The 62,209-nt window shown below is 43.6% G+C and overlaps 3 protein-coding genes across 7 annotated transcripts; 2 read left to right on the forward strand and 1 right to left on the reverse strand.

The window, feature by feature from the left end:
* Positions 1-2,071: 2,071 nt before the first annotated feature.
* Positions 2,072-35,340, reverse strand: FKBP8 (FKBP prolyl isomerase 8). 4 transcript variants are annotated; one of them, XR_012803447.1, is made up of 10 exons: positions 35,226-35,340; positions 25,627-25,977; positions 16,691-16,863; positions 14,290-14,378; positions 12,085-12,302; positions 9,247-9,419; positions 8,212-8,289; positions 7,703-7,834; positions 2,738-6,227; positions 2,072-2,696 (listed from the first exon to the last, which is right to left on the reverse strand). XR_012803447.1 is itself a non-coding variant. In XM_075610843.1 (10 exons), exons 3-10 carry the CDS (start codon positions 25,943-25,945, stop codon positions 6,141-6,143), a joined length of 1,269 nt encoding a protein of 422 aa, XP_075466958.1. In that variant the 5' UTR covers positions 25,946-25,977; positions 29,040-29,152; positions 35,226-35,332; the 3' UTR covers positions 2,072-6,140. The 4 variants fall into 4 exon arrangements, 3 of the variants coding, with proteins under 3 accessions (XP_075466958.1, XP_075466959.1, XP_075466957.1); XM_075610843.1 differs by adding an exon at positions 29,040-29,152 and having other exon boundaries at positions 2,072-6,227; positions 35,226-35,332; XM_075610844.1 differs by adding an exon at positions 29,040-29,145 and having other exon boundaries at positions 2,072-6,227; positions 35,226-35,329.
* Positions 35,341-40,630: 5,290 nt separating this feature from the next.
* Positions 40,631-52,876, forward strand: KXD1 (KxDL motif containing 1). 2 transcript variants are annotated; one of them, XR_012803448.1, is made up of 6 exons: positions 40,631-40,742; positions 42,708-42,820; positions 45,632-45,784; positions 46,314-46,360; positions 48,609-48,944; positions 50,265-52,876. XR_012803448.1 is itself a non-coding variant. In XM_075610846.1 (5 exons), the coding sequence occupies exons 1-5, from the start codon at positions 40,701-40,703 to the stop codon at positions 48,839-48,841; spliced, it is 588 nt and encodes a 195-aa protein (XP_075466961.1). In that variant the 5' UTR covers positions 40,631-40,700; the 3' UTR covers positions 48,842-52,876. The 2 variants fall into 2 exon arrangements, 1 of the variants encoding a protein (XP_075466961.1); XM_075610846.1 differs by having other exon boundaries at positions 48,609-52,876.
* Positions 52,877-56,034: 3,158 nt separating this feature from the next.
* On the forward strand, positions 56,035-60,233 carry UBA52 (ubiquitin A-52 residue ribosomal protein fusion product 1). Its single transcript, XM_075610848.1, has 5 exons — positions 56,035-56,172; positions 58,166-58,288; positions 59,018-59,104; positions 59,606-59,708; positions 60,072-60,233. Exons 2-5 carry the CDS (start codon positions 58,186-58,188, stop codon positions 60,163-60,165), a joined length of 387 nt encoding a protein of 128 aa, XP_075466963.1. The 5' UTR covers positions 56,035-56,172; positions 58,166-58,185; the 3' UTR covers positions 60,166-60,233.
* Positions 60,234-62,209: the final 1,976 nt, after the last annotated feature.

The raw sequence follows: 62,209 nt of genomic DNA on the forward strand, positions 1-62,209 counted from the left end.
TACCATACTCGCCAGCCGTGCCTATTTCTGCACGGCTCGTCTCCCATTGGTTGATGCTCGGATCCTTCAGCAAATTACAGCAGCCTGCAGATCAATGGTTGGAAAAATGACCAGCAGGTAGTAGAGACAGCAATTTCAGCCTATAAATAATAGTACATACAAATAAATCCCAAAATACAAGTTACACAGATTCCCAACAAGCTCTGAGAAACCCCAACCATTACCACATTATATATATACATATATATACATATACATATTTATATATACACACATACATACATATACATATAAGTGCTAGTGGGCGTGGCTAAATGTATACAACAAAAAACAAAAATGCCCAAAGCTACTTCCATTGTGACAAAAATACACAGTGCAATATCTATATATCTCTTGTAAAAAGAGTAATTTAGTTTAACCCTTTGGCCAAAGCGTCTTAAGCCTGCTGCCACTTACAAGGCATGACCGTAGCAGGTCCTAACACTCACCGGAATACAAGTGTTTTATTGGTAAAATGATCGGAGAATATACTAAATTCCATGCGGTTTGGAGCCTGCGTAGAAGGCTTCACTGCTTGGAGGCTGCTGTATACCCCATTGACAGAGGAACTAAAATGGAACCTACAGAGGTAGCAAACCTTACCGCTATCGATGCCGCGGTCACGCAACCGTGACATTCGCGGCCCAAAAGGATTAAGACTGCAGGGGGTCCCATTGAGAAGCGTGGACGCCCCTCAACGCGATCGCGGCAGACACAGTCCACAGCGCCGCTGACTTCTGCTTTTGTCCGCAGTGCCGGGAACAGCAAGTCTCGCTACATCTGTATTTTCATGTACCCAAGGTCGGAGGGTTCGATATACAAATATACGTAGATGCACAACCAAGTATGGTGGTCCTACAACGGACTACGTACACGGAACCGGTCCGCAGTACGGAAAAGTTTGAGACACCCTGGAAGGGTTACCAATGGTTTCTGGCACGATTGACATTCATATCGCAACAGCTTCACATAGCAACGGCTTCACATAGTTGGCACGCGGTGCCCAGCGGCTGATGTAGCAAGATGGCACAACTTACTTCATGGCTTGAAATAAATAATGCCGATGACACGTGTTCATCTGCGTTACGTTTGACGCAGAACTTGGAGGAGCATTGGGTGGAGGCACCTAATATTGGCGTTGTGGGCCCCTCTGGCAGTAAAGGGTTAAATCACACGGGAATAAAGAAGAGTTCACCGAGTGGACAGCCTGGTTATAATCATCATCACTTCACACTCCGTCGCATAGAAGTCAGGAACTGCCCATAAGCCTCATCTCCAGTAATCGCCAACAATACATCAAGCACGCAATGCCACCCAAACTCAACTGCCAGCTAAACGCATCATATGAAATAGCAGCCAAGCACTGTGCAAAATGTATTCCTAAAAACAGAGCTATTTTTATGGGGGGGAACAGCAAGAACTCCATATAGCAGGGGTTCTCAACTCCAGTCCTCAAGACCACCCTCCCCACCCCCCCCCCCCCAACAGGTGTTCAGGGTCTGGCACCGATTTTGCCTTCAAATTCTCTACTGTTTAAAAGGTAAATCACAAACCCTATTAGTTTATAAACTGTTTAAATGTTACAAATGTGGTGCTGTATCACGTACAACTCTGTGATTCCTACTGTATCTCCTCTCCCAGGATCCCCTGCACGCTTTACTGGCTCCCTCCCAATTGAGGGCAATGACATAACCAGACTGGAATTAAAGCTTAATCTTATTCTATCTGCCATGTTGTTCTATCCCAGGCAGCAGACATTTAACTGGGAGCTACTCCCTCTTAGAAAGGCCAATGAAGTTAAATCAGAGGCCTGCAGGAATAAGGAAATACATTATGTTTTATTTGGCAATATAGCACATCCTACTGCCTTTTTGGGGGGTATAGAAATAAAATATTGGCAGTGTTAGTCCTGCCTTTTTGTTAAAAAAAAAAAAATATAGATTTTATTTTATAAGAATCCATTACAACATGTAGAAGCAAAACGCACAAACACAAATCGAAGATCCAAAAACAAAAATACAATACCAGAAGATTAAATAATTCAAATAATTTTATTCATCAGTAAAATGTAACACCAGGTTTTTAATATTGATTTTTAATCAATACATACTAATATATAACAGATATTTGCTTCACTTCTGACTCTAAACTCTTGTATTCACTTGAAAACTAGGTATAATTGACTGCAGATGTCTGCAATCCTCTGTATGCAGATCGTGCCGCAAAATTCCATATAATGCTGGGCCCTCAATGCAGGATTCAATGTTCCAGATTGTGTAGATCAGGCGTGGCCAATTCCCGTCCTCAAGAGCTACCAACAGGTCAGGTTTTCAGGACATCCCTACTTCAGCACAGGATGCTCAATCCATCGAAGACTGAGCCACCTTTGCTGAAGCAGGGATATCCTGAAAACCTGACCTGTTGGTAGTTTGAGGACTGGAGTTGGCCACCCCTGGTGTAGAAACACACGAGCACACTTTAATTAACCTCTTCACTGCCAGTGTTGCAAACCCCCCTGAGCAAAAGAGATTTAATAACCCCCCCCTCCCTCCCTAATTGTTACTGCATAGAGAACACCAGTTTTGAAGCTAAGGCCAGGTCCCCAGTGGCCGCTGCAGCACTCGCTATGGCGGGCGCTGCGGGGACAAGAGCCGCCCCTCAATGGGGCCGGGCCCGCTGCGAGGGGCGGCCGCCGCACTGCGCGTTTTTCAGACTCACATTAAAATTGTGATTAGACCTAGTGACGGAGCGCTAGGCCACACCCCCGGCGGTTCAGCCAATGAGGGTGATGTCATGGCCACGCCCCCATCTTTCCCCCTGCAGCTCACTGCAGACCGGGGAATTCGGCTGCATGCGCGTGCAGCGCAGGCAGCGGGGCCGCAGCCAAAGGCTAGGTCCCCAGTGGCCGCTGCAGAGTTCACGCCACACACCACAGCACAGCCCTCTAGGGGGCAGGCCCCAGTGGCCACGTGTGTGTGTGTGGGCGCGCAGAGCAGCATGACGCGTACACTGGCAGGGAAGACATGAATTTAGTCTTCTCGTGCCGTAGTCATGTGCTCGGTGGGCAGCCAATGGAAGGGCAGATATGCCCTGCCATGGCCACGCCCTCCCCACGCATCCAATAGCTCCTCTACAGACCGCGGCTGCAATCTGCACACGCAGCCAGGTCGTCAGGCGCGGGTGCAGCAGTAAATACTGGGGCCGTAGGATTGGTGATCCTATTGAAGTCTATGGGAATGAAAGCTGCACTTAAAAAAGTGCAATCCCTGTTAGCCGGGCAAAAACAAAAACCAAACAGCTGCCTTTTGTAAATAAATGACCAATCTAATTAGCTTCCTTCAACTAACCTAAGTGGGCAAGGATGTGTGTCCTTTCCTCCAGGAGATATTGGTTACACATTGCATTTCTTAGGGGCCTTTGAATGGGAGAGTGTTTATCAAGTGTTTTTCTTTACCCTTATCCACACCCTGTCCTCAGAGCCAATACAAATCATGAGGGGAGGGGGAGAAGAGGAGGCTTTGTCTGCGCAAACTCTTATCAAACATAAGTGAGATCACACAATAGGGAACAGAGGAAGCTAACATCCCCCCCCTCCCTAAGTCACAGTGTGTACTAACTAATGTTAAAACACAATTTTAAAAAACTTCTAGATTTTGTTAACAAGACATTAAACACCCATTTTGCGCATTAAACATATCACTGCCATCAGTACACTGCCACCTTACTATGGAAGGACAGTGGCATTTTCAGTTGGCTAAATTGGGTTCTTTTTTGTTTTTGTCAAATTCATAACATTTCCATGTTGAGCAAATACTTTGGAGGGTTTTTTTTTTTTTGCAACCCTCATCTAATGATAGGACTGTTTGTCAGTCCCAAATGCCCCATGTACGTTACTTTTCTTATGTTCTTTGTAATGTGTAATTTGTACACATTGATAAATGATAAACTTCATAATTACAAAACTCAAGCAGCTAATATGCTGAATTCAGTGTTCCCGGAAAAAAGGGCGATTCCAAGAAAGCCAATTACATGGGGACATTGTTATTATTTCGGCCCACTACATGGGACTGCGCCTTCAAAGTGAGGCCCCCTATTAAAATCTACATCAAGACAAATAACTTGCAATAAATCTACACTTCCCAAGGACCAGTACAGCTAGTAGCACTTGGTACTACATACAGGGCTATGGAGACTATATCCTAAAATCTCACGGCTGCAAAGAAAGCGCAAACAATGTTGCACCTAATTGAGTAAAGAAATGGAAACCCATTGACGGCCATGGCAGTTTTTTCTTTGTTAAATCTGGTGCAATATTTTTGCACTGGTTTTGCCCCAGTTCTGCCCCCTGTGAAACTTTTCCTAAAATAGCCCTGGGAGGGGCAGCAGAGAGACACTTGGTGCAACGGGTGTGTAAGCTGGTGAGGAGAGGTGCTTCCACATCCCCAGGTACAGGTAGTCCTTGCTATCCAACGTTTCACTTTACAACGAATGGCATATCCAACGCTTTACAATGCAACCCTATGGGCCATTTCGAGACACCGGAATGCGTTATCCGACGCCTGAATGCGTTATCCAACGCTCACTGCCACTGATTAACATGGGACTCACTTTCCAACGGTTTCACTATCCAACGCTACTTCCAGAACGTATTCCGTTGGATAACTGACTGTCTGCAGAACACGGACGTGATCTGTGTGGGAACAAAGCGCTGAGCTTTGCCTCTCGTCAGTGCTGCAACGCACTGGGCGTTCCCTTCAAGAATGAAGGGGTTAAACAATCGCAATAAAGACTCCGCCCCCCGAGCACCCGCTTTTAACCCCTTCACTGCCCAAAGGGGTTTTTAAATCTATTCCTCCACATCATGCTACAATAACCTATACAAATAAGACAACATGAAGTGAACCCACATAAATTATTCCTCAATACAACTCACCCATCTGAGACGGGCGAGAAAAGTCTTGCACCAGTCGCAGAAGCCGTACTGGGTTCTGGGGGTAACCCTTTGGGGCTATTCTATAGCCATTAACAGTGGCCAATCTGGCCGGTTTCTGCCAGAATTTCCCCATTGAAAAGGCCTGATCTGACGCATCCGGCGGATACAGAATATCTGTGTGCGCCGGACTGTGGTGTCACATCCAGGTCATGTCATGGCAAAGTAGAGAGACCACAGGTAAACAATCCATCCCATTCCAGCCCTCGCTTTATAACCGCAGTGTATATATAAAGAGGACCTCAATTAGTGGGGTCTCTGGACCCAAAAACTAGAACTTTAATGGAGACAGCATTACTTTCAGAAAGTAAAGGCTCCACTATGGTGAATGGTCAATCACGCAGCTTATGCTAAAAAAAATATAAATCAGTGAGACTGACCACAAATCCGTGAGACTGACCACAAATCCGAGAGACTGGCAATAAAATCGGTAAGTTACGCAGGGTGATGTTGAGATTAAAAAAAACAAGATCTGCTTTTTTTTCACCTTGCATGTGTGACAGTAATGATGAATGTATCCCAGAGTCTGCTCAGCGCTCTTATTTCTGCTGCAGGAACAGCAGGGACTGGTCCAGGTGATGAAGAATGGTGGAGAGAGAGACAGAGAGAACAGGTCGGTGCTGTTGTAGAAGCAGAAGCCTATGATTTAGCCCCGAAAACTACTCAGAACATCACAGATAACACTAAATATACAATATACTTCACTTTTTTTTTTTTTTTTACGTTATGTTCTGAATAGAATGCTCGAGCCATTGTAAGATTGTAGCGAACAGGTCAGAGTTATAAACAAAAATGCACAATGGCAGCCATTTTTAAGATCCCATTAATTCATTTGCCATCAAAATTTCTCCGGAAACAGAAAACAAGTGCAAAAATTCACAGCAATTTAAGTGAAAAAGCAAAGTACACTTGATTTGTATAAAAAAAAAAATATATATATTTTTTCTTCTCTTTTAGATTGCTCTGCAACTTTAACAGGATTTTTTTTGGGTGCGGAAGGGAGGGTGGGGGGGGGGGGAAGGGGGGAGAAAGAATTTGGAATGCTGCTGCCGGAACGTCTCAGTCAAGGTGTGGGTAATGGCTTTGGTCCTCATCATCGGATGTTAGAGATTTAATTACGGGCGGCAATAACGACCGACAAGGCCACCCCTCCTATTGCCACGGCCGTGGCCCCGAAAAGCCACTTCCAGGGGATGGTCTGTGGAAAGAGAAAATACAAAAAGTGGATTATTCATTTAGTGCAGAAGGTGCTGAACTCCAAGTCCTCAAGACCCCTCCCCCCCCCCCAACAGGTCAGATTTTAAAGATATCCCAGCTTAAGAGCAGGTGACTCAATCAGTGGCTCAAAGACTGAGCCACCTGTGCTGAAGCATAGAACCTCTGATTGAGCCACCTGTGCTGAAGCAGGGATATCCTGAAAACCTGACCTGTTTGGGGGGCTCTTGAGGACTGGAGTTGAGAAGCCCTGCATTTAGTGTTACCCCAGTCGCTGCCGGAGGGGTCTGCAATGCGTTGCTAGCCCCTCCAGCAGAGAAGGGGTGAAAACATGCTGAAGTAGTAACATCCAGCGCAACCTCCCCACGACACTTTCTGAACGGTAACAATCTGATTGTGAGATCTTTGGGTTAAACACAAAACCGTGTAAAAAAAATAATTCACAACTTCCCAAAAAGTGGCAGATTTTGAACTTTCGTCATCATTGCCAAAAATATCTGGTGAGCAAAGTTTATTCTTCAGCAAATAGGGTTGAAATACTTCACTGCAAATACCAAAACACCCAGAAGTACACAAGTGACCTATTGCAGCCGTGATAATACAGTGTAGGAGGGGTTACCAGGTGTCTTCTCCAAAAATATTGCACACAATGGTGAAAACTACGACACGTTTGAGACACACACACACACACACCTCTACACCTTTCTCTCCGCTCCATGCTGTTTCCTCCTCTCCTCGGCCCCATCCTTAGGCTCCTGAAACCACCTATTGATTGGCTGCTCCTGGGTAACGCAGCCAATTAGGATGGAGAAAGCTGCCCAGCCCCCTAGCACCAGCCCTGCTCAGGGAAATCCCGCAGACCCCCCAAGCCAGGTCAGGTGACTACGTCCAGAGAGGTAATACCGGACACATACATGTCCAGCATTACCTCAATAGTGGACAGTGTCCCCAAATACAGGACAGTCCGGTTCAGTACTGTACACCTGGCAACCCTAGGTGTAGGGCCTGTAGAAGTGGGGCTATGAGTCATGCGTCTACAGCTCTCTCACGTCTGAAACGTCTTTCACTTGGGGCTTCGTAGCTGTGGAACTCCCTTCCCGCAGCATTCACCAATCCACATCCCTCCACTTCTAGTCACGCCTGAAATCTCACCTCAATCAGCACTGAATTCCGACTACGCCTCACAGCCCTGAGGCACTTTCCCTCTCACATCTGTTCTATACTGCAGATTGTATTCTGCAAGTCTCCCATTATTTCATTTAGATTGTAAGCTCTGTAGAGCAGGTAACCCGATGTCCAATGTTAATTTCCCGTTTAATTCACTTGTGAAACTATGTATATAATCTCCTTGTATGGTCTTGCAAATTCTGTAAAGAGCTGCGGACATTGGTGGTGATACCTCTACATATATACATACATACATACATACATACATACATAATGTAGCAGCACAATTACCCAGGAAATCTTTGCTCTGGGCTTCAATCCCGAGCTGCTGATGTCCCCCAGCATTTTCTTGTACATCGCCGTCTCCACGTTCTTCTGGTCCGCGTTCTTCTTCACCAGCTTCGAGAGCTCCGCGTGGATCGTCTGCAACGGCACATGTAAAGGTCCGGCTCTAATGCATCGTCTGTGGAGTGCCAGGCAATGCACTGGCAGCGCGTGGGTTCAGAAACCCGACAAGGGCAGCGCTCGGAGTCTGATGGCACCAAGGGGGTATGATGGATGACCAATTTGCAGAACTGAAAAGCCGCTGCTTATAACCCCTTCCCACCCAGAGGGGACTGCAATACAAACAAAATGACAGCACCGCCCTGACCCACTACTCACCGGGTTTCTAATCCCTAAAAAGCAGGCCCGTACCTGGAGAGTTGCAAGCCCTCCGGCACTGACTGGGTTAAGAGCCAGAGGTTACCAGCTCACCAGAAAAAATACATTTAAAAAAACACAGACGCGCAGATCTGTACCTTGTTTGCTGGCTCCAGCTTCAAGGCCTTCCTTAAAATGGCTATAGCTTCGCTGTACTCCGCTTGCTGTGCCAATACCTGCAAAGAGAAGGGAGAACAGCTTGTGTTTAATGACCAAACTACAAATCACAGGAGAAGTATATGCGGGAGAATTTGGTGCTACATATAACTTATATGTCATTTTTGTCAGTGAAGATAGTGATTTCTACCCCATGGTTTATCTATAGAGCTATCTTGGGGGCCTACGATTATTTATTTATAAAATATTTTACCAGGAAGTAATACATTGAGAGTTACCTCTCGTTTTCAAGTATGTCCTGGGCACAGAGTAAAACAAATAATACATGGTTACGAGATGAGATTATGAGAGTGCCCAGGGCCTACGAAGACTTTAATCCGGCCCTGGGTGGATAAGGGTAAAGAATACACGTGATTGACAAACACCTCCCCCCCATTCAGAGGCCCAGAAGAAATTCCACTGTCCCATAACGTGGAATCGCACCTTTAAATGCAAAGAAGGTCGGTTATCTGCTTTAAAATGCCATCACATATAGATTACTTTCAAATTAGGCTGGCAAAGGTGCAGCCACGTCCAATATGATCCAACACCTCTTCTACCTACTGTACCACCTCTGGGTATACAGATGTACCCAACATTATCACCCAGAAAGAAGGTACAAAAATATATATATTTAGTTTTCAAGCTAGCAGTATGGATTACTGCATCCCAAACAACCATGTCTGTCCCTAATTCAATATGCGGTGAAGTCACTTCCCGGTGCTAGAGAAGAGGTTAGTAACATTCATCAGACTGGAGCCAATCGCTTCTCTGGCGCTGGGAAGTAGCTTCTGCAGCTACTGAATGTAGGTGTTGCATACTTCGTAGGTGCAAAAGCGACACCTAGTGGCTGTTTATAGAATTACTTCTGGTGAAAAAGTCTCCCGTTCAATTCATGGATGTGAAACTCCTGCGAGAGAGATGTGGGATAAGTGCATAACTCAAACTGCCCCCAATCCAGTATCTTCACCCCTTACCTTCCCCTTTCTGAACAATGCCTTGATGTTCTCCGGCTGATGCTCTAGGACCAGGTTACAAGACTTCAGGGCGGCCTCGAAGTGGTCCAGCTTTAGCTGCGAAGCGGCCAGGTTGTTGAGACATTTCATCTTCATGTCCAGTAACTCCGCTTCCTCCTCCGAGCTGAAGTCAACTGGAGAGTGTGGAGAGACCAGAGCTTAACCCTTCCCAGCCCATTCACTGCTGCAAGCGGCACTTAAAGCTGCAGACCAAGCAATATCCTACTATACCTGTGTTTTTTTTAAATAAATCAGTTCTGAACTATGAGAAAATACTTGTAGCATTTGTTTTAAACAACTCTGAATGATATTTTGAATGTATAATGTAAAAAGCATTTTGTTTCTATAGCAACCATTTCCAGAGGCACATCCCCTTCCTCTTCTGAAACAGGCTCTGGCACACCCCTTTTTGATACCCGCCCTCTCTAGCAGTGCACCAATTGTGTCTAGTGACTGCCTGGTCACATGATCTTCCCCTCAGGACTTTGCATCTTTGGGCCTCTTCTGCTGCACTGACAGACATTTAGTGAACCTCAGAGCCAAATCTTCACTGATCGATCACAGGAGAACGGATCGATTGGCAACATAGCTAATTACTTATCATTGTGTGGATTGTATTGATGCACATATTAAAGGGGGAAAAAAATATATGTTTTTAACGACAGTGTGCACTGCTGCTTTAAATTAAAAAATATCTTTTTTGTTTTAATATATGCAGCCTTTTATTACCTTTATTGAAAACTAATTACCTAAGCTGCTGATCAATTCGTCCTCCCATGATCGATCAGCAAAACCTTGCTTCCCAATTCACTAAATGGCTGCTTTTCCGTTTCAATCAATCCTTCAGTCCGTGTAACTCAGCAGCTACAATGTATTCTTATATTACTAAGGCAATATTATCTATGGTCAGATTTTTACACATTCGCCCATTTTACTTTGTGAAACTCTGTTGCTTTGAATGTAGTTCAATTCCTCAGGCGAGTTTCAGGAATGCAAGTTTCGTTTCACACAATTAAGTCCCGGCTTCAAGCAGCAATACTACATCCCCCCCCCCCCTTTTTTTTCTCTTTTCTTTATTTTTCTTATTTTTAATTGTAAAGCATGTGACAATATATCATTTTACATTCTTACCTAAGCTGGTAATGGTTTGAAGTTCCCGTTATAAATCTGTCAAAATCCTGATTGTGTGCCTAACTAAATGGCCGCCTTTCAGTTTAAATGTCCTTCAGTCAGTGTAACTTAACAGCTACAGTACAATGTATCCTGATATTACTAAGGTAACATTGACTATTGTTACAGTTTGCAGCTCAAACTGCTGGGAACATTGGCAACAAATGATCACAAACAGAAAAGTGTTACAAAGATCTTGCACTGCTGGGGAAGTGTGCTAAAATCTGCTATAGAAGTCAAAGGCTGATCAGTATATTAAAACGCATTAAAAATGGCATTAAGAGTTGAATAATATATTTTTTTAATGCAGTAAATATAATCTAATACTATAGAACTGATTTAAAAAAAAAAAAAGTAGAATATTGCTAGGATTGCTCCTATGCTGCTAAACACCCAAATGAAGACAAACTTGAATCCGAATGACGGGTAATAACTATGTGTTTAATATATCAAGGTCTAAATATCAATAAAACAATCCAGCTAAATCAGCCCAAGTAATGCGCTTCATGGCCTTCCTCTGTGTGCTGCCGTGTCCAGTATCTCTCTGGCCAGTCAATAAGACTGGATGTGATATTCTCATTACTCAGATTCTCACTGGCAATGAATGTTACCAACAGCCATACTATCTTTCAGTAAGGGCAGTTAAAATGTGGAATTCATTACCCATGGAGACGGTGATGGCAGATACAATAGATTTGTTAAAAAAAAAAAAAAAAGAAGGTTGGACATCTTTTTAGAAAGGAACGGTATACAGGGATATACCAAATAAGTAAACATGGGAAGGATGTTGATTCAGGGAGTAATCCGATTGCCAATTCTTGGAGTCAGGAAGGAATTTATTTTTCCCCTTAATGGGGTTTTTTTGTTTGCCTTCCTCTGGATCAATAAGTATAGATATAGGATAAAGTATCTGTTGTCTAAATTTAGCATAGGTTTAACTTGATGAACGTACGTCTTTTTTCAATCTCATCTACTATGTAACTATGAGACAGAGTGGGAAAGGGGCATCTCCCAGAGGTAAGGCTGAGGCGCTACTCCGGGACTGCTGCTGCTTTAAAGGGTCAGTTCACCCGAAGACCAAAGTGACCTCATGACACGGACAGGTCGGTTCCACCTCAAGTGACTTAATAGCAATGTCATCTTAACCAGCCGTATCGAAGTGATTGACCCCTTAAAAATATCAGCCAAGTGTAATATTTTTGAATAAATACAAGGAAGGATATTGAGGAAATGAGGATTTGTCCTCCCACAACCCCCTACTCGTCTAACCCTCACTACTCATTGGCCTCTCCCTCCCAGGTGAGGGCAGTACATGGGAATGAAAGCTTTATCTCATTCTATCTGCCATGTTGGTCTATCCCAGGCATCAGGGAATTTTCAGAGACTTTGACAGTAGGGCTGAATTTGCAATAGGGTAAAGAAACAAGAGCAATACTAGAATGGTGGGCCAAATTTACCAATCAGCTTTTGCAATAAGGCACCTTCTAGTGATGGACAACACCATGCAGACTATTCAAGTCAACAAGCTGTAACATGGCCCCCAGCGCCAGAAGGTGTGAGATAGAACATAGCTTAGTAGATATGGGCCTGTACCTTTAATATACGTAAGAGCACAGAGGTGCGATCTACCTTTTGAGCTTGAATTAACGTTCTTCAGTGCTATGTCATAGGAGTTAATTGCGAAGACGTAATCCGCTTGTTGATAATAGAAGTTCCCCCGTTCTCGTTTCCGATTGGCCAAATCAAGCTTCTCCCGTCCAGTCAGAAGTTCCAGGTCTGGAGCATCCTTTGCGTCCAGCACAGTGACCTCCAGGATCAGGTTTGAGTTGGGTGGGATGTCCGGGCTCCTGGGGAGTTAGTTATACAAGTGACCAGTAAGTGACCGCATTCTGCGTTCCATAAATGTGTGTGCGTATAGGTATGTGTGTGCGTATGGGTATGTGTGTGCGTAAGGGTATGTGTGTGCGTAAGGGTATGTGTGTGCGTAAGGGTATGTGTGTGCGTAAGGGTATGTGTGTGCGTAAGGGTATGTGTGTGCGTAAGGGTATGTGTGTGCGTAAGGGTATGTGTGTGCGTAAGGGTATGTGTGTGCGTAAGGGTATGTGTGTGCGTAAGGGTGTGTGTGTGCGTAAGGGTATGTGTGTGCGTAAGGGTATGTGTGTGCGTAAGGGTATGTGTGTGCGTAAGGGTATGTGTGTGCGTATAGGTATGTGTGTGCGTATAGGTATGTGTGTGCGTATAGGTATGTGTGTGCGTATAGGTATGTGTGTGCGTATAGGTATGTGTGTGCGTATAGGTATGTGTGTGCGTATAGGTATGTGTGTATGTATGTATATATATGTATGTACACATGTATATTTCCATTATTCCATCACAACATTCTCTATATAGATCACCAGACAAAAATAGTTACTGTATATTGGTTTATATATAGATAGATATTTGTTCACATTCACTTAATCCCCCTCACGTCTCCTTAATGCCAAGGCCGCCTTTGTATTTCAAAAGAGAAAAGCCTTCTACAGTATGTCTGTACTGATATTTCCCCAGGCTACCTGTTTCTACATTATTTTATTTCACACTTCTTGTCTACATCCATTTTAACCAGATATCCCTAATAACATTGTGCTAAACTATTTGTTCCACACCTGATGAAGGAACCAGAGAGGTTCCAAAGCTTGTAACATCAACTACTTGTTGGTCCAATAAAAGGCATCGTACTGTGCCACCTACTCTCTCTCCCTCCTTTGTTACTTCCTTAAAGCAGCAGTACGCGACACTCCGTTTGTTTTCTCACGTATGTATACTTGTTTACCTTATTTGAAACAAGGGGTCTCCCAGTGCAGAACCGCAGCCTTCCACGCTACGGGGGAACCGCCCGTTTCCGGCAATACTTTGTTTTCTAATTCGCTTACAATAATTTTTGTCCGGGAGAAACAATATGGCCACTGGAACTACCCTCAGTCTGGCAGCCAACAGAAGGCTGGGGCTTTGTGAGATGACATGGCAGCTTCTGATTGGGTGCTCACCCTATCTGGTTATTTTCTAGTGGGATCCACTTCTGCTTTTGTTACATGCGACTAAACTGAAGTACTGGTAGCGATATGTTCAATTACGGTTACCATAAATCTGTATAAAAAAAGAAGGGGACACCAAAAGGCGCTCATCGCTCGCGCAGGCGGCGTTGCCGGACTTTTTTCGTTATTTAAAAATTTCTCCCAGACGGCGACCTTCAATCAAAAAGCCGGACATGTCCCGGGAAAATACAAACATATGGTAATCCTAGTTTAATAGTTTTTTTTTTGTAATTATTATTATTTTTGGTTTTTAATAAGGTGATTCTTTGCTTTGGAGGAAAAAACTGTATTCCCAAATTATCTGCCAACGTTGTTTTTTTTGTAAATATTTATAGATCTTGTAACCATAACTTTGGGTGCGTGCACTGCTCATATCTATGCATTACCCCTCCTCGCACAGGAGGGTAATGAAACAATACTCCCTGGATCTGTAAGAGTAGCTCAATGATAATGTTGTTGCTTTTGATGTTGTTGACTTTAAACCCAGAGCGACTCTTAACGTCAGCTTCTTGTGACTTTGCGCAAAACGCTTTACCTCCCTTTGCCTCAGACAAAATTAGATTGTAAGCTCTTTGGGCCAGGGACAGGTGCCTACAACACTCTAGGTATAGCGCTGCATACTGTCAGTGCGTTATAAGAATCCTATATTATTATCATTAAACATACTAATGTCATGGTTTCAATATGGCTGTAGGTGGGGCTACCAATAGGGGTGACCTCCACCTGTTCATAGGGCGCAGGGCTGATCGATACCCACCTGCCTTCCTTCCCGTAGCAGTATTTTGCGTCCGACGTAATGAGTGAGGTTTCTCCCATCTCCATCAGCTGAATGCAGAGGTCAAGAGCCTGCAGAAAGGCAACTCCGTCAGAGCATGGAACAGAGGAGCCAGAATGGTGACCCTCAACATAATGGTGACGCCCTAGCCCAGGGATACTCAACTCCAGTCCTCAAGTCCCCCGCCCCCCCCCAAACAGGTCACGTTTTAAGGTTATCCCAGCTTCAGCACAGGTGGCTCAATCAGTGGTTGACTCGAAGGCTGAGCCACCTGTGCTGAAGCTGGGATAGTCTTAAAACATGACCTGTTGGAATGGGGGGGGGGGGGGGTGAGGATTAGAGTTGAACACCAATACTCAGGAAAATGAAAATACCAACGCATTTGTATTTACATTGTTGAATAATCCATATAAAGTCCTAAATGCAACAATGAAAAAATCTACATTTATTAAACATGGTGGCAAAGCTTTTGAGAGAGTGAATTATGAAACGTTTTAAGCGATATTTATACGTTAAATTAAAAAAAAAAAAAAAGGGGGGGGGGGGTGTTTTCTAAAATACATCCTCTTTCCCTAAAAATAAAGTGCTAAAAAAAAAAAATAAACAGGGGGGGTACTTGGGGTGTGAAACTGAAAGAGAAGGCGTGGAACGCTGGTTGTAAAACTAAAAATGGAGATGTAATCTGTGCCCTCGAGAACCAGCCCACTACAACCATTGCTCCCAACAGAAGTTCTTCAGCTGGTCCATGTAATAATAACTTTTTCATATAGCGCTTTTCTCCCAATGGTGGCTCAAAGCGCTTCACAATTGCAGTAAAGCGCACGGTACGCAGCTCTGGAATTCTACACACAGTGCCTGCCCCGTGGAGCTTACAATGTTTAGGCGCCTGAGGCACAGGGAGATAAAGTGACTTGCTCACGGTCACAAGGAGCCGACACCGGGAATTGAACCAGGTTCCGTGTGCTCTGTCACTGAGCCTCGCCGTCAGCCCTGTACTCGCCCGTTATGCCGCAAGCAGAAGAGGGGACCTGTGAATTCATTCTAAGAAATAGTGTTACCGTCCCCTTCCACCCCTGGAAGTTCTCCAACTGCCCAGCCAGCCATCTCATTACAGTCTGGCTCTGTTCTCTGCCCTACTCCTGCGTGCTGTATGAGAACGGAGTGTGCTCCTACAGGATTTGTGCTTCCACTATTTACAGCACAACAGTCAACATGTCTCCTATTACTTAACTTACAGGGTCAAATGATACTGCATTTTTTTAATAGTATGTGCAAGGCCATTCTCATATTGTAATATTCAGGAATGGTCCTTTTCGCGCACACACACTTTTAAACCGTTTGAATAAAATTGCAGCCCTGACTCAGCCTGTTAGTTTTACCTATTCATTCAAATGTATTTCTATTGCTAGCATTAGTAAAATCTCTCTTTTGAGGACACCCTTTTCAATTGTGAACAGGTACGGTAACACATTTTAACATGAGCAATTGTAGCAATGTGCTCACTAAATACTGTAGGTTTGAATTACTTAATATACATAGCCCGTTAAATAACTCAACTGCATTACTCTCGTCTCACCACTAGAGGATGCTCTAGTACATTAAATAGTTTTTTGACACAAGACCTCAATAGCACAGTATGCATGTCTCAATTAATATATTGGTGTTGCAATGAATTAAAGCCACTTTGTCATGTAACACGCCTGCCATTTCTGATGGTAAGTTTATCATTAAAGGCGCAGTCCCCAGTGGGAATCTTTATTGGCTCTCCAATAAGGACAGGTTGGGATAAAGACAAACATTCTCCCATTTACAGGCCCCTAAGAGATGCCATTTGTAATTAATTTCTAGAGAAACAAAAGAAGTCAGACGTTTGCCTTCAGCACGGTTAGATTAGTTTAAGGAATCCAATTTGATTATTCATTTATTTACTAAAAAGGTTGTTTTTTTTGTGGCACCTTTCAAAAGAAGCTACAGATATAATGAGTCAAGATTATGGAGTACAGAGCTATTGATACCATTGCAAATGGTCTTAGAGGAATATATAATAGAAAATATACATACACATACAATATATAGATCTATAGAGATAGATAGATATACACACACACACACACACATTATCTGGTAGTGTTAGGACCTGTGAACTGGGTCTACCTGGTCATGGCTCACAGGCTTACAATGCTTTGGCCAAAGGGTTAAACTAAATGACCCTTTTTCAAGAGAATATATAAAGTATTTTTCTGTGTATTTTTGTCATATTGGATGTAGCATTGGGCTTCTCTGTTGCTAGATATATACATCTATATATTTATCTATATCTATATTTCGTTTTTTTCCATATAATGACTCGAAGACGCTACCCCATCACTGCCGGCTATCTCACCTGGATGACATCACCATCTCCCAGCGTGAAGGTGAGCGAATCCTGACCTTCCACCACCTCCTCCCCACTCTCCAGCGTGATCTGTAACCGCACGGTGACATCCTGCCCTTTCCTTGGTCTGCTCTCAGAACCGTTCCCGGCACTCAAAACCTTCTTCTTCAGGATCCCATTACCTGCAGGGACAAGTTCATAGTGTCACAACACGACAGCTCCCCATTCATTGATGGCTTCCATACTGAGCCCACACACACACACACAAACACACGAAGGCGGACAGCGTGTTAAAGCTTTGAGTGGCGGAAAGGTCTTTCCGGCATCATGTGCGGTCACACATATATATACACACACACACACACAGTGGTCGACAAATTACCAAAAAATCTACTCGCCACCTAGTACCACACGTGTGCCGCTTGGGCCAACAGGAGTTCGCCACAATGTTAAATCCACTCGCCCAGGGCGTGCAAATGTATAGGTTTGTCGAACAGTGTGTGTGTGTGTGTGTGTGTGTGTGTGTGTGTGTGTGTGTGTATATATATATATAATCTTTATTTATATAGCGCTATCCATGTACATAGCACTTCACAGCAGTGACACACGACATAATAAATATAACACATTAAGGGAATAAGCCCTTCAGACATAAAGAGTAACAATAGGAAAAGGAGCCCCTGCCCCAAAGAGATTACAATCTAATTGGTAAGTAGGAAGAACTTACAGAGACAGTAAGAGGGTGTTCTGGCAAGTGCATCTGCAAGGGGCCAAGGCCGATGTATAGATAATAAAGAGAACCTGATCAAACAAATGTACGTGTACACATACACACACACACACACACACACACACACACCTATGTGGGAATACACTGCTAACCAAGTCTGTTCTCTTTGAAACTCCCAGCGTTGGTTTCACTTGTGGCGGGGTCCCCTTACCTCCGGTGTGAGGGGGAACTGCTCCGCTCCTCTGACATAGAACAAGGTAAGAATCAAAAATCTAGCCGCTCCATAATACAAAAGGTAGGCACTCACCAGCAAAAAGGGGTTAAAAAGGTATACTTTAATGAACTACATAAAAAACAAAAAAACAGACAGTACTAACTACTCTCCCACATGTTTCACGCCTACTGTGGCGCTTTCTCAGTTACTCCTTGAGAAAGCGCCACAGTAGGCGTGAAACATGTGGGAGAGTAGTTAGTACTGTCTGTTTTTTTGTTTTTTATGTAGTTCATTAAAGTATACCTTTTTAACCCCTTTTTGCTGGTGAGTGCCTACCTTTTGTATTATGGAGCTGCTAGATTTTTGATTCTTACCTTGTTCTATTGTTGTGTATGAGAATCTGCTTCACCACCGGATGCCTGGCGGAGACGCTTTTGGCAGCGTCAGGGCAGCTGCAGCAAGAAAGGATGACCAAGGCGGCGTATTATCGTGAGTAAAGGGTACTCCACGCCAGGCATAGTCAGGGTAAGGGGGACGTTAGTGACTGCACCTCACAATTGGTTGTCCCCTCCTTGTCACCATTATCTATCTGAACATAGAAAACTGCAGCCCCTTTATCCTTTATTTTCCGGTGTCAACTCCTATTATCACTTTACTACTGCCTAAAGGCTTTATTTCCAACCTCCTGGAGCTTTGACACGGTTTTTTCTTTGTTCCGCTCCTCTGACAGTCTGAATGAAAGTTGCGGTGGCCATCTTGGATTGGCTCTGCATACAACAAGCAGGAACCAGAACTCCCAGAAACCTCGGAGTGGGGATAGGTCACTGTGACGATAGAGAGGATTTGGCCCAGGATTAAAGGGGTTACACCCCATTTGGCCACCCTCTACTCTCACCTGGGAAGCAAGGGGTTAACTGGACTGGGGTCCAGTAATGTGGTTTTGCCTTGCTTCAGCCATCCAACTGTTTATTCCCCTGTAAAAATGTATTGTTTCTGAGATAGTGTCTGCACCACACACACACTGGGGCTGAAAGGGTTAATAGTTGAACAGTGATTCTAGCCCTTTGTTTAAGTTACCCTCAAAGATGCCTGCCTACTAAATGCAAATGGTCAGGAGAGCAACCAAATGTTTAGGAAGCAGCCCCCTGATCAAAGGCTCAGCCACTCTACCTGGTTGCAGGAAGCTGGAGTAGTTTGTGAGCGTTATAACCCACACTTACAAACCATAGTATCCTGCCAGACCCCCCATGTGGTAGACTGGCCAAACACCTCTGATTTAGGAGTGGGGCTACAGAATGAGTGACCTTATTAAATATAAGAATATTATGAGATGTCCTCGGCTGAACGTGCTAAAAGCTACATATGTTTATTCGTGGGACTGATCCGCAACTAACGGTTACAGACACCTGATGTTTAGCCGGTCCTAACAGACAGATATTAATATCTCTCTTAATTTTAGTATTACACGGTAATATTTAGTCTCATTGGGAGCGTCATCCGTGACGGAATGTATTAATATGTCTCGCGTGCCAGCAAATACTACTGAACTGAAGTTATGAAGTTATTTACAGTGTATATGGAATTTTGGTTCGGCTCTGAAAATGCAGACCCCCATCTACTATGCTAATAGGGCAGGGAGAGCATCCTGCCAGAATTAGCATAGGCCAGTGATCAAAAAGGTAACTGCCCTAATTGTTTATACTGGGGGCAGGAACCAAGGAACTGCGTGTTTGTAAGTGTGATACTTCACACTTACAATGGAAGCTAAAATCTGCTTCAAAGAGATTTTTTCTAGCCAACTCGGCATCTAGGGTTAAGAGATGAGTTTGACATGGTATTTAAGTCAGAGTCACCCCTTACTCAAATGTTCCTTCATGTGCCTTCATGAGCTGCATGCATTGCTGTGATGTCAACTGAATTATGGAAGAAATGGCCCATCCTGTATCCTGATGGCTTTCTTGTCCTAACCTTTAAGTAAGTGTCAATATTTTGTCTGTTATTTGTATATCTCGTGTGTTCACCTTTATCAAGGAATAAATTATATGTTATCATATCTAAGTCTCGTCCGGTTCAACACAGTTATATATTTGGTGTGTATTATTCATAGCCTGTCACAAAGCTCCCGTCACAGTCACATGGGCCATCCCAGTCAATGGAGGTGCGAGCGGCCATTTTAGAGACTCTGGATATCCTCTGCAGGGCAGGAACACGCAGTTAATCCTGAGGGAGCCAGCGAAGAGGACGGACGTGTCCAGGGAGTCAGTAAGTCCCTGGACTAGGCCAGAACTTTGCCACAGAACTAAGGCCCCAGTTAGGCCCCGATCCCTGTTTGAGTATAATATTGCAGGACAGGCCCTAGATAGGGACCCTCCCTCAGAGCTGCAACCTGCACTACTGTGCCAGCGGACGGACGTCCGCGCGGCGACCTGCGGCCTGGACAGAGCTGCACGTGGCAGCAGAGGTGGAATACTCCGGCTGGGATTGTTCCAGATTCTTGTCTGGATGGCACTTTAGGGCAAGCTTTCGGTAAGCTTTTTTGAGTTCCTCCTGAGTGACATTGGGTTTCACTCCCAAAATATCATCCGCGCCCTGGATAAGGTGTGAGGGGAGTGGTGTTGGAGACACTGCTGTGTGGGACCTGATCCAGCGTCCTCCTCTCCTTATTCCGTGGTCTGGCCTGTGACCAGGAAGGTACCAACGTGCACCTACACATAACAGGGGGGTAGCGCTACCTCACACAGATGGGATTGCTTGTCCGGACACCGGGGTTATAGGTGCCTCAGGCACAAAGAGTACTTTGGAGGAACCACTAAGGGGGTTGTATTGTTGCACTATATTATTGGTGTAGTATTGCACTATATTATTGGTGTATTGTGTTGAGTGTGATATATGTTATATACTGTTACAGCAAAGACGAGTTCTATAAATATCTGGTGTGATATTGTTAATACTGATTGTAGTGGTTCCTATGAGGAGTCATCCCGCCCACGCTGGGATCCCTCATAGCTGGAGGCGCTGCACTAAGAGAGAGCTCACCCCAGGATCCCAGAGGCGGAGGCTCAGGCCTCCTGTGAGCGTACAGGTAACAGCAGCAGGCGTAAATCGCTCGCGGTTTCCCTTAGGCAGAGGGGAAAGGGGGTTACACACTTTTCTTGCTTTGTAATGGGTAATTATTCATACAATATTCTGCACATCATTAATCAATGCCAGACTTCCGAACAAAATTAGCAGGTAACGTTACAAAAAGACTATCTGCGCCTGTGAGACCGAGACACAGTAACAGCTTAATGGCACCATCCGTGCGAACATGTCTGAGGTTTGAATCATTAGTCACCCTGCAGTGTAGGGCCTAATACATTGCACTTGTGTAAATAGGATTGTTCGTAAGCTCTCTAGGTGGACTTAGATCACAGGCAACAGCACAGTGAAATCGGGAGGCTTACGTTCTCGAAAGATTTCTTAACCCCGTCATACCTGAAAAGTCTGTAGTAATATATAGAATATATTATCATTTAATGGGGTGTAGTAGCAGTCCACCAAATAAATCAGTAACTGCCTGGGTGCAACAAACTGATACAAAATGAGTATATACAGGAGAGACACAGGCACACTAAGGCTGCGCTTATAGTGCCGGCGACGCGACGTCGCAGCAAAACAAATGTATTGCCGCCGTCGCGTGCGCTTATAGTAAGCGCGACGGAGCGAAATTTGGAAGCTGGTCAAATTTGATTTTTCAGAGGCTGTCGCCACGTGACAGCCTCTGAACCAATCAATGGCCAGGTTGCTTGCGACGTCGCTGCAAAAGCGTAATACAACTTTCGCGGGTGGCGACGGCGACGTCATCCGTCACGCGCATTCTAAGCGCGGCCTAAGGATGCGCATACTGTATAAGCAAATCGTGGCTGCAACGCGCCGGTTCTCATCTCACCACCTCAAGGTTTGTTTAAATGTCCCGATTCACGTGACCGGGACATTTAAACGCACAGGAGATACCGGCAGCCCATACCGGGGCCTGTAACTCAGGAAGCAGGGGGTCCCTGGACCTGAAATTAATGCAGTTCTGCTCCAGAGACCCACTGCTTCAATTCAAAAAAAGGGACCCTTTTCATCAAATCTTATATATTTCTCGCTCAATTCCCATAAAAATGTGCTGAACTGTATGTCTGTTATGTAGAGTAACACTATAGAAGAAGCACAATGTAGACAAATCAACATAACTAAATTGATGTCACTGTATTATGTCAACAAGTACCAGATACACTGCGGTAGGTTCATGTTCATTAAACGAGAAATAGGAGTTTTCCCTGCGTAGCTTGTAAATGTGTTAAACAGTTGTCATCTAAATCTGAAACACCAGGATTACTAAATGGTTGATTTAAAGTATGGTTCAAAATGTCCGTCTCCTGCTGAAACGCCCGAAGACAAGAACGCCGCTGTCTGCATGACCGATGCGTTCAGCCACCTGCTCCCACTCCTGAACGATACAGCATTCGTTTTTCCGTCCTCCTAGTGACCATCCTTATCAGGAAACATTTTATTTCTGCGTTTTGAACCATTATTTTTGTTCTGTCTGAAGCACTGTATAACGTGCTTATCTTCCTCGCTAAACAGCACTAAGTAAATATGCACCGGGTGAGGCCATCGTGCGGTCACCAATTCCACAGAATACTTAGTAGATTATCAAATAATTCTTAAACGTAATAATCTACTGCGGCAGACCTATAGTTGATCACATTTTCATGAAAATGGGATGACTTTTTTTGCAAGATATGACGATAAAAAAAAAAAAAAAACAGGTCCCCTTTTATTTTAACACTGTACATACCGACACACTATAATATATACATATTAGTGTGTGCGTAATATATATATATATATTGCATGGTTTTGAAGCAAAAGGTGGCACTGTGTGCTGCTCATTTGCATGTCATTTCCCAGAATCCCTTGCTGCAGTGTAAGTGCTGGGTGATAATGGTGAAAGGCGGCATTGCAGACCTGTCTAAGACATGCAAATTAAAGGGATGTACAATTGTGTGTGTGTGCGCGTGTGTGTACATGTATATGTAATATATATATATATATATATATATATATATATATCACACAGACACACACACAATATTGTACATCCCTTTAATAAATGAAGGGGGAGGGAAACAAGTGCACTCACGAGGGAAGGAAATGTTAAAGCAGTCTGTGATATAATCCCCAGCCAGCAATCCCGCAGGCACAGAAACACGATCCTGGCAGTCCTCTCGCAGACAATTCCACATACAACACACACACACTTTTTTTTTAAAATAATGATATTTTGCTTTCTGCTCTTTAATGAACGAGGTTGTCATTCGGACTGAACCTTTAAACCACAAGGACACGGTAACGTGCACTATTGCATACATCCTGGCACAAGCAGGTAAAGCTGCTAATGAGGTCCCTGCTGGGGGACCCCCAAAGCCCTCCTGTTATTCCACGTGTGTTTAATAAGGAGATTGAAAGCCGCCCGGGCTGATCATTAAACCGCGCTCATTTCACCTGTGGTGAGCATGTATCATTTTCCCATATCCTGCTGTCTTACTTCAGCAAATAGCTTCTTTCCTCACTAGCTTCGCGAAAAACCACAGCATCTCGTAAATCACCGTCTCCCATCACGCTCACGCGCGTAATGGCTTCCTTTGGGTCCTCTATATTTCACCTGGGTGACAGCCAATATTTTCCCAGGGTTGGAGCTGCGCGGTGAAACGCATGGCAGACTGGCTATTAATGGCTTTCTGACTGGAAATAATAATTTGCTTATATTCCCCAAGTGCTCCCCCTGCTGCCCTCACCTGCAGCCCGAGCAGGAACGGCGCTTTGTATATTGTAACTCACTGCACTTCAAAACTCCAGGAGAATAATTAGCTGACCAAAATGGAGCTCAATTAGGGGAGAATTACTTAGAGACGTGTAAACGCACAAACGATTTACCGTCGTCAAAAATAAAAAATGGCAACCCTTAAGAATATGTTATTCATAATGTATAACTGACATGTCATTAAACATGTGACCAATATATTTTCCATTTAACAAAGTGTGTGTTTGTGTTACAGTGCCAATAAGTGATTATACAATAAAAAGTTGCTTGGCTATAATAGTATGTGGTGTATTTATATAAAGAAATAATTAAGTCAATATTGGACTAGAAAAAAAAAAAAAAAATCACAGAAGTCCATATATATGCAAATTGTGCACATAAAATAGAAAAACCAACGTGATTTGAAGGTGATCCAAATGGACCGGGACTGTAGCATTTTCTTGATAGGAAGGATCACATCCAAAACACAAAGATAAGAAGCGCATGCGCCTTGGGGTAAAAAAGTAAAAACTATTTTAATATGATATCATGGGAGAAGGCAATGCACTCACAAGGATAGAGTGATGGTGAGTATTGTGAGATTATATCTCGTAGTCACCAAGGTATCGATGGAGTCCCATGCGGTGCAGAGATATTGCCGGTTACTTGATAATAAAAGTCCTCCTCAGCGTGCAGAGATTCTCAGGGTCTCCGTGTGCCAGAGTCTGCTCGCCGCTCTCCGCCCACTAGGGGATGCCACGAATGTGCCCAACGCGTTCCGTCACGTTGATGCGACTTCATCAGGGGGAGATTAGCGTGTCTGCTATGGTGATCTTAAATAGTCCATAGTCCCCATGGTAATAAGAGGGGATGGAGTCGCTGAGAAGCTCTGCACTCTGAGGAGGACTTTTCTAATCAAGTAACCAGTAATCTCTCTGCACTGCGCTGGATACCGTCGATGCTTTGGTGGCTACCAGATATAATCTCACAATACTCAACATCACTCTATCCTTGGGCGTGCATTTCCTTCTCCCATGATATCATATTGAAATAGTTTTTCACATTATGGAGTATGGGCTTCTTATCTTTGTATGTATGTGTATAGATCACACAGACAGAACGTATATATGCGCGTGTGTGTGTGTGTGTGTGTGTATTTATACACACTATACATACAGTATATAAATGATGTGTGTATTTATACATACATACACGTTATACAGTACATATATAAATTCTGTGCATGTCATTTATACATACAGTATATACATACATACATAGACGTTATACAGTACATATATAAATTCTGTGTATGTCATTTATACATACACTATATACATACATAGACGTTATACAGTACATATATAAATTCTGTGCATGTCATTTATACATACAGTATATACATACATAGACGTTATACAGTACATATATAAATTCTGTGTATGTCATTTATACACATACTATATACATACATAGACGTTATACAGTACATATATAAATTCTGTGTATGTAACTTATACATGCAGTACATACATTCATAGCTCTCTGTTGGAATGAACCTTTAACCACAATTACAAAGCAAAAAATATACAGTAATTACATGTACAGTAGAGGCAACTCTTATTCGAACAAAAACCAGTGGCAATTCCCCCCAAAAAAACAGGAAACACCCAGGTACATTCTGAATACATGCCTTAAACTTTCCTTAAACTAGCCCCAGCATTTCTGCATTGATTAATGGCCTATCAGATTAACAGCGGGGGGTCCCTGGCAGTCCCATTCAAACTGAATTGGAATGCCAGGGATCCCTGCTGTGTTAATCCTATGGGTCGTTAGTCAATGCAGAAATGCCTTAAACGTGCCTCAAACTAGCCCAGAACATACCCAGAATGTAACCCGGCTAGTTTACGGCAAATGTTAGAATAAATGTTGCCTCTACTGTATTATGGCACAAGCAGATACAGCTATAATGAGGTCCCAGCTTGTGCACACCAAAAGCCAGGAGTCCTGCACCACCTCTTCATACAGCTGAACTAATTATATTCAAACCATTTCATAGCAAAATGGGTTGCGGTTACTAATTCCTTGAATAGAACCAATTGGAAAACATGGTAATACTGTATGGTGCATGCACCCATTATTGTACCAGACACGTTCCACCTATCACCTACCTAGGACATCTAGCCATTCCTCTGCTGCCTCTGTGGCTCCTTCCTGCGTGACCTCCGATTCCTGCACCTCAGACTCCCTTCCTTCTGTGTCTGTCTCTTTCTTCTCTACGTCCTCTAGCAGAGGGAGGTCACTCAAATCGCCATCTTCTTCCCCGGCGCTGTCTATTATTTCAAAGTCCTCCGTGCTGTCTAGCAGAGATGCCCTCTCCCTGGGCTGGGCTTCGCTCTCTGAAACCTGAGGGGAGTCGGGCCCAACCTCCTCGCTTCTGCATTCTGGCGAGTCTTCCGCATGCAGGCGGGTCTCCTCTGCAGAGGCCATTCTCTTGTTCAAGTCAAAGGAAAAGAAGGGACCTGCAAAAATGGGGAAGAATGAGTATATACAGCCCTGCAAATGCCAGACAGCGGGTATTAGTGGAGTTTCCACCCCCAAAAAGTTTTTTCCCATGTTTTTATTCAGTTTTAAAATACACATTTTGAAGAATGGAGAATCGCCAATGACTTGCAAATCAAGCTGAATACAGAGTCTTGCAGCTTCTGCTAAACTTTGTTTAATCCTGTTAACTACAGTCGTAGTGTGTGCCATAGTACCCCCCAGAAAACACAACATACCATGCTATAACTCAACTTCACATAGGATTCAATGACAGTGCTGGTGTAGTTGTATATCACAACAGAGGGGACAATGAACATCCGAATATCAATTCTGTGCTAACTTGGGCTAGGATACGTCACTGGGTAACTTAAAATGGATTCTTCTAGAACCAGGGGTAACCAACGCCAGCCCTCAAGGGCCACCAGCAAGTCAGATGTTCAGGATATCCCTGCTTCTGCACACAGGTGGCTCAGTCATTGACCGAACCACTGAATGAGCCGCCTGTGCTGAAGCAGGGATATCTTGAAAACCTGACCTGTTTGTGACCATTGAGGGCTGGAGTTGGCTACCCCTGCACTAGACAGTATGTAGGCAAGATGCTAGCTATGCCTTCCACTTACATGCATTTATTTGAAAGGAGATCAATCTCAATCCACAATGTCAGCGCTTATCGAGATACAGGGCTCTGCCATCTCCTGTCCCCCAGGTCTATCAGCAATAATAATGCTTTCACTGTTGCCCTTATGAAGTTACCTAAATGTCACACAGTTCGACACTACAGGGGCCCTTATGGATGTTCAAGAAGCAGGGGTCTGCGGAGCTGAACAGCGTGAATTTCAGCTCCGGGGACCCCCTACTTCCTGAGATACTTACCTTGGAAGTGGGTGCTGATATCTCTGCACAGTTTAAATGTCCTGCAGCACGTGGGCCAATAGGAAGCAAGGGATGATGTCATGGCTTCCTACCAGCCCGTAGGACATTTAAAGGCGCCATTTTTGATAGACCTAACTATCCTGTCTGGGCTGCTATTGGCACCCCCTCCGAGATAAGTATCTCGGGAAACACGGGGTCACCGGAGCTGAAATTAACACGGTTCAGTTCCAGAGAACACCTGCTCCAAACCTTTTTTTTTTTTTTTTAATATAAATGCCTCTTTAAGCTATCACACTGTTACAATCCCAGTAGCTCAAGGGCCTGCCATGTAAGGCCTCGCCGGGCTGCTGCTCGGCACTGAGCCCCTGCAGCCGCAATGAGAGCGGCTTTAGCAGGAGCTAGCGCACGCGTCCGCACGCTTGGGGAAGCGTGTGTCTGACGGAGTTTTGAAATTTGGCGCTCGCCGGAGCTCAGGGCCGGTCACGTGAGCGGTTCGCCCAATGAGGGCGGACCAGCTCCGTGACGTCACTGGCCCGCCCCCAGACCCGCCCCCTGACGGCGCGCTCTGTAAGGCCAGGGAAAGCACCGCTTTCCCTGAGCCTCAGCGCGCCTCCGCACTGTTTTGGGCACTATGTCCCAGGCCTAATACTCTATTTAAAAATGGTAACGGTTTAGCTCAGAATATTTTGACTTTACAGCAAGACTACAGACAATGTAACAATAAGCTGGTTTCTTCTATCCCAAAGCGACACATTCTCTGTCACTTAACGCCGGTGTCAAAAACATTTATATTCGCTAACATTTCCTTCACATACATCCTAAGCACACGATTCCCAGTGAAACCCTCCGATCTTTTTCTAGATTAGAGACATATTTTTGTTATGGGAGCAGCAACCGCGATTTTCCGGGAAAACCTTCTTTGAGCAATGTGTCGCTAGACTTTCTGACCTCAGTTTGCAAGCTTTAAAACTTTACTTAAAGCAATAATCCAGCTAGTTTATATTATTATTATTATTAATATTATTATTAAAAAATAATCATTTTTAAAAACGAACAAGATTCGAACCAGGGGCTTCCAGTTTTACGTTGCGGTGTTCTCCTCACATCCCGGGGAAATAAAATGGCTGCCAAACTTTAGGTCAATAGGAAGCGGCAATGCATGACGTTGGAACTTCCCTTTTGATGTGGGACATTTCTCCCTCTCTATTTTTTTTTTTTAAACTGGGAGTGCACCCGTACCAAAAATAAAGTATCTGGGGAACTAGGGCACCCCAAGAGCTGAAAATAGTGGGGTTCGGCTTCCCAGGAACTCCCAGTTCCAACCAGATCTATTTGAATTTTAGGCGGGATTGCTGCTCTAAGAGGGAACCGTTACAAAGAGAAGAACGGATATTGCACAGCAGACATTGTATTTTAGTGCTAAAACAAACAAAAAAATGTGTAATCTAACAGGGGGTGTGGGGGGGGGGGTGGGTTACCAACTCCTGGGCCAACAACAGGACAGGTTTTCAGGATCTCTCCCCTTCAGCACAGGTGGTGCCGTCTTCGACTTAGCCTTCTGTGCTGAAGTACGGATATCCTGAAAACCTGACCTGTTGGTAGCCCTTGAGGACTGGAGTTGGCCACACCTGTTCTAAAAGGAGGGCGGCAATAAGTATGTTAGATGTTTGCTAATGATGGCACAAACTTCTTTACAGAAAAATCACAGAATAAGAGTGTGGGTTGTGGATTTGTCTGTAGGTAGAAGGTCTCGCAAGTTACAGCTCAACCCCCGTTATAATGCGATCCGCTACAACGCGAATCCGCTTATAACGCGATGTAAGCATGGCTCCCAATCTTCGTATTTATGAATACTTTACAGCACGATTATTGGCATCTTAAGTACTTTATTGTACAATGCAGACAATTGTACATTAATTATAACGCGATGTGATTCTTTGGACCCCAAGCACAGCGTTATAAGAGGGGGTTGAGCTGTATTTCTAAAGAGTAAGCCAGGTTGTTAACTAACCAGTCCCGTTCTTGCCACATGACACCTGTTCTCCGTTCTCTGCACCGGCTGCCTGTAAAATGGCGAATTTATTTTAAGATTGGCTTGTTGACATTCAAAGCCCGTCATGACCAGGGTCCCAGTTATCTGAGAGAGCTTCTAGTTACCAACACTCACATTGGCTCACTTTGATCTGCAGTCATGGTGGGTCTGATAATCGCCGCAGATGAAGGACTCCTGTCATCTCCTTCTGTAGCCTGTCTGACAGTGGATTGGTGGAGCCCTAAATCCTTAGAAATGGTTTTGTATCAATTTCTAGACTGATGAGCATGAATAACTGCTTTTCTGAGATCCTCAGAGATTTCGTTTGATCGTGGAATGACACATGTATGGTGAAGACCAAACTCACAACTTTTCTGTATTTTATATAGGGTAGGGCCTCCCAAACCTGAAGATCTGCCTAATTATTTAAAATACCCGATTCTAATTATCCCTTTTAATTTAGCTGATAAAACCAGCGTTTCACAAACTTTTTCACATACCCTCCCTCTTAATTACTCATTGTTTGTCTAATACATGCATCATATTGTTGCAAAAGACATGGAATTGGGTAATATAAACCCTACTAGATATTTCAGAAAAGACTGGTGTTGATTAAAGGTTATCATGGAAAAACTATAGAATTTCCATAATTTAATCACTGCGGTTCACAAACTTTTTCGTGTGTGTGTGTGTTTTGTGTTGAGAAAACATGCACAGTATCACTACTTTTTTTTTTGTAAGTCACCTACGCCAAGCGATGCTATCTGGCAACAAATGAGTTCAAATCTATATTTCCTCTGGCTACCAGAGGGAAAAGGGCAGGTACTGTAGGTTTATTTTGCAGGGAAAACATTAACATTCAGTAATTGCACAGAAAAAAAAAATATATCCAGTACTAATAATGGTTCCTTTCTGTTTTGCAAAATTAAGTCACTCCAATGTTCTCATGGATATTATGTTACAAATAATACGCTCAAGATTTAAAATACGGTAGAGGTAAAAGGAAAATATTTCTATCCCCCCCTAATTGAAGCACTGCTGAATTTGTGAAGTGTTTTATGAATATGAAAAGGTTGTGGGTTTTAAAAGTGCATTATAATTTACCGGTTTAAAAAAAAAAAAAATACATATACATATACATCATTTTTTTTTTGTACAAATTGCCTTTATTTCTAATTTTTTTTTTCAAACTAGATCACATACTTCACTGTGAATTTCCTCAAGGAGGATTCCTATATGAAAGAAATATGGGTGTAAAATCCCATCCAACATCAACTTTGAGCTAAACAAAAGTAAAGTTAAATAAATATGATCGACATCCAAATAACCTTTATTTAGGGTAGAGTGACTGGCCCCTTTAGGAAAGCACGTCTTCTGGGGCTTCTCAACTTCTGCTTTATCAATAACCCTTGCATACTGGCCCTTTGGCATTACTGTTGCCTAGTGTTATGTAGACACTATTAATTAAAAGATAAATAATGGTACCACACAAAACACACATCCAGGTGTCCCTGGTCTCGGGCAGTATAGTTATGAGTTGCGTGTCTCTGGGGAGTATAGATGAGGTCTGTCTGTGTATGTATATGTATGGACTACTAAAGCTAAACAACCAATGACAGAAAGATCAATTGCAATCTAAGTCTCCACGTCTTAGGCCCTATCATTGCTAAACCAATTATCTCCATAACTCTATTTGTCTTCTGGTCAAATCCCCAAAGCCTGGGAGAGCGCAAGCAGCTATGACCACGCCATTATATTAAACAAGCTCTGGTATTGGACCACATGCTTTTAAACCTCTTTATCAGGAAGATCCCAATGTGTGTTTATCTCCGGTTCGAACTCTAAGGACTTGCATGTTACCTGTGGGGTACGCCAAGGCTCTGTTGTTCTGGGGCCACAGAAGCGGAGGATCAAGAGCGCAAATACTTCCAGAATTTGTGAAAAACAAGAAAAAGAACACAGTGCAATTTCGTTTAAACCAGATTAATAAAAGTGAAAGTTCGTAGTTATCTCACTCACAATTGAGACGGTTATAGTAGGCGGTGCGGTTGTTTAGAGCAGGGGGCGCAAACTTATCTCCCTGCGCCCACCTGATGGCGGTCACCACACCACAGCGCCACCCCCCTCACCTCGGCTCCAGCGTCATGATGTCACGTTGCCATAGCAACATGGCATCACATGACCTCGCGGCGTAATTTTACGTCGCGTTGCCATGGTGACACGTGTGGAATCAAGGTAAGTAAAGGTTTACAGAGGCCTCTGTAAACCGCGCGCCCCCCAAAGGCAGTCTCGCGCTCCCCCTGGGGGTCGCGCCCCCCAGTTTGCGCACCGCTGATTTCGAGTAACCAACTCACGGGTTTTCTTCAAATATTCTCAGTGGGCATCCCTCAAGAACAGGATGGAAGGGACGGGTAAATTCCCATATGTTGAAAACAGAGAGGACACAGATAGTATAGATTGCTTTATATTCATCAAAAATAAAGGTAATACACTTACAAAAGTGCTGTAAGTACAGCCATTTTAACCCTGAGGAAGCTCAAAATCGAGTGAAACGCATAGGGTGAGTGTGCAGACCATTTGGAGACCCCCAAGGTGTGTGGTGAACTACTCTGGGGATCCTAGGCCAATTTCTTTTGGCTTTCCTCTTCCTGGATCTGGACATCTTCCCCTGTGGACGGCTACCACTGTCTGACCCAGGGTGGTCCAAATGCCTGTACTTACAGCACTTTTGTAAGTGTATTACCTTTATTTTCGCATGAATATAAAGCAATCTATACTGTGTGCCTCTCTGTTTTCCACATACAGGCATACCCCGCATTAACATACGCAATGGGACCGGAGCATGTATGTAAAGCGAAAATGTACTTAAAGTGAAGCACTACCTTTTTCCCACTTATCGATGCATGTACTGTACTGCAATCGTCATACACGTGCATAACTGATGTAAATAACGCATTTGTTACAGGCTCTATAGTCTCCCCGCTTGCGCACAGCTTCGGTACAGGTTGGGGGACAGTATTGCTGTTCAGGACGTGCTGACAGGCGCATGCGTGAGCTGCCGTTTGCCTATTAAGCTAGGTGTACTTACTCGCGAGTGTACTTAAAGTGAGTGTCCTTAAACCAGGGTATGCCTGTATGTGATTTTACCCGTCCCTTCCATCCTGTTCCTGAGGGACGCCCACTGAAAATATTTGAAGAAACTACTTGTGAGTTGGTTACTCTAACCAACAGCACCGCCTACTATAATCACCTCAGTTGTGAGTGAGATAACAACAAATTTTCACCTTTTATTAATCTGGTTTAAACTAAAATTGCACTATATGTTCTTTTTTTTGTTTTTCACAATTTCTGGAATTATTTGCGCTCTTGATCCTCCGCTTCAGTGTACCCGTTTGGACTTGGATTGAGTCCATTTCCGGGGGCCGCACTATTTATATATATTTATTTTTAATTATTGTGTTCACTGGGTTATTTTAAACGGTATGTGCGCTTGAAACCCCATTTACCTCCATCTGTCCTGGGGCCCCAACTTTTTCTGTCTTTATAAATTACCGCCCACAATTTGTAAAACGTCCTTGCACATGTATGCTGATAATACTATCTTATATGAACGCAGCACCAGCCTCTCTGACCTTGAAAATGTACTGCAATTTGATTTTTCACTCAAAAACTAATTGTTTTAAAAAAAAAAACCCCTGACAAATCAGTAACTTGGGACTAAGGCTTTATGTCTAAAGTTTCCCATGACAGAGCTACTGATCAGAATCATCTCTAAAACTAATCTTGCCTCAGTTAGGAGCTTTAAATATTTGTATATATATGGTTTGACTCCAATTTGACATTTGACATTTGCTTTGCATATTGACAAACTGACATCCAAAGTCTATTCCAAACTGGGCATACTTTATAGAAATAAATCCAGCCTAAGGCCTCGTTCAGGGTGCCTGCTTCGCGGCGTGCGCGTGCTTACGTATGCGCGTGCGTCCGAAACAAAGTGTTTAAACTCAATAGCGGTTGTCAGGGTAGCAGCTACCCTGTCGCCGAAGTACGGAGTTGACGCTGTTACAGTTTGAACAAACAACTCAAGTTGTTTTTTCAAGCTGCAGCAGCGTTACTGGTACTTCGGCAGCCAATCAAATCATTCTTGAAAATGATTTGAACAGAGCAACACCCATCCCTAAGCTGAGGTCTGTAGCCCCGCCTCCTCAACGCTAGCAAAGGTCTGCTGGGGATGATGTGCACACATCGCCCAGCAGACTGACGCGCGCGCACACGCGGACGCCCGCCCTCCACCTCCTGCCTCTGCCACCCTGAACGAGGCCTAAGCCCATTGATCAGAAAGCGCATTGCACAGCAGATGCTAATGCCAATTATTGACGGTGTGGATATAGTTTATGGTACAGCATCCCATATTTACCTCAGCAAACTTCACATGCCTTACAACTTAAAATGTCGTTATGCCTAGTTAGGTAACTCCAACACCCCCCATTGTCATATGTTCGGAGCACTAGGTTGGCTACCCCTCGAGTCCAGACGTAATGTACATCTTTCCTGTCTCACCTTCTGGACAAGTTAACCAATTATCGGAGCAGGCTTCTTACCGCTACCGTACACAGTACTGATCTCCTTAAATCCACCTCCAGAAACCTGCTTACAGTGCCACGGTTCAATAAACAATCCAGTTGCTCTTCCTTCTCGTACCGATCCCTCCACTTCTGGAACAATTTACCAGAGTCCCTCAAATCCCCCTCTAGTCTACTCTCTTTCAAGATTTCATCTGTTTCCTACTTTAAACATGTTTGTAACTTGTCATGTTGTCAACTTATTTTGTACCCAAAATACTTGAAAAAGGAGAGCCAACGCTCAATGTGTTCTATACTGGCAAATCATTTTTAAAGCTAATTTTTTTTTATATCTTTATTTGTGTAGCACCATCCATGTACATAGCACTTCCCAGCAGTAATACACAAGACAAAGTAATAGGAGACATAATGGAAATAAATACTACATAGAAGTAAACATTGGGAAAAGGAGTCCCTGCACCAAAAGAGCTTACTGTGTGTGTGTGTGTGTGTGTGTGTGTGTGTGTGTGTGTGTGTGTGTGTGTGTGTGTCTCTATCGGTCTAGGACATTTGGTTGTGGACGTTTCGCCGCTGGAGCTTCGACGTGACCCTCTCCACTGCCGAAAGCTGCCGCCGTCAACCACTTGGTCGCCGGCCACTAAGGTAAGTAAACCCTGTAAACTGAAACCCCCTACCTCTCTCCTGCCGGTGCGCATGGGCGAGTGAGGGAGGCCCGCAGCAGGGTGGGAGAGAGACCCCTCACAAGGTAAGTGTAAGTATATATTTGGGGGGCTAGTGCACGTACGTATTTGGGGTGCAAGTATGTATTTGGGGGCAGTGCAAGTATGTATTTGCGGGGGGGGGTTATTGCAAGTATATATTTGGGGGGTAGTGTACGAAACTGTAGTCCTGGGCCCCAGGAAATCTGCCGGCGGCCCTGGCTCCACTCGTCTGCTATATGAAATATATATATATATATATATATATATATATATATAATCGCCAGATAACAAATTGGTAGTACAACACAAGCCATTTTCCCCTGCTGCTAAACAAATGGTAACACTCCAGAGGGGCACACAGATCTTTTTATATCTTTTCTACTGCATTTTTGGTAAGCTTTGAAAACAGTACATCACCGTGTTGTATTAGGCTGCGTCCAGGGTTGCAGCAGCCGTGCGGAGGCGTGTTGGGGGGCGGGCCAGTGACATCACGGAGCTGGTTCGTCCTCATTGGGCGAACCGCTCACGTGACCGGCCCTGCGCTCCCGTGAGCGCTTGAAACTAAAAAATTTCTAAGACCTACGCTTCCGCACGCTTGCGGAAGCATGCACGAGCCCCTGCTAAAGCCGCTCTCATAGCGGCTGCAGGGGCTCACTGCCGAGCGTAAGCACGGGTCAGCGCCTAAGCGCTGACCATGCCCGAGGCCTTAAGCAGCATAAATTGCAATCATTTTACATGAGAATTAATTGGAAGACAAAAAAAACCCTGATTACTTGAAAACATTATCAACGTGAAAAAGAGGGGGAGAACCATAACTAGGAAGGGGGAGGGGGAGTCACAAAACCAGCCCTGATTATATAGTATGTACCCCTGGTCTCTCTGCAGTATAGATATAAGGTAGGTATCCCTAGTCTATAGGGTCTGTGATAGGCACATTGCTGCCTGAGGTTAAAGGTCAGTCTCTCTTCCCAGTGTTAGCAAACCCCATAGCCACCACCCTCCTCCCACCCCTGTGTAGGTCCCTACAGAGAGATTACCTGTGCTGGCTGCGATTACAGCTGTCCCCAGGGCTGGGATCCCCTTGCTGTCAACTGTCTCCCCAGCACTGCACCTAGCTGGCAACCTGAGCCCAGCAACACTTCCTGGAACACATGTAAGCTGCTCTCTGATTGGTTACAAAATACTGCCTTCTGATTGGCCCGCACTGTTACATCCTACTGTATATACAGTACATTTCCTTCATAGAGAATAAAGCAATATGTTCATTATATCCTTTTTTTAAATCAGTTCTGTAGTATTAGATAATACTTGCTACAATTTTTTTTATTTTATTGAACGCTTAATGCCATTATACTGAGTTTTAATATACTGAGCTGCCTTTGATTTCTATAGCAAGCTTTAGCACACTTGCACACTTCCACAGCAGGGCAAGATCTTGGCAACACTTTCCTATTTGGGATAATTTGTTGCCAATATTCCCAGCAGTTTGAGCTGCAAACTGTAACAATAGATAATGTTACATTAGTAATATAAGGCTGCAGCCACGCTGGCGCTGACCACGCTCATGGTGACGAGCGGTGACGTCACCAACTCTCTAAGCATGAGCGCCGGGTGTCCTGCCTATTTCGCAAGCGGGAGCGGGAGGTGGGGAGGGCGTTGCGGGCAAGTTGAGCGCGCTTGAAAGTCATTTTTTTTGTTTACTCAAGCTCCAAGCTTGGGTGAGCTTGCGCGCACCGCGTGAGCGGGGACTTCCACATATAGACATATGTAAGTAAAAGTGGCAAGCACCACGCGCTCAGCACACTCCGCGTCAGCGGGGGCGCAGCCTAAGATGTCAAATAAAGCATCTTTTTATGTTTTACAAAAATTCCTGGCGCCCATCCTTTTTCCATCAGCTTATCCACGCCCAGCCTGCACCTACCCAGCACCCTGACCAGGTATGAGAGACTTAGCACTGCCACTGTGTGTAGTCAATCTGATGTAAACTCCATTTTACCTGGGTAAGGAGGGTTACAGTAGCCTAATTATTTGTTGAATGGGGCAGAAGGTGAGGTGGAAAGGATTTGTATAAATGAGTAGCAGCACTGACTTCTGCCTCTTGAAAGTATGGATCACCCTTTAACAACCCGTTAGCATTAGTGTTTCTCTATACTGTATAACTAAATAGGATCATCCTGTTAAGTCAGGATCTCTCTCTTACACACATCAGTTTCCCCTGTAGACTTCAGAAGAATCTCCATAGGATATCCCTCTTACACACATTAAAGTTCAGTGGTATCTCCCTCATTCACTAAAACACGGAATCTTCCATTCGCGTCACTTACCCTCATAGAGTTCTGGTCCTATTTCCTCATTGTATCAACCTCTTAGAATTCTGATCCTATATCCTGCAAGTATCACCCTCATAGAGTTCTGATCCTATATCCTCATTGTATCACCTTCATACAGTTCTGATCCTATATCCTCATTGTATCACCCTCTTAGAATTCTGATCTTATATCCTGCAAGTATCACCTTCATACAGTTCTGATCCTATATCCTCATTGTACCACCCCCACAGAGTTCTGATCCTATATCCTCATTGTATCACCCCCATAGAGTTCTGATCATATATCCTCATTGCATCACCCCCATAGAGTTCTGATCCTATATCCTCATTGTATCACCCTCTTAGAATTCTGATCCTATATCCTCATTGTTTCACCTTCATACAGTTCTGATCCTATATCCTCATTGTTTCACCTTCATACAGTTCTGATCCTATATCCTCATTGTACCACCCCCATAGAGTTCTGATCCTATATCCTCATTGTACCACCCCCATAGAGTTCTGATCCTATATCCTGCTAGTATCACTCTCATAGAGTTCTGATCCTATATCCTCATCATTTTACCCTCATAGAGTACTGATCCTATATCCTCGTTGTGTCACCCTCGTGGAGTTATGATCCTATATCCGTGTAGTGTCACCCTCATATTGTCAGAAATTGAATTTTAATGGAAAAATGCTTCTATAAGTGATACTCAATTGAAATCTATGGGAGCAATGATGCTAAAAAATCACAGTCAAAAGCCCCATAAAAGTCCTAAATGGATCCTCCTCTATATTCACGCCCCTACGGCTATAGGAAGATGCCCGCGTGTGCTGTTACTGCTCAAATGTTATATTCCAAGGCGGAAGATCATGTTTCTTCCACTTTAATGCAAGTATTCCAGCAGCGCTGACCTGCAGTATCGTAATATGGTTGCTCAGCAACTGTGGCTTTGTGTTGCCATAGTAATTAATCTCCACTGCCCTGAGTAGGCCCCAGGGATGTTATAGGAGGCATTTCCTATGATCAATAATTAGAATAATTGATGTAGCACGCGTTGCATTTACATCTGGACGGTTGAGATGTAGAAAGGCAAAATAATGGAGCAATGATCTTATTGCTTGCTTTCCGTGTCCTTTTGCTTTGCAAATTGTTGCAGGATATATACTGGCAGCACAAGGGTTAAAGGAGCAGTCACCTTCACCAGACCTGTAACTGTATTAATATCCGCTCCTGGGAACCCCTGGTTACGGAGATAATTACCAATAAAGGTATAGCCGGGACCTTCCTGGTCATTACATCTCCCTGTGTCACGCAGGAGATTTAATCCACCATTTTGTTTCCCCTGGAGGGGATGATACCGGCTCTTCCTACAGCAGTTGCTATCTCAGGAACCGGGGTGTCCCCAGAGCTGAAAATAGCGCCGGGCACCATGTGCGTCGTATCCAGGACAAAACAATGGAGGGTGGGAAAAAAAATGCCAACAGGTGAAACCGTTCCTTTAATTCAATTTAATTTAAAGCAACAGTCTGCGCGGATCGCGTACGTCATTAGGACACTGAAGGGGTTAAAGAAAGAAAATTCCATTCAAACCGAGTGGCTTTTTGCTTGACCCTGTGCAAGCCGTAGAGCAGGGGTGGCCAACTCCAGTCCTCAAGGGCAACCAACAGGTCTGGTTTCCAGGATATCCCTGCTTCAGCACAGGTGGCTCAATCGAAGACTGAGCCACTGATTAAGCCACCTGTGCTGAAGTGGGGATATCTTGAAAACCTGACCTGTTGGTGGCTCTTGAGGACTGGAGTTGGCCACCCCTGCCCTAGAGCCCCTCGTAACAGTTATCCTTGTGAAGGGAGAGGTACAGGGCTGTCTGATCATGCTGCACCACCCTTAGGGGCTTATTCTATAGCAGTGTCTGATCAGGCCATTTTCAGCCGTTATCGGGGAATTTGGGCCGAAAAGGGCCCAATCGGCCGCTTGAGCTGGTATAGAACACGCCCCTTAGAGCAGGGGCGCGCAAACTTTTTCCCCTGCGCCCCCGTCTTCTCTCCCCCCTTTCTTACCTTGTCTCCGGTGTCAAATGACGACACGGGGGGGGGGGTCATGTGACGTTGCGTTGCCATGGCAACGTTGGAGTCAAGGTAAAAGAAATGACAGAGGCCTCGCACGTTCCCCCAGGATTTAATTTAAATGTTTTGGGGAAGAGCGTGGGGCCTCTGTAACTGCCGTGCCCCCCCCCCCCCGCCAGAAAATCTCACGCCCCCCACAGAAAATCTCGCGCCCCCCAGTTTGCGCACCTATGCCTTAGAGCAGCTGCTTTCTGTTTATAAATCTGGTGCAGTATTCTTACACCAGTTTTGCTGCCCTCAGACGTTGATAAATACCTCCTCCGAGTATTACCAAAACCAGCGCAAACCTGAGAAACTATTAACAAGATAACATGCTCGTTATATCATTCTAATTATTTAATGGTGGCCTCAGTAAGTGGCTCTGCTATCATTTTTTGCAGACAGCTTAACAATCACATTGTCGGAATCAAACCATGATACAGTTGTTAAATGTATTCTCAGTTTCTTCCTGCTGCGGGCCGTTCCTTACGTTAGTAATCTGGTGCTGTTTTACAGTAAGATGACTTTGTGTATATTTATCAAAATCTCCTGGCTGCAAAACTAGAGCAAAAAAAACAACAACAAAACATCATTGGTAAAAGAAAAAAGCATTTGGAATGGTTTCCTTGGTGAATCTGATGGTGTTATTTGCAGCCTCTATATATACCCTTCTAACAAAGGCAGCGGCTGTAATTAGCTGTAATTCGTTGCCAGTCCCTGTGGCAGGAAAGACATATAAACGCTCGCTGATTTCTCCCTGATTAAAAAAAATCAGCATTTTTCTATGAAAACACCTTTTTTTTTTGTCCCCGAATGGTCAAGTCTCCCTGGCTCTTGTCGGCTGACATCTCTGTACAGATCGCTGTTAGGCCTTGTCCAGGGTGGCACTGACCCTGCGGGCGCGCTCACGCTGGCCGCGATGAAACACATTGCGGCAATGTGTGTGGCCAGCCTGAGCATGCGCGGCGCGTAGCTGCTTGCCAAAGCAAGCAAATTTGAATCTGTCGCTCGCTCGCGCGCCACGTGAGCGGTTTGCCCAATGAGGGCGAACCACCTCCGTGATGTCATGGCCACGCTCCCCGACACGCCCCTCACCTTGCCGGCCACAAATCGCCCGGCCGAGTAGGAGCGCGCGACGTCATCGCGCATGAGCGCCAGCCATTTCTGCTTTTGAGAAAGGCCTGTGTGGCCGAAACGTCAAGTCTATTGGCAATAAATTAGTTTGTTGAGAAAATCCGTGGAGCCCTGATTTTCTTCATTTCGTTAACCCTGGATTGACACAGAGAATCCTGAACCAGGAGCACCGGTAGTTGTATCCCCTTTTGATTTTTTATTAGTGTGCAGGATTTATTTATGTTTCTACTTTATTAAAGATCAGGACATGCCCAGGGGACAAGATAACATTATATGAGGTTTCTGGGGGAGATGGCTGCTTTATTTGAAACACACTATTGACTGATCTTGTACTCCATTTAAAACCAGTATAAACTGTAAATTAAGCATGATTTCCTATTGAGCTCCACCTCTTGTAGCAGCCTAGTCACAGATAGCAGACAAAAGCAACACCTAGGTATGACATTTTTTTTTATCATTGTTAACCCTGATAAACGCTGATTTTTTTTTTAAAATAAAATAAAAACACCAGAAAAAAAAACAAAGAAACCTAGACGCTGATTTTACCAAAACAAATGAACACCCCAAACCGGAATCCCTAATGTCAACTCCGATCACTGACTTAGATTGTAAGCTCTTCGGGGCAGGGACTCCTTTTCCGCTTGTTTTGTCTAAAGCGCTTATTCCCACTGTGTTATAATATTATGTCACGTGTATTGTACAGCGCTATGTACCTGGATGGCGCTATATAAATAAAGATATAACTATATCGGCGCAGAAATGCTGCGTTCACCCCTCCAGCATCAGAGAGGTTAAAAAAAAAAAAAAAAAGAAGGAAGGAAGGAAGGTGGGCCGGACAACATTATGGTCCAATCAGAGCGAAGAGAGCGACGTCCAATGACACGGCGGATTACATGTCGGTCCAGGAAGTGGTCGTGTCTGGGTAGTGCCGGGGGCTGCATGTTCAGAAGAGCTATTGACGATGAGTGAGGATCTGCAGCATTCTCATGATGAACACCCCTCGGTAACACCCCCCCCCCCCTGTCTCATACCGCCCGCATCCCTACTCATTGTTAAAGTTAGCTTGGGGGAGGGGGGGTGTCAACAATCTCCAGGTCCTCCTTAAAACGAGCATGCATTTCTGTATAATGACACCGAGTATCTCTTCACGTATGAATGATTATCATTTTTAAGATATATACTGTGTCAAGTTTAACCCCATGCATGCAGCACCAAATGAAAGTCATGATAATCGTATGTTTAAACCCTGTACTTTATTTTTTAGGGACAGCCAGCTAATCCCAATAAAAAATAAAGGGGTAAATGTGTGTTTAGTCCTATACAGATGTCGCGCCTGTTAACGCAACGCGTTGTGTTCACTCTGGCGCATTATTGAACAGTAGTGCTATTGAAAACAATGGTAAAGGAGATGGCGCACCTGTTATTGATCGCCTTAGTTTGTGGGTTAACTCTTGTTAACAGGTGAATTAATATTTGCTACGGCTAGTCGTCATTCCTAAAACCTGGTGTCCCGAGGGTTGAGAAATGCTGGTATAAAAATGACTGAGCCACCTGTGCTGAAGCAGGGATATCTTTAAAACCTGTTCGTGACCCTTGAGGACTGGAGTCGGCCATCCCTGCTATATGGGATGTATCTTTTCTTAGGATATGTACCTTCCATGCTGTGTGAGCAGTGGTAAAGCAGTACTGCGAGCTTCAAAGACTAAGGGCCTCATGCAGAGAGCAGCGCTATTTAAAATTGGAGAGGGGAATAAAAAGTAGCTTTAATGGAGAGTTTTTTTCTCCATATGCAGAAAGGTCCGAAAACTGCATTTAGAATGCTGTCTGCATATGCAGAGTTTCAACCGGCGATATGAGCGCTGTTGAAACTTGTGGAAAAAAAATCGCGTTTTTTTTTTTTTTTCTCCCCCACCGGCCGCCGAGCTCCAGCTTCTTGCCAAATTTTTTTGGAGAAGCAAAATGTTGAAAATCGCGCCATTTTTTTGGCGCGAACAGCCGCTAGATGGCGATCGCGCCTCTCTGAATACGGCAGTTTTCAACACTGGAGAGATTTAGGTTCTCTCCAGCCGCGCGGCGAAATTTGCAAATAAAAAAAAAAAATTGGCGCTTTTTTTAAAACTCGCCAGTACCTGCCTTTCTACAGGCATTTGTCTCCAAAAAATGCCGCTATTCCCCTTACCGCTGCTCTCTGCATAGGCCCCAATATCTGTTATAAACATTGGTGCAAAGCTCTCTGGATTGTATTTTACAACAATTTGAGCAATATTTAATATGCTGAGTAAACAAAAAGGGTAGTTTTTCTGCAATAAATGCATTTTGTCTTCAAAGTAAAAAAAAAGGATATTTTAGGTAGCTAAACATGAGAGAAAAAGTAGGTACAGTATACGCTGGATGTGAAATTAAAAAGTAGTGATGCTCTTTCCACACTAGTACCATAAAAGTTTAAACACTGGGGGTAGAGATTAAAATCCGATAAGGGGTATCGGCGCTTGATGTAACAATAACTGCCATTCAAGTGAATGATGTGATGATGGTGTGCTTGGTTTAACCCTTTCCTTGCCAGATGGGCCAGCAGCTCATTGCTTTTGTATTTTTACTGGGAGTCTGCAAACATGGCAAGCCGAGACTTGGGAGGAGTTTTATTTTCCTCTGGCTGCTCCCTTCTTTGTGATATAACACTGTGTTGAACAGGAGTTTGCGCAGGCAAAGCCCCCTCTCTACTCCCTCCTACTGGCCCCCAACCGAACACTTTTTATGAACTAGCACCCTCCTCCCCCATTCAGAGGCCCAGATAAAAACACAATTCCAGAGAAACCGAAATGGACACATTTCTGCTTTTTAAGTCTGTTTACGTTTATTTAAGGCAGACCATTGCATTGTGAAGTTATTTTCAAAATGTACTGGTTGCAAACTAACCGGGATTGCACCTTTTTTTCCAATTAAACCTTATTTGGTTCATCTATTGCAGCCAGCAGAGCAGATGGTCCTGGAACCAACAGCATCAGGAGTGTTTTGTAGCAGAGTTCTCAATATGGTGAACTCCGATGACGTCAATGCAATTATCCTGACTCAGAGGCACATGTAAGTACATTAACAATGTACTTAATGCAATTGATACTAGCTGCATTATTGCCTGTTTCACCGTAAAAAAACAGCTGGCTGAAAATGTGCTTCTTTGGTTAAAATGACCATTGCCAGTCACACTCATTAAGACATGCGGGGCTACTGCTGCCACGGCAACAGGGGAAAGCTCAGAAAAATATAACTATTTTGAGAAACTGAAAAAGTTAGAAATAGATCAGCAGACTGTTGGGTTATAACTTAAGTTTTGTTTAGAGGGCTGCTGCTTTACTTTAAGGCTACCAAGAAGTGAAGGGAGAAGGAGTGGCTCAGTGAGTAAAGACACTGACTCTGGCACTGAGTTTGAAGCAGTTGGAACCTTGTTCAATTTCCGGTGTCGGCTCCTTGTGACCTTGGGCAAATCACCTTGTCTCCCTGTGCCTCAGGCACCAAAAACATAGATTGTAAGCTCCACGGGGCAGGGATCTGTGCCTGCAAAATGTCTCTGTAAAGCGCTTCGTAAAACTAGCAGCGCTATACAAGAACATGCTGTTGTTGTTGCTGGTGGGGCAGGACAATTATCGTTTTGATGCCCTGTCCCGATGTCTGATATAAACATCAAAATGTTGCGGTTTTGACAAATGTATAAGGACCTTTATTCTTCTGAATGAAAAGGCCACAGCTGCAGCCGACGGCACTGCCACGCCCCATAATGCCCCATAGCACAGTGCTGCAAAGCATTATGGGGCGTGAATGTGCCTCTCCTGTATTGCTTCTCACCCTTTCACTGCCAGAGGGGCCTGCAATGCATTGCACAATTATAATGGAATTAAAAATTGAAATTTTTGAAGAATTAGTCCCACATAGCAACATATACTAAAACGACTACACTGAAAACACTCTGCAATCTAGCAGTTTATCTACTAGTTTTTTCTATTTGTTTTATAATGCAGGAAAGGTCAATTAGGTCTGGAAACCAAACTACATTTCTCTCGGTAACAGATATCCAACAATATACCATTGTGACGGTGAAGGGGTTAACCAGGCTTATAATAAAGGTCAAGCCCACTTGGTTAACCCTGACAAGTATTAGGGTCGTAGAGTGTCAGCTCTGGGACCCAGATATCGAGAATGTATTACTGCAACTGTATACTAATTCTGCGATATTAAAGATTTCTGTGACTTTTTGCCTTTCTGGGGATGCTGGGATCGGGAGATTTCTAGGCTGTAAGTTTCAGGGTGGATTTGGCGGAGAAAGTCTTTGCAGAATGTGTCTATGTAGCCGGGTTATGGGATACCCCAAGAGTTGCATCCGGAGATACAGCTAAGCGCATTACTCCGCCAACCTCGTACCCTGAAAGCGCTCTTACGACTCACTGCCAGAGTTCCTGCTGCAGCATCTTCCAGACAAGGTAAATGGGTATGAAGGGGTTAAAATATATCTGCAGGTATCCACAGAGTCCTTAGTATTGCAAGGGGCTCCCCCAGTATAGCAGAGGTACCCCCATACTGTACATGTCCAGGTATCCTGAGCCTAGAGTAGGGGTTCAGGAAGGTGCTCACGCTAAGGTTATGTAGCTGAGCAGATTTGCAGTGTTTTAAAAAGTTTAAAAGTATTTTTCTCGTGTGCCAGGAATGAGGCTAGTGATTTGTAGGGAATATTTACGCTCACTCCATTCCTGACACCAGAATAAGAACTCATAACTTTTTGCAGGCAGCAGACAGGACACCACATCTTTTATTAAACGGGAATAGTTTAATACGTATAGATGTTGCTGACCTGTATATGAGCTGGGGGCTTTCTAAGTCATGGATTCCGGAAGGCACAGATGGCTACCAGGCTTGGCGCCGCTGTGTCCATCCAAGAGCCATACTTGAAAGGGCTCAGAGATGCCTATGTGTTAGGCCAGATGGGGCCCTGCCATTATTCTGGAGCACCCATATCCTGGCCTGACACAAGGCAACATCGCACCCTTTGCCCAAGATGCAGACTCTGTGGAGCCTCGCACCGTGGGGGGCGAAGGGGCAGAGAGGGATCTTTCACATGCCCCTGGAAAAGACTCAGGGGTGGGAAACCCTGTCTGTCTCAGATTGGTTGCTAGGAAAGTTGCTAAGGTTTTTTGATTGGGCTGCAGGGTTTCTGGGAAGATATACGAGAGGTTTTAAAACTCTGACACACCTCAGATTTGTCAGTTTTCCAAGATTCTAAGCAAATTCCAAGCGCCACACCAACAGCGGCGAAGTAACAGATGTCCAGGACTTTTTGTGAGTAACTACCGGTCATTGGAAAGTGCTCTAAAAAGGTGTCCGGAGATGGATTTATTCGTTAGCCCCATCCCCAGTAAGTGTGTTAATCTTGAATTGTGTAACATTGTGTGTTCATCTTATATAAGAAATAAATTACCATTTATTTTACCATCTTGTTTTGCTCGATCAAATGATCCCGGTTATAAAAAGGTGTTGTAGAACCTGATCTCCCGTGACAACCACACTTGCCAATTTCGTAAGCGCTGGTTAGGAACTTGACATAAGTGCAGAAAAGATTGCAGTTTCCATAGCTGCAGTGTCCAGACCGGAGTTATGACGTTTCGGGAAAATGCGTTTCTGGTTTCTTTCTCTCTCTTTCTCTCTCTTTCTCCTCTTTCTCACGTTATATAGTAGATGAGGTTGAAAAAAAAGACATGTCTGTCACGTTCATCCTGGAGCTGTACTTTCAGACTTGCTGTGAATCCGCCTCCCCTGGGACGGTTTTGTCTATTCTTTTGAACAGAGATGACTTGATGTGGAATAGTGGGCCCTGGTTTATTTATCTTGTCCTGCGTTTCCTGGCAGGCTCGATCGGTTTGAGAAAACCAATGAAATGCTGCTCAATTTCAACGGCCTCTCCAGCATGCGCCTGCAACAGATGAACGATCGCTTTGTACATCACACCAGGACCCTGGTGGAAATGAAGAAGGACTTGGACATCATCTTTAGGAGGATCAGGTACTGTATGAGACTTGTGCTATTTGTACAGCGGGGACCAAAATTCTTCTGTAAAGGTGCAGTCCCACCTAGAGTCCAATTAAGTGTAACGCTTTCATTGCCGGAGGGCGCCGCTTGATCGAGACCACGTGAGGTAGCGATTACGTGGCTGCGTATGGAAGTGGGAGCCCACGTCCCGTCTGCTCGGATGGTGTTCTCCGCTCTGGCGCAGCGGTAAACGAGATCTCTCCTTAACAATGAGCTCAATTCACTTGACGTCCATTGAACGTCATAAGGGCTCCTGAAGTGTCGGCCCTTGGCACGTACAGGGAACGTTATAAAGGCATCTAAAGGGTAAAAGGCTTATGATAAGTGCACTATACTTCATATTTTGCAATTGTTTTATTTAATTATTTACTTTTCATTTTTAATTAAAATCTAGAAATACACTAATAGCAGTTTTGTAAGGCCCAGATTTTTTTGTACGCTCTGTTAGCGCGACGGGATGTTTTCACTGGCTTTATGGCCGCTTCTTGTGTTTACCCCATAGGATGTTGAAAGGGAAACTGGCCAAGCAGCACCCAGCATCTTTCAGCAGTAAGTTACTAGCTTCTAACTACTTCTCCTTCCATCTGATGTGACACAGTCATTTGCCCTCCTTGGTATTAAAAAAGCAACGCAAGCGGGAGGTTATTTTTTTTTTTTTAAAGCATAGGACTGAAGCAGGGGATCTCCGGAGCTGAACCCCATTATTTTCAGCTCCAGGGACTCCCTGCTTCTGGAGATACCTCTGTAGCGGTCCCGGTATCTACTGCAAGTTTAAAGCTCCCCCGTCAACGTGGGCCATTAGGAAGCCGCACCAGATGATGTCACGACTTCCACGCACCAGATGATGTCACGACTTCCTGTTGGCCTTCAGGGTGCGAGAGCTTTGAAAAACAGCCATTACATGGACCCTGCTGGCGGAGCGGCTACCGCTACCCCCTACGGAGGTCTGTATCTCTGCAAACGGGGGGACACCGGAGCTGAAATTAATTCGGTTCAGCGCCAGAAATCCTCTGCTTCAATCCCATGGTAAAAAATAAGAAAATTTGCAATAGAAATCGCCCCCTTGGGGATCGCCTCTTTACAGCAGCAATCTTGCCAACTTGTTTCTCTCCCACCCTCACCCTAACAAACACACTTTTTGTTATCTATTATTTTTTAAAGAATTCATATTTGGCGGAGGGAATCAATCTTCTTTTTTTTTTTTCTTTTCTTTTTTTTAAATCTAGGTATTTGGTCAAAAACACGGACCTTCATCCAGTCTTGAATAAAAATAATCAATGTTTTACCTGAAAAGTCCTGTGCAGTGCCCTTTTTATTCTAAAGTTATATTTCAAATCTCTTGACGGGTGTGTGTCACCCCATCTTTGGGAACTACTAGTGGGTGGGATCACTCTGAGTTCGCCCGTCCCCTTTCTACCCCGTGGCTACTGATGTTATGATAGGGAGTGCAAAGGATATCTATCTGTATATATCTCCACCCTTTGTTCTAGAAGTAGGTTCTTCAGAGTTCTGATCTTCACTGTGAGTCCTATAAATAGATGTGTGTGTCTAGTTATATGTGTGAAGATGTGTCTTGTCACTGTTTGTTGTTTTCAGTTAGTAATGTGCCCCTTTTTAGTATAGCACCTGACATAGGTACCTGCATTTGTGGGAGAGGCATGCCACTTGTCCTGGTCCTAAAGAGTTGCCCCTACCAAAGCCTGACCACCTTCGTTCTCTCAGGATTGCCAGTATTTACACAGAACTTGCCCATCCAGCGGGTTCTCACAGCATCATAAGCCTCCCTGCAAGCTGTCCCCACCCGTACCCTCAGCACTGGGTCACCAAGTCAAGTGCCTCCCCTGAATAGGAAGGGGCCCTACCTGGGGATGAAGTATCGGAGTATATTGTTTGCCACCAGTTTATCTGTCAAGTGTGAAGTATTGAGAAACAAGGAAAGAATCCCACAAGATACACTCACTGGGGGTAGAGCTCAAAATAAATAAATTTTATTAATGATAACAAGAAAATCAATCTAATTAAAACCTGATATCTTAGCGCATGTTAGGCACAGCGGAGTGTGGAATGCTTGATATAAGTCTATGCCTGGGTATAAACACTGTATGAGTGATCCAGGATAAGGACTAGTAGCTCGTTCATAGCCTGGTGGTGGTAATGATAGTATAGAAGGTGACAAGTTGGTAGTCTATATATGTAGCTCCAAATATAGTCACAGTAACATAAGGTTATATATGGGGTGAATGCCCCAAGCACAATGTTCATGTACTGCTAACCCTAATTACATTGCAGTGTTGCTGTGCAGATAGCGCCAAGTGTCTGCTCATAGAAGGGCGCTCTGTTCTGCTGCATGTGGGTATAGCCGGGTTAAACGATTGTCCCAGTTTAACCATGAGTGTTTCAACAGACAAACAGTAGTGGTCGTTTATCAACCTTCTGAAGTCAGAGGTAGTGAGTCATTCACTCCCCATAACTCATGGTACCTAACAGGTAGTGCCAAGGGTTAAACACCTGTACCATTTAACCATGAATATCAAAGTGTGAAGTATGTCAATACCTGTGGAGTGTTATTGACATCTGTCGCATAAAGCACCTTTTTGATTTATAAAAGTTCCCGGCACCCATCTTTTTCCTACCCCTTACCATACACCCAGCCTGCACCTACCCAGCACCCTGAAACATTGGGCTATCTAGTGTTTCATGGAATCAGAAAAATACTTTTATACATCATTTTATCATGTGCTGGTAACTTGATTTGAGATATATCTTTGTATACTTTTATTTTCTGCGTCTCTCCCAGGCGTTCACGAATCTCCCGTACTGGAAGACGACGATGACTTCGACTCGACTCTGAAAAGCGCAGCCACCACCATCGCCACGTCCGAGCAGAGCACGGGGTCCTGCGACACCAGCCCGGACATCATCTCTCCCACCATGAGCCAGGATTTCGAAGACCTATCGCAGGCTCCCTCCGACACCCTGTCAGCCAACGGACAGATCCTAACAGACGAGGAGACCGCCCACGACGACTAGCGACGCAGCACGGACATACGCCCACGGAACTTGGGGAGGAGGGGGACGGGCGCTTGCTGAGGAGCACAATAAGGAGTGAGGGCTCTTGACCACTTCTCAGCCGGTGAGGCTAGCAATATATTGCTCTGCAATGCTTGTGAACCTCTGGCAGCAATGGGGTTATTTTAAGGCAATGGCAACAGCAACTGAAAAATGAGCATGTTACATGATTGTTATACTAAGTAGGGCTAAGCAGCGTTGTTTCGAGGCCTGGAGCTGGGATATCCCACTTCCAAGGCTGAGCTCCCAACTCCTCTGCTGTCAGTGTCCCTCCAGCCATCTCTGCCACTGTTTGGGACATTTTCCCAGCCCTTCCTCTACTCTCTGCACCCTTTCTGTTCCCACTCTCCATATGCTCTGCTCTTGTTCCTAGCTCCTCTCCCTCTGTTCTGCACTTAACTCCCAGCCCTCACCTCCCTCTCCACCTCCCTCTCCTGTCACCCGTCTCTCCCCGTTCCGCACTTACTCTCCCCCCCCCCATTTGCTGTCACTAAATATCTCTATATTCTGCTTTTTCCAAAATCTTTTGCTTCTTTTTTTTCTTTCCTTTTTTAACTTGACCGTTCCCCTCTTTTCTCTTCCTCTTCTTTCTTATGTCCTATCTTTTCTAATCTTGATCCCAGCCCTCCCTCTAACTAGTGCCTATTGTTACATTATTTTCCTCTCCTGCCTAATGTGCTTGGACTAATCTAGGGTTAGACGGTGGGTCCATTTGTGCAATAATATCCCTGTGCGGTGAGAAACAGGACCTTCCCTCCCATTGCCCACTCCTCCCTTCCTCCTCTCCTGCCAGGCTCGCTGACAGACAGGGGGATATGCAAAAGTAATCTCCTAATGGGGCAAACCAAGGACAACGCATTGCAGAGCAGTGAAAGGGTTAAACAGGAAAGCTACAGTATTTTTCAAAGAACACAAGAGCGTGTTCTAAGGCTGATTACATTAGTTTAAGGAAGTTAATTACATTTGTAAATTGCTTGGAAAAAAAATATTTATATATATATATATATATATATATATATATATATATATATATATATATATATATATATATATATATTGTCCCTTTAACATACTTGTCCACAACATAAATTTTTTTTTATGTAAATTTTTTTTTTATGTAAATTTTTTTTTTTACATTTTCAGCACCACTTTTTTATTTTATTTATATATATATATATATATATATATATATATATATTAAAGAAAATGTCATCACCCTTTCAATTTTTAAGCATTAATATTGTATAACTCTTCCTAAAATGGGATCCCAGATAACATTTCCGACTGTATTTATCAGGTTTAGAGTTTCTTTAAATCGGCCACAGTATCAGTCTTTAAAGCAGCAAACGCCTTCCACAACATCCTTTTTTTTTGTTTGTTACAGGATTGAAGCAGGAGGTCCACAGCGCTGAACCCCATTCATTTCAGCTCAGTCAGGATAAAAGTTTTAGATCTTACTGCACTCCTTTTTAGATAATTGTAGTGGGTGTCCTTTTTCTTTGTAAGGTGCATGCAGTTGAAGAGTGGCTGGGATCCCACTTCTGCCACCTAGTTATACTTGAAGCTGGATATCTTCTTGCCGCACTATGATAATAAAGTCTTAAACCAGACATTATAGCATAATAAAGTTGTTTATTTGCAGGTTGGAAACGCACAATGTTTCATGGATCTTCCTCAGGTGCAATATAATGTAAATATATATCACCTGAGGAAGGGGGACCCAGCTCAGGGACACCCTGCATACAGAGATACTTACCTCTGTAACGGTGCCGGTATCTCTGCAGTGAGAGAAACTGTGTGACTAAAATAATAGCGTCACGTGAGCCAATAGGAAGCCGTGACATCATCCCTTGCGGGTTCCTATTGGCCCAAGTGACCAGGACCTTTAAACTCTGCAAAGATAACGGTACCCTATACAGAGGTACGTATCTCTGGAAGCAGGGGGTCTCCGGAGGTGAAATTAATGGGGTTCAGCTCCGGGGTCCTGCTTCAATTCTAGAACACAAAACAGATGTATTGCAAGGTGTTTTGCTGCTTTAATGACTTCAACCAGTGTTTATAATACAATAGGCACGTTAATCAGTATTAAAACATTCCATCAATGCTAGTTTCTAAATTCAAATGTACAGAGCTACTGAGTACCATTAAATAATGTGGCATGTTAATTTAACTATTCAACAAAATGCTGTCCTATAGTACCAGTGATATGCTTAAAAGGTTAAGACTAGGTGAGAAGTGTATTTACCCAAGAAATGTTTGGCGATGGTGAAGTGTATTCCCTTCTCTCGCTTGTTCTGTCCCTGATCTTTCTGGCTAATCCCCTGACATGCAGGAAGTGTGCATAAATCTGATTGCCTCATCACTGAGGTGAGAGCAAACAAGATTGACAAGCAACCACCCCCCTCATTGCACAATAAAAATGTCAGACTTAACAAACTATTTAAAAGTAGTTCTACCTGACTGCAACTTTTAATGGCAGGAATCACCTGTTATTATCCTTTAAAACATATCCCTGTCATTCATTTGGGTCCTGCCTAGGAGTGCACTTTTAAACCCCTTCAGGGCGAAGGGGGCCTTTGCTGACCCCTTTAGTATGGAAACAGTTGATCAATTTCTCTATCTCTGCATCAGATCTAAAAAAAAAAAAAAACACCTGTTTAAATGCAAACAGGAGTACAGTACTGGTCTAAATCCAGGCCATATACATTAATAAACTGCCTATTTTATGGGTGGCTGGGTGTATTCTAATCTGATATTTTATTTAACAAACTCCAATTGGGATTTTTGTCTCTGTTTTACAATGACACACAAAAAAACATATGACAATGAATGAATGTTCCAGGCTTCCATCCTATAACTCTGCCAATTGTATCTGCTGCAGTGCACAGTATCTTTTTGTTCACTTCAGGTGAATCTATGGTTTTCTGTGCGTCTAACACCTTTGGAGTCCGTCTCAATGTTTTTTGTTTTTTTTTAACATAGACAGTCTCACACTTTAATGTGACTCATCTTTTCCCATTAAAATGCCACTTCTTGACCCAGGACCCCAAAATCTCACTCATTTTAAGTCTTGAGAAGTTGACATCTTTAGTGTTTAGAGATACTGTGTCATCATACAATACATCATGTGCAAAACAGCAGTGGTATATAAACAAAGCTTAGCTTAGCAGGACCATGGCTTTAGCTTCCTTAGGCAGCGTCGCAATTCAATGTATAATAGAACTAAAAAGCATTAAGTGTTTAAGTACAGAAACTGACACCAGATAAGATCCAATTGGAACACCTTAGTCTGCCACTTTCCTACCTGTTTGATTCTATGCATCAACAGCAATTATTTTGGGTCAATTTCATCCTGTGTCTGTCTCAAAATATCAAGGTTCTTTGTTCCAATGTTGCCCGGTGTGTTTCAGATTCTTATTTGAGATGGGTCCAAAGGGCAAAGAGCAACTCGGTGCACCCGTTATAATGGGATGTATCATTTTGCTCTGTTTTTTCTCTCTTATTTCTTGATCTGAAGCTCTGATAAGTCTGATCCGATGTGAACCTTTTCTGTTTCGCGATCTGAGACCTAAGCAAGAAATCTGATTAACCTCTTCACTGCCAGGTTTGGCCTGGAGTTAACCAGTGATGCCATTTCCACAGCCAGGAGGAGATAAGGCAGTGTCAATGCAAACACTCCTGTATTTAAAAATAGACTTGCAGTGAAGGAGTCTGGGGGTGCAGAGAACATCTATCCATATCTACTTTGGCTACCCATCCAGGCCTCCTTCAGCTGCATACATAACTGCCTGTGACTGATACCATGAATATGTCAAATAAAAAAATCAGCCATAATATAAAAGATTTCGCTTTCAAATACAATATCTGTGTAGGATGAAAAGCTTAGCAAGTTGAACTTTATTTTAACACTTAACAAGAAACTATTGTGCTGTCTGCATCTCTTGCATATAATTAATTTTGTATTATTAACAATAAAGGAGATTTCTTATAAAACGACCCATTGGCTTTTGTTTATGTTGACACAGTAGAAGGGATTTATTTAAATTGTTTTTCATAGATTCTGCATATGAAATACATAAACATGGAATAAAACAAAGATATTAAACAATAAAGGGTATGTGACATGAAAAGGGCAACATGTAGTTACAATTCTAGTAACGTATTGGTCCTGCAGTAGCGTAGATGTAACAGGCGTAGGTTGTGACACCTTTTAATGGAGAAATTCTTCAGATTGAATTTTAGTGTGCTGAGATTTTAAAACCTCACAGATCTCTTATTCAATTGTCCCTACAGCAACATCTAAATAATGAACATTTTCCCAGAGCAGGCTGCATTCAGTAAGAGATTTCGATTGAAAAAATGCTCATTTGCGTAAATCTTTGCAACGTCTCACAATCTGGAAGTGCAGTGTGACAATACCGTCAACCTAACTCCATGTCATTTAGTTACCAAATTTGCCATTACTGTCCCCAATTTGTAGTGTCTGCAATGCAAGTTGGACACCAACGTGTTCTAGAATTTGGGGACAACTTGCCTTCTGATAGTTTGTATCCTTTTTTTAATATAGCACTGATGGTGTATGAAGCGCTGTTTATAGAATTATTGCAGGCACAATTTGTCCCTGCCCTGAAGAGCTTACTATCTAATGCTGGTGCCTGAGTTACAGGGAGATAAAGTGACGTGCCATAGGAAGGTTAAAACGAGGGGTGACATTTGGATTTGAATCTGTTTCAAAGGCAGTAACATTACCACTGAGCTACTTCTGCCCGTACTTTGATGCTTATAACCACCATCGTTTTATTTTCACACCCAGAGTACCACAACATTTTATTTGCCAACCCAGAGTACCATTACCTTACTGTAATTAAAAATCACAGTTCCACTTTATTTTCAATTAATTTTCAAAGTCCCTCCCCACTAGTCTTTTCAGAGTAGAAATGTTGTATAATCCTTCTTAGGGCTGTTCTATAGTGCGCACGCGTCAGTTTTAGTTGGCTGAGGTTAGTCAGCCTTTCTATAATGTTGCCACGGGCGCGCACGGCAGTGTGCGTGGAACCGGCCGACAGGGGAGAGGATGAAGAAAATAAAGAATTCGTGCTGCTGGTGTGTGTGTGTACAATGTTAATAAACAATTTATTAAAGTATTTATTTCAAAACTTATTTAAACACACATACACACACATACACACACACATACTGTACCTCACTCGCGCACTGCATACACGCACAAAACGTGCGGCACGCGCGTTCGCACAGGCACGCGCACGCATGGCCGCACACAGTATAGAACGGCCCTAAGAGTAACGCCTGAAAAGCTTTGCACCATTATTTAACAAATTGTAAATCTCCTGATATCAGACATACTACCACTACTTTTTGCAAGGTACTTCAGCAAATACTGTAGTGATAATGCAGTTTGCTGCCCAATACCCAGGGTGACCAGATTTCTCCTGGCAAAAACCGGGACAATCGCACGTTGCGCTTGCACGAAGAGCACTTGCACAGTCGGCACTTCATGGCTGCTCGCGTGCATGCGCGATACGCACTTGTCGATTGCGCGACTGGCGTTTGCCGTTTGCTCATGCGCATGCGAGATCGGAGCTTGCAGGTTGCGCATGCGCAAGAGCAGCTGGGAAGTGCCGATCACACATGCATGGTCAGCAAGCGCTTTTTGCTCATGCGCATTCTGCGCTCGCTAGCGGGACAGAAAACCGGGACAGGACCCGAAAAAGTCGGGTTACCCTACCAATACCTGAGTTATAAGTCCCATCTTACATGGACCCAAATCACATAACTTCTACCGGTACTGGAAATATTATTTATTTATAAAATGTTTTACCAGGAAGTAATACATTGAGAGTTACATCTCGTTTTCAAGTATGCCCTGGGAAATGTTTTGGGGTCCTGCACTTATTGAAGTCCAGACAAATGTATTGCTTCATGGCCTCTCTCCTGCACACATTGGTTGGAGCTCACAACCTTCAGCTAATTACTGTAGTACTACTGTAGGTAATACATTATTCTGAGGGACCCGTCACCTATTCCTCGTATTAAAGGTGCAATCACACTTATCAAACCAGAAAAACATCCTTTTATAAAGAATGTTACAGTACTGTGCTAATCACAAAGATTTGGCTGCATTGTTTCGGAAATTACAAATCATGTTTCTTCAGGGCCTCTGAATGAGGACGTGTTGGCAATCATTACTTTCATTCATTCTGAGCCCAGTGGTGCTCAACTCCAGTCCTCAAGCCTGCCAACAGGTTGCACAGGTGACTCAATCGTCCTTGCTTCAGCACAGGTGGCTCAATCAGAGGCTCAGTGCCGTGCTGAAGCAGGAATATCCTGAAAACCCGACCTGTTGGAAGTCCTTGAGGACTGGAGTTGCCCAAACATGTATTAGACTATGATCTTAAGGCAAAGGCGCTAAAATCACAGTAATGTTTTTTTTTTTTTTTTAAATAGATTAAACCTTGGTGACTGATGCCTCAGCCCCTCATGGATAGGTCTGCAGCCCATTGCACAGCAAGTCAGAGTAGCTGTACTCCATGCCCTGTTATACCAGCACACAACAAAGGGGACAAAATAAATAGCTTTTCCATTTCTCCGGTACTAAAAGATGCTACAGCACAGCACCCCATCAGGTCAGGATATCCCAGCTTCATCAGAGGTGGCTCAATCAGTCCCTGCTTCAGCACAGGTGGCGCAATCTTCCACTGAGCCTTTGTTTGAGACACCTTTGCTGAAGCAGGGATATGCTGAAAACCAGACCTGTTGGGGGGTGAGGACTGGAGTTGAGCACCGATACCGTATCCCACCCTGTCCTTATCAGATAACCAGTACAGCTCTGGCTGTAGAAGCACAAAGTGGCATCAGACCAAAGGGATCAGGCGGAGGTAAATGATTTAAAGATACTTATATGGGTGTCAGAATTTGGTGAAAAATGCATCAATCACCCAGGTGGGATTCAACATATCACTGTCATATTTACAACACTTGGGTTCTAGGAGGGATTACCCGTTTAACTAGTAATTCCCAAATCCAATCACCCCAGGGTCACATTGATCTCTTGTGCCAGAAACAGCCGTGCTGGAGACACAATTCCCCATTGGTTGCCTTATGTGAGCATTTGCCAGCAACAAGCGTGTCGTCAACAACCGTAAGCCAGCAACAAACATGGCGGGCGCGGCTTCACGTCAAGCGGGCATTAAATTCCCGCCCACAGTTCCTCAGTGAAGACGCAGTTTCCGTTTCCGCCCTCTCCTTTTCTCCTCCGTCTGGCCGCCGTGCGGGTGGGTATGGCTGCTGTCCGCTCCTTGCTCCGGGGATACCGGGTAGTGAGAGCAGGGAGGGGTCAGGGGAGTCGTAGTCCCGGAGGGAGGTCTCTCTGCTTGTGCTGCCGGGGCAGCGTGCTCTGAGCGCGGCCTCGAACACCCAGAGCCCGGGGGAGGCAGAGTGGAGGAGGCCCCACCTGTGTCACGGGCCCTGGCACATGGGAACCCCCCCGCATTCCCATAACTTTTATAGGACATCCCGTACGGGATGCATGGGGGCTTTGAAATGTTGCTGATTAATGATTTAATATGCAGAGAAGGTTCATGATTATTTAGCTACACACCCCACATTATGCCTCTGAGAAGTGTGTATATATATATATCCCCACATCATGCCTATGAGAAGTAGAATATATATACACACGTATAGATTCTATATTTGTCTGTGTACAGAATGAAGATATATTGCTATTTTTGTCGAAACCCCCATGTATCTTTCCCAGTTTGTACGTACCATGTATCTTTCCCAGTTTGTACGTAAGTCAGATTCCTGATTATTATAGCTGTTTTGGTGTTTCTAATTTATCCATAAAAATATGCCCTACAAAAATAGCCCAATGCAAGAAAGAATATCTGCTATAGTTTGAATAAATATGTATATATTAATCTTTGTTGGACTTGTGCCTTCAAACGTGTATGTAGAAGAACTGTATGTATGTATGTGTATATGTAATTACACAGCCTGTGCTGTTATGCAGTGTAATTGATTAGAGACATTCTTTTTATTTATAAAATATTTTACCAGAAAGTAATACATTGAGTTACCTCTCGTTTTCAAGTATGTCCTGGGCACAGAGTTAAGACAAATAATACATGGTTACAAATACAGTTACATAAATGAACAGGGTATACATTATATACAAGACATTGCATGCACAGTTAAAGAAAATATTTTATGAAGGATGCCCATACATTACTTTCTTTTTAACCATCTGCCCTTTATTTAGTGCAAAGTAGATAATGTGTCCAAGATCAGCTTGTCTTATGTTAAAACATGGATGCTATTGTATGGTTTAATAAGGTTACATTTGAGCTATTATCTGTCTAGGAAATCTGATCTTACAATGTATTTGCCTTTCTTGCATATTTCAAACTCTGGCATAATATCTAGAAAAACAAATGAAGCTTAACTTGACTAAATATAGCAACGTTGCAATACTTTTTTTAAGCTGGGCATTTTGAGTAATTTTATATTGATACAGTATAAACTTCACTTCAGTGACCCGTAAGTAGCTGTAGTTAATTCAGCTGAACTAAAAGAGCCAAACATTTTGTTTTTAACAGGAGAGAGGTATCTTTGTTATATTAAGGTTGATATCTTTCTAATGAATTAAAATAGCAAAAACACTTGCTGCACAGGACATTCCCTTTTTAATTTATATATTTTAGTTGGTTCATTTATAATGTCAATTGAAAATAGTGTTTACCTTCCATTTCCACTGCATATCCTCTTCTATGGGGGAAACCTTGCCAGATAATGTTGGTTCTGTGGTAGGTATGGATCGGCTGAGTGTGAATGATGCAATGTTATTGTTACGCTTGTGATCAAGACCAGCACTTCAATTCAGTTGCTATTTATTGCAATAATTGACTTGCGGATTCTCATCTAACACAGTGTATTCAGGCAAAGAAAGGTGGGTAGCCGTGTTGGTCCTTTATTCGATGTAGTAACAAAGGAGGGAGAGGGAGTAGGTGGTATGATGTTTTATTGGACCAACAAGTAGTTGATGATATAAGCTTTCAAACCTCTCGGGGTCCTTCATCCGGTACCTGATGGAGGGCCCCGAGAGGTCCGAAAGCCTATAACATATCAACTACTTGTTTGTTCAATAAAAGGTATCTTACTACGTACTCCCTTTTGTTACTACAGTATTCAGGAAATTGTAACACCTGACACGATCTTGGGTTATCATCACAGTTCTAATTTCCGTTTTTGACTCGTTTCTTAAAGGTAACCAGAAAGGCGTCAAGATGCAGATCTTCGTAAAAACCCTCACTGGGAAAACCATCACCCTTGAGGTTGAGCCCAGCGATACTATCGAAAATGTCAAGGCCAAAATCCAGGACAAGGAAGGTAATGTGAACAGTTCAGTTCTGATCATTCATTTTGTACTGTGTTCAAATATATAACAAAGAAGAAGCAGGCACACGGTCTTACTCAAAAGGAGGTTTAATATGCTAAAAAGTCCAACGTTTCGGCAGTCAAATACTGCCTTTCTCAAGGTGAAGGCCTTCACCTTGAGAGAGGCAGTATTTGACTGCTGAAACGTTGGACTTTATGGCATATTAAACCTCCTTTTGAGTAAGACCGTGTGCCTGCTTCTTTGTACTGGAACATTTGGGACTACAGGAGCTCCCCAGGACCAGCGCACCGGCAGCTAAGTACCCCACCTCTATTACCATTTATATTGAGTGCGTGTCTCATACTCTGTCTTCAAATATATAACCCCACGGGTGTATTTAATTCTGTAACCGGTCACGTCATACAGTGTTTATGCTGCGCACACAGATTCTGGGTATTGTTATGCCAATGAGCGTCTCACTTTGGTTTATTACCTATTAAAAACTTGGCGACACAAGTTTGCTTCCAATAAAATGTTTACTCCTTCAAAATTATGCACGTACAAAGCTGTGAACCGTTTATTTGTAATCCATTCACGTTTGAATATTATGACGGTTATTTTATGGCAAACCACCATTCGTGTTTCCTGTTTGTTTTTTGTTTTTTTACTCTTGTACCCCTTTAACTTTTAAGAGCATTGATAATTGTCCAAAATTATCATTGCTTCTGCTTCCCTTGTAGGCATCCCCCCTGACCAGCAGCGTTTGATATTTGCTGGCAAACAGCTTGAGGATGGACGTACTCTGTCAGACTACAACATCCAGAAAGGTATAAAGCAGTCATGTGTGAAATTAACCAATCTGTTTACAGGAGTATTTTTTTTTGGTAAAAGAAATGCTCGAACAAGGGGTTATGCATTTAAGCTATAAGGTTGCAATGTGAAATATTGCCCCGGAAGGGTGGTGAATACGTTGAACGGCCAACCAGCTGAGGTAGATACAATTACTCTTGCAAAATGAGTCTCTGAATGAATGCAGAAAAATGTAGCCGATTAAAGAAATTCAGCATCCCTCGTTGAATGACCCTCTTGATGTTTTATTGTAGAATGTAATTTCTGAGGATAAAATAATGTAGACTACTTTGTAATAGGACAGACGAGAGACTGAATACAGATTTAGGTTGTGGGTACTTTTTGTTCTATCAGGATATACTTGTAATTTTCTTTGTTATTGGCTTCCTTTTCATTACACTGCTTTGTTAGTGTTTCTTGTCTTTTAATAAAAACTGGTGGTTTTGGAAATGTTCCTTTAAACACTGCTAACTTTTCAGAGTCAACCTTGCACCTGGTACTGCGTCTGCGTGGTGGCATCATTGAGCCTTCCCTTCGCCAGCTTGCCCAGAAGTACAACTGTGACAAGATGATTTGCCGCAAGTAAGCTGCTTGTGTCACAATGATGATGCTTCAATACAAATCTACTGTGGTGTGGTTAACATGATAATGTGCATTTAATGACTCATTATAATTTCCTCAGACTATAATAGTCAGTCAAAGCTCTTTGTTCCCTACCCCATCCCCATCCTTTTTAAACCAGTACTGGAAGCGGGGGTTTCCCATAGCCGAACCACGTTAATTTGAGCTCCTTTGACACCTAGCTCCCCGAGATACTTACTGGGGGGTGCGTGGGCCTTGGCCTTCAAAATGTTTGCTGTAAATGTTGTGCATGTTTTGTATACATAGTATAGGGGAGAGTCTTAAAGAACATGTATGATAAGGTAGCATTCTTGTCCATTTCAGGTGCTATGCCCGCCTTCACCCTCGTGCTGTAAACTGCCGCAAGAAGAAGTGTGGACACACCAACAACCTGCGCCCCAAGAAGAAGGTTAAATAAACGCCTGCTGAGCTCTGCGTGTTGTTTTTTGACTTTTGTTGAGAAATAAAAAATGCAAAAAGGAAAAACGTTTGATTTCTTTACGCCCACAAGTTTCCTTTTTATTAAATATTAAACCTAATGAGAAATGGGGATGTGTACATATATTTTCATAGTGTGGACAGTGAATCCCAAGAGCGTACAATTTCATATTTGGGTGTTGGATGCTGATTGAGATGATTGTGCCTTGGCGAAGGACAACTGAAACGGGGTACAGGTTCCCACAGCTGTTTTATCCCTGTTATGGCATTCAGTCAGTCATCTCAGTCTCTTCACTGCCACTGCATACTGTGCCTGTTATAAAAATTACGGTTTCAGATAGGCGTGGAAAGAGTACATTTGTATTCTGTGTGGCGCAGCCCATAATATTCAGTGAAGTGCATACAAATGCCAAAAACTTAAGTAATATTTACAAAGGTTCATTAAGCCACACTTAAAAATCCTTTTTCTGCCAAGGGTCCCAATAATTTGTTGAAGAGCAAAGGTGTAAGTATACTTGGAGCCTGTTTGGTATCTTACAGCACTGAAGGCAATTTGCACTGTAAAGCTACAGAGGATTTGTGAATCTGCATCTGTTTCCTTATGGAAATTAAAAAAAAATGCCTTTTACTCTGTTCAAAAAGCAGCCCCGCTGATTGCCATTTCTTTCAGGGGTTTTTTTTTTTTTTGCAGGGAACTTGCCCTTTCCAATGTTATTTTGAAATCTGTTGCTCTGAAATATTAAGTTAGGTTTTGCCCTGAGATCCAGTGTAATGTTACCATAACTGCAAACGCTAGAAATTAAGAAACATTCAGTTTCTAACACTTGGTATAAAGCAGGATACGCTCGGGCAAGCCACTAACAGGTGTGGAACACGTGTAGATTTCTAGAGGGGATTGCAGTTCTAAGGTTGATCCTTATTCAGGATAACATCCTAAATGTCCAACTTTATAGGAAATTGGACCAAAACTTTTCGGGGACGTTATTGTTTATTTGTAAAGCGCTAACATTCTGCAGCGCAGGGGGGAGGGTACAGAGAATTAATTACATAAACAGTTGCTTACAAGTGAGGCCAAACATACACCAAAGAGATACAAAGAGGTAGTGAGGGTCCTGGTTGTGAGTTTACAATCTAGAAGGCTTCACCTCTGCTAATACCCTGTGGTAGGTGTCTGCAGTCACAGACAAATGGAAGGATCTTCCGCAGTAGAACAGTGTTCTATGCTTGGAATGTTTGTAACGTTTTGTGGAACCTTTTTACTGCCAGAGGGGACAGCAACCCATAGCTCTAAAAAGCATTGCTGCTGTCTGGCAGAAAAAGGGTTACTAGAGGTAATTTGTCACCCATGTCAGATTCATTGGCTGAATTTCCCAACTCGGTTGACAGTCCCTGATTGGGTATGTCACGGTCCTGACGCATTTAATGGTCTTGTGCATTTGGTAGTGAAAGTATAAATCTGCCTTAAGTGTTGCCGTGTTTTAATTATGTTGCCAGTAATTTGACTGGTTTGCTGCATTCATGGCACAACGCAATGATGACACATTAAATCAGGGGTGGGGAACCTTTTTTTGTGCCAAGGGCCATTTTGATATTTATAAAATCATTCGAGGGCCATCGAAAATTATCAACTTAAAAATTAGCCTGCTATATATTTGGTCAAACATTTAATGAACTCACCACTAATGTGATGGCTGGAACTGCTTCTCTTTGGGTGACTGACTGACTCTTGGGTGGTGGGTGACTATGACTGACTGTGGGTTGGTGTCTGTGCACACGCAAATGCACACGCGCGCGCACACAGGCAGGGGGTAGGGAAATCAGACTCTCAGACCCACTCTCGCTCAGACTCTCAGACCCACTCACAGACTCAGACACTCACTCTCAGACCCACTCTCTCAGACTCTCAGACCCACTGTCACTCAGACTGTCAGACCCACTCACAGACTGTCAGACCCACTCTCAGACTGTCAGACCCACTCTCTCTGACACACACTCAGACACACTCTCCCTCTCTCACACACTCT

The sequence above is a fragment of the Ascaphus truei genome, chromosome 8, assembly GCF_040206685.1.
Source record: "Ascaphus truei isolate aAscTru1 chromosome 8, aAscTru1.hap1, whole genome shotgun sequence".
NCBI classification, from domain to species: Eukaryota; Metazoa; Chordata; class Amphibia; order Anura; family Ascaphidae; genus Ascaphus; species Ascaphus truei.

What these genes read in the sequence shown, in the direction of transcription:
- UBA52 (XM_075610848.1), top strand. Translation starts at nt 58,186, where the DNA reads ATGCAGATCTTCGTAAAAACCCTCACTGGGAAAACCATCACCCTTGAG. An exon ending in AGACTACAACATCCAGAAAG is followed by an intron (nt 59,105 to 59,605) that starts GTATAAAGCAGT and finishes CTAACTTTTCAG; the next exon opens with AGTCAACCTTGCACCTGGTA. An exon ending in GACAAGATGATTTGCCGCAA is followed by an intron (nt 59,709 to 60,071) that starts GTAAGCTGCTTG and finishes TGTCCATTTCAG; the next exon opens with GTGCTATGCCCGCCTTCACC.
- KXD1 (XM_075610846.1), top strand. Translation starts at nt 40,701, where the DNA reads ATGAGTGAGGATCTGCAGCATTCTCATGATGAACACCCCTCG. An exon ending in CTCATGATGAACACCCCTCG is followed by an intron (nt 40,743 to 42,707) that starts GTAACACCCCCC and finishes CATCTATTGCAG; the next exon opens with CCAGCAGAGCAGATGGTCCT. An exon ending in ATCATCTTTAGGAGGATCAG is followed by an intron (nt 45,785 to 46,313) that starts GTACTGTATGAG and finishes TTTACCCCATAG; the next exon opens with GATGTTGAAAGGGAAACTGG.
- FKBP8 (XM_075610842.1), bottom strand. Translation starts at nt 25,945, where the DNA reads ATGGCCTCTGCAGAGGAGACCCGCCTGCATGCGGAAGACTCGCCAGAA. An exon ending in GAGATGGTGATGTCATCCAG is followed by an intron (nt 14,379 to 16,690) that starts GTGAGATAGCCG and finishes GCCTTTCTGCAG; the next exon opens with GCTCTTGACCTCTGCATTCA. An exon ending in CCAGAGCAAAGATTTCCTGG is followed by an intron (nt 6,228 to 7,702) that starts GTAATTGTGCTG and finishes CTCTTTCCACAG; the next exon opens with ACCATCCCCTGGAAGTGGCT.